Source organism: Peromyscus californicus, unplaced genomic scaffold, assembly GCF_007827085.1.
Source record: "Peromyscus californicus insignis strain IS unplaced genomic scaffold, ASM782708v3 Scaffold_24__1_contigs__length_46423439, whole genome shotgun sequence".
Taxonomy (NCBI): domain Eukaryota; kingdom Metazoa; phylum Chordata; class Mammalia; order Rodentia; family Cricetidae; genus Peromyscus; species Peromyscus californicus.
This window is the reverse complement of record NW_026294535.1, coordinates 6,078,486-6,150,574: the sequence shown is the minus strand read 5'-3', so window position 1 is coordinate 6,150,574 and position 72,089 is coordinate 6,078,486. Positions and strand designations below refer to the sequence as shown.

The following is a 72,089-nucleotide window of genomic DNA, read 5'->3' as shown; positions in this document are numbered from 1 at the left end:
ATTAAAAAAAACCTCTCAATAGAACTAGTCAAGTATTTCATTATTTTATCTGTGCAAAGAGATAATGGATGCACATATCCAGTATGTGTAAATGTGATTAATTAAATACTTTTCCTTTGTAAGAATTTTCACACAGTATTTTTCAAAATCAGGAAAAATGTATTTGTGAGCAAATCAGGTCATTGGAGCCAGGATAACATGGCATCTGAGTGGCTTTGGTGCCCTACCCTGGGTTAGGTAGGTAGCAGATTCTCTGGTTACAGATTGACTCATGTGAGCATCTTCTAGACAGGCTGGGAGCCCCTTCCATCCATGCATGACCTCCAACTGCTAAACACGAGAGCCAAGCCTCAGACAGGCACCCAAGGCAGGTATCAGCCTTGTAGAGTTCTCTTGTGGCCCATGGACTTATCAGGAAATCTTTTCTTTTTTCTTCCTCCCTAAGAGAAGACTCAAAAGCCCTCTTAACATTGAGAGCATCATTCAGGACAAGGCCATAGCCTCACTGGCAAATATGAACTCTGACCTTTATATAGTTATCAAGCTGAATAACCTGGAGAAAGTTGCTAACCCTCTCCATGTTAAAGAATTTTAGTAAAGTGTAGTATACATGTATCTGTGGAGATATATATTGAGAGAAGATGTGTCTACCAAAATGCATGGCACCCTCAAGCGATGGTATCTACTGATGGCAGAAACAGTAGAGTTCCCTGGTAAGTGTCCCTGTCTTGTGGAGTGATCAGAGAGCATCTCCCATATCTACAGATGCCTTGTGAGAAGGGACCAAAGATCCAGCTACCTCAGCAGCATCCTCCGCCCACTACCATGTCAGAGAATTCTAAAGCCAACTGGAGAGAATGTAAGGACCCATGTGTGGCTCCCAATTGACTTCAGTCTGGACACATGATGATAATGAGGGACCGCTCTCTGATGGGCACGGCACTGAGACCTTCACAAACATTTTCTAGCCTAGTGTTAAAAAAAAAAAAAGATCTAGGTTATTACAGTTCCTACCATTGCCTCCAGTCTCCACGTGATGAGGCTAGGACTTGAGACTACTGAATGACTTTCCTGAAGTCACATTATCTGTTAGTAGACTCAGCTATTCATCTGACACAGCATGATCTCAGAGCCCCCACACTTAACACCTCTGTCCTATTACCTCAAAATGTGGTAAAGGACAGTGGAAAAAAGAGCCACAGGCTCTGTGGGCCAAGATGGCTTTTGGTGGAACTGATTCATCAGCAAAACAACTGATCTGATGGCTTCAGGCATGTAGCATGTGTTAGAGACGTAGGGGTGTCTTGTAGACCAAAGGGTCTCAACTCTGACAGCATATGGCTGTAGCTGCTTTCCAAAACAAAAGCAAAAACAACAAAAAACCCTATGCCTGGACATCACTGAAAGAAATTCTGGATTAGTTACTCTGGGTGGAGTCTTGGCATAGAGTTTTAAAGGTCCCATGCAACTCTAATATGCAGCCAGTGGTGAACCATGGTATGGCCTCCCCTTGCCCCCGAAGGTGCCTCTTAGTCACATGGCTTCTTGGAATCCTTGAAGGACTGGGTTTGTTTATCTTGGCATTTGATTCGCAACTAATTAGATGATCCTCATAGGCTAGGCAATAACACATTGTGTAAATTCTGAGTTGGGACACCACTTTCCATAGAAACATGAGACTTCTCAAAGAGGATATTTTTCTCTATTTCTGACTGTAGTCAAGTTTCCTTTGCAAAATGGCAACATCCAAATATCTTTTTTTCTGCTAATTATGTATTGAAAAAAATTGTCTTGAAACATTGCAAGGCAGCCAACACCATTCAGTAAATTACACCATGTAACTGGCTCAGGCCTCATTAAGCTTGCCCCCCTTGGCCTTATCGAGGGAACAGCCACTTCCCTCTACAAACCCTCCTGGGAGTAAATTTCTTCAGTTTTCCCTGAAAGGTCAGGGCAGCCGCCTTTCCCTGAATCCCTCATCAAGCAGTGATAGTTCAGCCATTTGTTATCTTCTTGTGTTGTTCCCAGGAGGTTGTGCACTTACAAATTAAAGATGTCTGCAGTTTCAGATAATTTATATTTGGAAAGGAAACAAAATAACTTTATTTTTGAACAATTGCATTCGGAGTGAATCCTGCCGGCCATCCACAGCGCCTTTCCCTTTGGCTTACCAAGTCATGATTTTAGGTGTGTATCCTCTTCCTCCTCTGCACCCCACGCATGCTCAGCACCCATTTGTGTTAATGTCCCTTCACTCCTCCAAATGCACTTTTGTCTTTCTCTACTCCAGCCCACTCTGCATGCCTGTTCTGGAAATAGCCTTGTGTTAATGGCCCCCTTGCACTGTGACTTTCTGAGTGAGCCATTCTGCTGGCTTCCTCCTTGACTAGTAAGTAGTCTCAGGCTCACAGGCTCCCCCTAGAAATGGACGAAGGCACTCAACTGCAATGCTCTCCATCCACATCTTAGGACCTATGTCCTAAAATCAGCTTCCCATTCTTCTAGCCCAGGGAAGCCCCAACCGTCAGTAGTTGGCAGCCCCTGGGTTCTGTTCCGCCTCTTACTGACCTTTGTCTGCTCCTCATAGTCATTTTATTAAATTCTACTGTTTTTACTCTTTTAAGCTTATCTTCTGCTTCCTGCTGAGACCCTAACTAAGATATTGAGTGACTCATGTCTCAGCTTCAGGGGATGGATGGTGACTGGTCCAACCTCATCTCAGTATCAGTTACCAGTTATCAGTTCAGGCAGTCAGCACTTGGTACTCCAGTAAGAAATAGTTTGATAAGGGATGTGAGCATCTGATTGCTGTCGGTCAGTTAGTTGGAAAGGCAAGGAAGTGCTTGGCCTCAATTTATGCCACCAGTTACCTTGTAAGCAAGAGACATTGTTAGCAAAAAGGAGCACACTGATGGGATAGAGCTCAGAGTAGTGACACTGGATCATGCCTATCAGGGGTACGAGCTTACAATTGTAGAAATAAGACATTTCAGACTGGAGAGATGGATCAGAGGTTAAGAGCACTGACTGCTCTTCCAGCAGTCCTGAGTTCAATTCCCAGCACCCACATGGTGGCTCACAACCATCTGGAATGAGATCTGGTGCCCTCTTCTGGCCTGCAGTCATACATGCTGCATACTAAAAAATAAATAAATAAAAAAGAAATAAAGCAATAAGACATTTCCCTAAGGGTTAAGCATTTTCTGCTTTATCTTTAGTTGTTTGTGTGCGTGAGTGTTCTGCGATTTGCTCCCAAGGGAACAGGAGCTTCTGAAGTTTTAGTGGAACCCCCCTGATGCACAGAACAAGTACTGTCATTTAGAGCATTTCCTGCTTATGGTCTCATTTGGTTTTCTCAGTGATCAGAGTAATGACTGTAGTTGTCGTAAAGTTGAACTCATTAATAACAGTGCCAGGCAATGTTTCTGAAGTGCTTTCCCTATAAATGTTAGTTTTATTCATCACCACAAGAAGTCTCTCCCAGGCACTGTGATTATTCTGAGGGCATGGGGACAGCCAAGGCATACTCTAGCTCCTCAATTCCTATCTCATAATGGAGGGGAAGGCCCATGAGACTCCAAAGGTAAACAAAATGTCAAATTTCTCAGAAAGTGGAAACTCAGAAGTGTAGCTAGAGTTTTTCTGCCTTGCCCACAGTCAGGACAAATCTTTGTCACCCACCAGTCCCACAGCCACTCAGACCCAACCAAGTAAGCACAGAGACTTATATTGGTTACAAACTGTATGGCCATGGCAGGCTTCTTGCTAACTGTTCTTATTGCTTAAATTAATCCACTTCCATAAATCTATACCTTGCCACATGGCTCGTGGTTTACCAGAATCTTCACATGCTGCTTGTCATGGCGGCGGCTGGCTGTGTCTCCCTCTGCCTTCCTGTTCCAACTCTCCTCTCTGTTAGTCCCGCCTATACTTCCTGCCTGGCCACTGGCCAATCAGTGTTTTATTTATTGACCAATCAGAGCAATTTAACATACAGACCATCCCGCAGCACAGAAGATTTTCAAAGACCACTCCCTAGAATTATAGTACCAGAAAGCAGCTGCCATAAGTCGCGTGGGAGACTCTGACCAGCAGAGCTGCAAAGAGCTTTCATGGACTGGTCAAGCCACCTGCACGTTGCAAAGACAGTTCTGGGGGTGTAGCTTTCATGAGCTGTTAGGCATGTTGGGGTGAGCTTTTTGATGATGCAACTGCTGTTCTGAGTCATCTCTGCTCCTATAAATCAGCCCTCACCCATACTCCTGTTAGTGACCCCAATAAAAACTCATTCCTTCACCAGGCTGGCTTTGGTGTGATCATTGGTCTAATGGAGGTTCCCTTTCTGGAGTGAGTAGACATGTGTGTGCTGCACCTCCCCAGGGAAAGCTTGTCATATACATACCTTTCCAAAATTCCAATAAATAATCAATTGGATATTTGAGGATAATGGTTCTTTTTAATTATTTATTTATTAATTAATTATTTTGTTTTATGTATAAGAGTGCTTCCCTGCAAATGTAACATGTGCATGTGGTACCTGTAGAGACCAGAAGAGGATGTCAGATTCCCTGGAGCTGGAGTTATAGGGGGTTGTGAACTACCACGTGGGTTCTGGGAAACAAACCTGGGTCCTCTGAAAGAACAGCAAGTACTTTTAATAACAGAGTCATCACACCTCACAAAAATGGCTCTTTAGGGGGAAAAAAAAGTAATGTAAAAGGAAGTTCATAAGGCAACCAGCTTTGTTTACATTAAAGTTTCTGAACAGTTCCAGTAGCTCACTTTGAACAGTTCCTCTAAGGCACAGGCTTTAAGGAAAGGTCCAAAATGTCCAATGTCAAACTCCACTGTGTCTCCTGATAGCATTGAACCTGCGAGTTATGGCGATCCTTCTCTCCTAGAGACTAATTGACTAAGACATGCCACTGAGACCATCGAAACAGAAGCCATGCATCCTTCACTGCTTCCATCTGCTTCACCTAAGTGTTTTACCCAGTTAAACTGTGTTTCCTTCTAGAACATTGTGCACAGTAAGATCCAGCTCCCTTCCCAAGGTGAACAGGTTCCTGGTGATACCCGTGCCTATAGAATAAGATGGTCTCCTACTTCCAGCAGGTGTTTGGTGTTACTTCTGGTCTTCTGCCAAGTGGCAATACATGGTATCTACACAGACCAACAGCCTTTGGGCTTTCTAACAAGCTCTCTCTGCCTATAGTGGCTGCAGTAAGAATCCTAGAACCAACAATTCTAAGAAATGTTTGCTTGTTAAATCATGTCTTATACAATGTCTTCTCAACTGACTTCAGTCAGGAGTGTTGTGCTCTGAGATGGCATGGCCATTTTTCAGCTCCAGGATCTATAAATTACATTGTGCTATGTGGCTACTTATGGTTCTCTCATAAAAATGATGCCATTGGTTTCAATAGGAAAAGAGAGGACTAACACATTCTAGATACTTAAGTACTTTGAATGCACTCTTATTTAATTCCTTACCAAAAAAAACCCCTAAGGTATGTATGTATGTATACATGTATCATTGGTTACATACCATGCAGTGAAACAGCCAGGATGTGAACCTAGTTTTTCTCCAGACTACTCAGGCTAGTATGTGAAATGGTTTTTCCTGGGTATAAATGAACAGGGGATCTCAATTCACAACTGTCTATGCATTTGGGGCTATAGTGTAGCATGTGTACTGACCTGAATCCATGTTCGTATGCCACATACTGTAGCACGAATTGTTAGAAGGTCTTATTAATAAAAAACAAACCCGGAGCCAGGTATTGGGGTGAACGCTCAAAGATCAGAGAGACAGAACAGGCCACAGCTAACTTCACCTTGCCAACTTCTCAGCTGATCCTGTTTCCTCAAACTAGAAGCCTCTGAGTCCTCATTCGGAATGAATCTCAGCTGAACTGCTGCTAAAAGCCTAAAAGCTTAACCAGACTAGTTCCTGGTCCTCACGCCTTATATACCTTTCTGCTTTCTGCCATCACTTCCTGGGATTAAAGGTGTGAGTCACCATGCCTGGCTGTTTCCAGTGTGGCTTTGAACTCACAGAGATCTGGACGGATCTCTGTCTTCAGAATGCTAGGATTAAAAGTGTGTGTGCCACCATTTTCTGGCCTCTATATCTAGTGGCTTTTCTGTTCTCTCACCCCAGATAAGTTTATTAGAGTGCACAATATATTGGGGAACACAATATCACCACAACATACTCCTAGGAAAGAAAAGGGTCTGCCTATCAAAATCCCGCATGATTATAACCTTGGCAGTATTTATTTTGGGTACTGATAAGCAGCTGCTTGGGTACAGATGAGCAAGCAGTTGCTCTGTTAAACTGTTGGAGAGGATAAACGATAAGCTATAGGGTGGAGGGATGGCCAAGAAGGGTGCTTACAGAGTGATAATGGTCCATATTGATTTCCTACTTGGTTAACAGCTAGTAGTTATAGTCCTGTGTTTTCCTTGGAAACCATGGAACTACACAAAAGAGATGTGCATATATCTAAATGGAGAAAGAAAACACAAAAACTAATCACTTCCTTAGATAAGAGTTTATGGGTATGAATCTTGAAAGGAAACCATTCTGGAGCTTATGTGAGCAATGTATGACATCATCATCATGGCTGCCATGGTGTCGTCACTGCCTCTGCCTTGGTGTTAAGGAAAGGTTTGCACTGGAAATAATTTCTTGATTACTATTGAAGAGAGGCAAGTGGGAAAGAGAGATGGGACAAGAATTACGATGATTAAATGAAGAATGATTGTGCACCGATGATTATGGGCAACTGAGCTCAATATCATGAGTGAAATTCAAGAGCCAGTGAGAAAACATGCCTGTCACCTCTTCCCAGTCATTGGTGGGGGACCACTGGGGAAGGTATTCATTGTCATGCACTTCAGGTTCACCATAATGGAAAGTAAGCTTCCTCAGAACACAACCAGACTTTTGAAAAAAAATAAAAAGACCTTAGGAGCTGGAACTCTGACATATCACACCAAAGAAGAACAGCTCAAGAAATAAGCCGGCCACTGACAGCATCAGAAATCAGTTGTTTTAATAGGACAAGGTGCAGTAGCTTACTGGATACACAGAACTTAAGTATCACTCCATGTAATGCAGGTACCATTGTTGTCGTCATTTTGTAGTTGAGAAAAGGACAGAGATGTAATATAATGGCCCGTGCAGGAATAGGTGTCACTTGGTTGAGCCAGGCATTGAACCCAGTGAGCCTGACTCTAAAATCCATGCTATTCTATCTACCTTTAGCTGGCCTCAAAGCAATGATTAGTCCTCCTGCCTCAACCTCCCAAGTGCTGAGGTTGTGGGTATGAACCACTATGTCTAGCTTCTTAATCTATGCCTGCTTCTCTAGCTCCAGTTTTTATCCATGCTGGATAATTTTTTTTCTAGAAAAACATACAGGTTGGTTCTCATAGCTTCCTCTGCCACTTGATTTGAATTTTCCTGGTCAGGGCTAGTGATAACAAGTGATCACAATTGGCATTCTCCTAAACTCTGTGTGTGTGCTCACTCCCCTTATCACACCTATGCAGTTGGGTCTAGTGTGTTCCCTCTGCTGATGAAGAAGACAAACTATAGGAGATAAAAAAACTTGCTTAAGACCATATATTCAGTGACTGAGAAAAGCAGCCTCTGGGACTTCCTTGCTTAATTGTTATGTTCCACTTCCTCCCCAGTCAGCAAAGTGTGAAATTCTGAGTAGACTGCAGCCTCTGCAGTGTTGAGAACTGCTTTTAAGATGACAGCTTAGTACACACAGCCATTCCAGGATGACTGACAGAGCATCCCCTCTATCTGCTTTCTTTATAACAATCTGAAGCTTAGTACACACAGCCAATCCAGGATGCCTGACAGAGCATCCTCTGTACCTGCTTTGCTTTATACAGTGGGAATCATGACACACCCTTTCCTTTGATCCTTGCTTGCACACATCTGAGCCCTTGTGTTAAGGCATATGTACATAAGCTGACACTAGACTTAGGAATATCTTGCTTCATGTGAATTTCCCTCAGGCCAAATCATCTTGTTTTTGGAAGCAGTTCTGGACTATAGATGGTAAATCTTCCTTCAAGTGGTTAAAAGAGGGTACTGTATCAGTAAATAACATCTTCACACACTTGGGTCTTTTTGATTTCAATAGTATTTGTCATATATAAACTATTGAAATAAAGAAAAGAAAATCAGCAGCCAAAATCAAATTAAAATTAACTTCAATCACATCACTTTTTTTCTCTTTAAAACAATGCCTTTTGTCCATCCTCTGTTGCTTGCTACCACAATCACTGAAAACTGGGTCAAAATACACATACACACACACACACACACACACACACACACACACACACACACACACACACTATAAGAAATGGTGAAGATTATTTGAGCAAACTCATATCATATGGCAAGAGCAGAACCCCTAAGAGACCCAGCCAAACCAGTTCTTGCAGCAAGACCTCGATCAGGAAACCCATTTGACACATTAATCACTCAAACGATTAATCCAAAAGCCCTAATCACCTCTTCTAGTACTATCTGTTCTTGCCTCTTAATATCTCATAACTAGAATTAATTCCAACACGAATTTTGAGAGAGACAAAAGATAGCATAAGTCAAAGAAAAAAAGTAGCTCCCAGCCTGGTTCCCAGTCTCAGTGACCATTGTTGATATTCCTAAGGATAGGGTCTATTTCTTCTATGGGCTAGACATATAAGCTATTGCTATCTTTTTAAAACTGAAAATGTGGTCTTTTCTTCATTTTGCAATATGTTCTAAACTTCCTTAGTCAAAATTTATATGTTCAATAGCCCATCACATTACATAGACTATAATTTGTCTAAACAACCTCTTCCTGATGGACACTTGGCTTGTTTCAAGATACTTGCTAATATAACACATAAGCTTACTTTTGTAGTGGGTGGTGGCTTGATGCAGAGACTCATAACCAATCAAAGTGCTGAGTATAAGTAAATGTGAGCACTCAGCTGTGGGTGGGTTGTCTAGATCAACCTCTCCCTATCTGAAGCTCAGGGAATACAGCAGAAGAGGGAGTAGAATGTAAGAGGCAGTGAGTGGGGTGCTGTTCTACTTTCATTCTGTTTCTGGGATAAAACATTCTGACCTAAAGCAACTTGGGGAGGGCAGAGCTTATTCCAGCTTACACTTCTAGGTAATCAATCATTGAGAGTAGCCAGTATAGGAACTTAGGCAGGAACTCACAGCAGAACCAGAAAAGTAATACTGCTGTCTAGTTCTCTTGGCTAGCTTTCTCAGACAACCTGTGTTCACCTGTCCAGGGCTGGTCCCTCCTCCATCAATTAGCTATCAAGACAATGTCCCACAGGCATGTTCACAGGCCAATGTGGTGGAGTCAATACTTCATTTGAGGTTCACACTTCCCAGATGATGCTAGGTTATGTCAAGTTGTCAATAAAAACTAAATAGGACAGGAGGAGAGCCATGACATGGTGGTGAGTTCTGAATATGACATGGCCACTGCACACATCAACTCACAGCAGCCATGGCTACCTGCACAAGACTTGAACGAGATCAAGCAAATCAAAATTCCAGCATAGATGGGGACAAAGCCCTTGAGGCACCACCCCTAGTGGATCCTTTATTGACAGTTGATGGCTGCCAAGAGAGGGATAATCACTCTTCATTGGAGATGTGGCTGCTGGTAGATTGTCCACACTCCAGTAGATGGCTCCATACCCATGCACAAATGGGTAGTATGAATTGGACTCAGGGTATTTTTAGCAACAATAAAAAAAGAGGGCATGGCATGAGTTAGGAAGTTGACAGGGTTGGGAGCACTAGAAAGAGTTGGAGGGAGGTAGTGGCTATGATCCAAATACAGTGTATAAATACATGGTATTTGCAAAGAATAAATAAGAATACTAATTTTAAAAGGAAATAAAGGGAGTAGAAGATTGTGAAGGCCTTCCAATGGCTGCCAAAATATGGATATTGAGAAGAGCAATATCAAATAGATAGGCCCTCTTCCACAAGCAGATGGGTGAGGAAAGGCAAGATGGGAGGGAAGAGGGAGAAGCAGAGGGGCTCTGCCAATTCTAATGAGCTCAGCTCCATCCTTAGCCAGTCAGATTGGTTTAATCAGTGAGTTCCAGGTTCAGTGAGAGGCCCGGTCTCACAAAATGAGGTGCAGAGCAATTGAAGAAAACATTCAACATTGACTTCTTGCCTCCACATGAGCACATATACATACAACCACATGGACAAAACCATAAAACTAACTCTTTCTGTCTGTCTATCTATCTATCTATCTATCTATCTATCTATCTATCTATCTATCTCTTTCTCTACATCTCTGCTGTGTGGAGGACTCTGACACATCTCTCTTTCATCTTTTCCTTTCTTGGAAGTGAACAAGACCACAAAGGAAGCAGGCCTGGCTTCTTTTCAACAAGTCATCTCACCACCCCCATTACCCCCTGAAGAAAAAACAGTGACTTGGGCTCTAATATCTCTGTCCTCTAGCTGCTTTCTCTGTTGAATGTCCCAGTAGACTGTCACTTGTCATATGAGGATATGGAAACTGAGCTCCATACAGCTGCAAACATTGTCCTTCATGGGATATTCCTTTTTGAGCTCTTTGACTTTGGAACATTATGGGCCTCCGAGATCAAGGCTGGACTCCAGTAACTCAGAAAACACCTAGTGGTGGAAAGGAAGACACATCAGCAAGATGCCTATTCTAGGGATTAGAGCTGGAGACTGATTCATAGTACAAGGACCGGGGGAGGAGCTGTCCATGGTTCTGGCCAACATTGCCCAGTGGGTGTTTAATGCCCTGGTCTACAACCTCTGGATGGAGTCTGGAGCTGCAGAGCTTGGTCCTTTGCATATTTTATAATCAGATTTTTTCTTCCCTTTCAGTTGAGCTCTTTATATATTTTAGCTAGGTGATACACACACACACACACACACACACACACATATATATATATAGTTACATTTAAATCTTTAATTCATTTTGAATTGCTTTTCATACATATGAGATAAAAGCCAAACTATATTCTTCTGTATATGTATATTTAGCTTCTCCAATATTAATTTTAAAATAATTTTTGTCTTCCCCCACTGGAATATCTGTGGCAAATTTGTCAAAAATCAGCTTACCATGAATGTGGGTTTTTTGCTGGGATCTCTCTTCTGTCCATTTGTGTATATGTCTTTTTCACATGATAACACCATGTCATTTTGATTATTAAGGTTTATAGGACATTATGAGATCAAGTAGTATAATGCCTCAAGCTTTATTCTTCTTGTTTAAGGTTTCCTTAGCTAATGAGGATCTTTGAGGAGCCTGTGAATTTCAGGATTTATTTTTTTCAATTCTGCTAAAAAAAAATATCAGTGGGGTTTTGACAGGGATTTCATTAGATCTGTTAATTGCTTTAGATTACAAGAACATTTTAAATTAATTTTTGTTGATTTCATATAATATGTTTTAATCATATTCACCCCTACTCTCCTCCCATGACTCTTTACTGATCCAGCTCCACCTCCTCCCTCATCCCTCCCAACTCCACATTCTCTTTATTTTTTCAACACCCCACCAAGTCCATTTGTGCTACCCATATAATCTTGGCTGTGGAGGGGGAAAAACATCCTTAGATGGACTTTTTAACAATATTACTTCTTCTAATCCATGAACATAGGACATCTCTCCATTTCTGTGTGTCTTCTTCCTTTTTTTCATCCTAGACCGCAGGGCAGAGAGATAGCTTGGTGGATAATGTTCTTGCTGTGTAAACGTGAGGTCCTTAGCTTGATCCCCATCACTCAAGCAAAAGGTCGGGTGCTACTGTACCCACTTGTGATCCCAGCATGGAGAAGTGGAGACCAGAGGATCATGGACTACTTGACTCAAGGTTTAATGAGAGACCCTGCCTCAAAAAATAAGGTGGAGAATATTAGATGGAGATACCCACATTGACTTCTGACCTTCAGATGAGCAATCACAGGCACACACATCTGCACATGCATATAATTGCACACACTCACAAACACACAGGCATACACACATGACACATGCACACAGACCCCTGGAAGTAAGTAAGTGAGTAAGTAAGTGAGTAAGTAGATAGATAGATAGATAGCTAGATAGAAGATAGATAGGTGATAGATAGAAGATAGATAGATAGATAATAGATAATAGATATTAGATAGATAGATAGATATAAGATAGATAGATGATAGACAGAAGATAGATAAATAGATGATAGATAGAAGATAGATAGATAATAGATATATGATAGATAGATAGATAGATAGATAGATAGATAGATAGATAGATAGATAGATAAATGTAAAAGAAAGAATAACCTGGGGATGCTCCTGGACATCTTGCCCAGTAATTCTAAATGGAAAGAGATAAGAGAATGCTCCAGGTTTATTGTTAATGCTACAACTGGTCTGAGAAGAATGCTTAAAGAAGCACCACATAAATCCCCTAAGACTTAACTGCTTTAAAAATCGATTGTGCACTATGTAAGAATTTTAAATCACACTTTTAAAGACAATGACATCCCCCAATGCATCTCATATGTTACATATATTCATGTAAAATTCATAACCAACAAAAACCAAAGTCTGTTGGCTCCCCACAACTGACTTCAGTTATCACAATGATCCATGCCATGGGCTGGGCCCCTGAGCCTCTAGTTTGTGTCACAAGATTTTCCAGTTAATGGATTTCTAAAGTAGTGAGAGAAATATTTCATTCAAAGAAGCATTTGAAACTTTAAAATGTTGTGATATTGATATTTTTCTCCAGCATAAATAAAATCCTCACTTTTCTAGTGGATTTACTATTTTAAAATGTATCCAGCTATTTTCCCAGCATTCAAAGGCTTTCTACTGTCTTTAGCTAATATCTTCTGGATCACAAGTTCTTTCAAAGTATTTCTCAAACATACTTGAAAAATAACATGAAAATGATATCAAAAGTTGTGGGACCAGGATTGGTTGAGCAGATCTATAGTATGCAGCATAGTATACATAAATAAAGCACACAGAATGTTTTATATAATTATCTAAAACTTTATTGCTCATAACTATCTTCACAGAGTCTCAAATCAGAGGAGATTTGCATAGGCAGAATAATGAATCAGTTCTCAGAGCCATAGTGAATGAACGCAGAAGCTAAGCTTCATGGATTGAGATCTGTACAGAATGTAACAATTCATTCCTGAGGATAGTCTTATGTTTCACACTTAGCCATATATATATTCCATTAGGGCTTACCTGGGAGGTAAAAACAAATAAATGAATCCTGAATGATAAGAATCACAAATTTTTATAAATATTGGTGAGAAGTGAGAAATTACATTTTAAACTAAATTGAAGGTTAAAGATTTCTAAATCAAAGATGGCTCTGAAAGACCTACCACTGGAAGGGTTTAATATACTTTCATTTAAGAGAATTTTGATTTATTTGGTGATGTTTCACTGTGTTAGCAGAAGTAATAAAAGCCAACATTTCAAATTAAAATTTTTCTTTTTAGATGAAAGGAAGTAGTTATTATATTTCTATCAACAGATTTTTGATTGACCTCCCAAGTTCTACCCATGACATCATTTTCTGTTCATGACTTGATTTTCTGTAGGGCACTGCAAAGGATTCCAAACTCACCTAGAAAGAAGAACAGCACAAAAGTGAGCCACTCATTAATAAATGCAAAGCCCAATAGTGTCAGTGGGATGCACTCACAGCTTGGTTACAAAGCCAACACTAGCTCAGGTCATATGAGTAATGAGTGCTAGGATTGTCTAAATAGTTTGCTTCCTTTCACAAGCTGTTTCCTGACTAAAGGGGTTTTTCTAAGCAACAAGTTAGCTAAGCAAACACCTAGGTCAGTGCACTCTTTTTGACATACCTATCCATAACAGCTTCAAGACTCTAAGCTGTTAAAAACCTGATGGAATGGAGTTCATTTAAGTCCCCAATGCCAGAATCACCTGAGGTCCCAAGCCTCTGCACAAATTTAGGAAGTTTAGTTTGGGACTATAATTCATGACTATAAATATTTTTCAGCCCTTGTGATGGTTTGAATAGGGATGGCCCCCATAGGCTCAAATATTTGAATGAATGGTCAATTAGGGAGTGGCTCTACTTGAGAAGGATTAGGAGATGTAGACTTGTTGGAAGAGATGGAGCCTTTAGAGGAAGTATGTCACTGGGGGTGGGCTTTGAGGCTTCAGAAGCCCAAGCCAGGCCCAGTGGCTCACTCTCTTCCTGCTGCCTGTGGATCTGGATGTAGAACTCTCAGCTACCTCTCCAGCACCACGTTTGCATTCCAGCCACCCTGCCCACCATACTGATAGTGGAAACGAAAAACTAATTGAGAATTAGATGCATTAGGAATCCCAGGTGGTTTGGGCATTACCTGCCTGTGTCGTGTGATGCCACCTGACTGTAGTTTTGGTTTTGGACACAGAAGATGCACATTTTGATGCTGTGCCAGCCCTCATGCCATACAACACCCACAAACTCTGTCTCAAACAGCTGGGTTTATATGGGTAGCCATTATATATTATGAATTGCAGTGTTCTAATGGTGTACACAAAATTTTTTCTGTTCTTACAGAAACATGATTTAATATATAAAACCACTCTTAGTGACTCCCTGTAGTCATTCACCCATTCATTCAAAAGCTCTTAAGTATCTAATATAATTCTTATGAATAAAACTAGGTTCTAGGGACTGAACAGAGAGCCTGATATTTAGCTCTGCTCAGGTCTAATTGGGGACACTTAGAAAGTGTCTAATTCTAAAATGGTGAAATCCTCTGAGAGGAAGACCAACAAGACTATAAAGACAAAGGAAAGACATACGAGCCAGGTACCCTCCAAGTCATACGCGATGCACTGGCTTTGGACATCTCATGTAGGCATGGAAGAAGAGTATTTTAAGCAGAAAGGATGCCTTGGGCAAAAGACAGGAGAGCGGGCAGGGACCAGAAGCCGATCCATGTTGCTAGAGGGTAATTTCAGTGGCCATAGAGAACCAGGCATGAACAAGATAACCAGACATGTTCCTAGAGGAACTGTTCTAATATCCACCACCAAGGAAAAGCAGAAGGCCAGCAGCAGTAGAAGAGTTGAGTATGGGCAGCCAATGCAGCAGACAGAATTTAGTACTCAGTATGAGAGATTCCAGGCTGGGTGAAATCAACTGACATTTAGAAGAAAAGAGGCAAACGATGAGGGAGAATCTGAGAGTGACAGGCTGGGTGTGGGCAGGTGGAGTAGTGGTGAGAGATGGGATTGGATGCCAGAAGGTCAAAGGCAAAGGGGCAGATTAGGCAATTTGCATAGTTATTTTCCTTCCAGTGAACCTATGGCACATGTGGAGATGTTTCTTTTGTCCCTGTGGGACAGGTGAGAAGACACACCTCTATCCTAGGAAAGAAGGTAGTCCCAGGGGCTGTGAGTTACTTACTGTTGATAGAGTCAGCCAAAATCTTCAGCTGCTGAGTGTTGTCCAGGACCTCAATCCTTTGAGTGTAGGGATCATAGCGAACCGAGAAGGGCCGAGGGATTGTGGCCGCAAAGGCCCTGAAACCGACACCAAAGGCCTCATTTAGAGAGAGGTTATGCTGAAGGAGCCAAGTGGCGTTTACTTTGCTGTAAACCCTGTAACTTCCTCAAACAGCAGCTCGGAAGCTGGGGCTGAGATGTGAAATACAACTGAATGAGGTCAGCTGGGGAAGCCTTCGTGTGTGTAAAAGCACAAAATATATGCATTAAATAAGATAAATGAGTAAATGAAACCTAGCCACAGAATACGATTAGAAAAATATCTAAGGTACTTGACAATCAATGCAAACAGACACACAGCTCTGGACAATTGAATAAAACATTGCAGTGGTGGGGATCGGGCGTCTGAGATGAACCTAGGACCACATTAAATTCTAACAGCTCTAACCCTCTTAAAAATATCAGGAAGCAACCCTTTACAAAAGCGCTAAGGATTAAGAACTGCAGTTACCACTATTTTACAAATGAGGAGGCGCAGTTACCACTATTTTACAAATGAGGAGGCAGAGCCTTGGGAAACTGAGTACTCGGGTCCGTTGCAGGACTGTGAAGGAATCCAGGCAGCCTGATTCTGATCCGGGTGCTTTCTTGCCTTCCCTAAGCATGACTTCTAATTCTGTAGGAATCTCCCAGGGGGGACATCAATCAGTATAATTAACAAGACACTCCAAAGACACCTTGGGTATTATTTCTAGATTAGCCTATGATGAAAGTAAAAGCTTCTGTTTTGAAAACTGACAGTTATCAGAACAGGCAGTGAGTCACCCTGGGTTTGGCAACAGCAGAATACTAAGTTCCCAAGTCAGGCTTTCTGGGTTCCTTTCTTGTCAGTTACAGTCCTTGTGATCACTGGCAAGAGGCTCACCTCCTCTGTTCCTCACATTCCCTATTCTTTTGTGAGATTAGGGTGGTGACAGTCTTCGGCTCAAAGGGGCATGACAAGTGCTGTCACACTACTTGTGAGTTCATTAAGTCTGCCCCCCCCCCACCTTCCCTCTCTGAAAGGAGCTTTTAACCCAGCTGGTGCCGTGTCTCACGTGATGCACATCTGTGATTTTGACTACTCTACGTCTCTTCCCCTCTCTTCTTATGGAGCACCCCATTTGGCTTTGGGGAGTGCTCACACCCACTTCACTGGGTGTATCTTAATTGGACAGTCAGTCTTGGGCTTCTTTCTGGAATCTCACCTCACTTTCTCCTTGGCATCATTGAAACTCTCTGCCACGTAGTAGATGGGCTGGAACTCCGTGACACTGTACTCCTGCGAGGCTGTCTTCTCTAGCTCCAGGGGTAGAAGCTTTGGCTTTTCTGATAAACAGTACTGCAGGGACCCAGTGAAAAGTTTTTAGTTCAGTCAGGGCCTGTGCTCCCACCTGCATCCCACAATCCTCTGTGAAGCTTCTCCCGTCTCACAGTTTCCCTACCCCAGTGCAAATTCAGTAAACCGAGTTATTTAGCACGTGCTAGATTCAACTCTCCACAGCTCATCTAAAAAAGACAGTTAACGAGAAGGGAACAATTCATTTCAAACACACTTTAATAAAAAGTGCAACAGACATAGTGGGAGCCGACCGTATTTCTCCGTGTATCTTTGCATTCTTAACAAAGCTGTATGTCTAGGTCAGCTTGGGCTCAGGAGGCCTCTCCTCCACAGAGTCCTGTAGACTTGTGCTTGAGTTTCTATCTCTAATAACACAGTTGTGGTCAAATCATGGCTGCGAAGGTACCAATTGCCCAGGGAAGTGAATCTCTAATCATGCACTGATAGCACTTTAGCAAAGCCACAAAGATGAGAATGGGCCTCCACATCCTCACTTCTAAGTACCCATGCTTGGTTTCTGCCAAACTCAAACCTGTAGTTCACCAAAGGATGACAGGAGCCCAGCACCGTATGCCTTTATGGAATCTCCTTCCTTGCAGAGCCCAAACTCCACAGTAAACCAGTAAATCTGGAACAGAAAGCCAGCAAAAGACACTCACAAGGGATGAACACGACATCAGGTACCCAAAGAACCAGGACATATCTGTTGGTAGGAGTCTGCACAGATGTGTGCTCGGAATCAGTGAGACCTAGAATCCCTTCTGTGTCCCATGTCTCCTTCTACTATCACCTGTTGAATCAGGGATGAATGAATCATGGTGTGATAAGACATGTTAGAGTGTGCTAGCATCTCCTAAAGTCATCCCCAACAAATTCCTCTCTGTGTGACAGAAACTTCTCCATGACCTTTTCTCTCCTGTCTCTGGCACAAACTGGAATGATAGATTCCTAAGATATTCTTATATTGGGAGGGCTCATCTGGTAATGTTATCAAGGAACAGAAGTGAGTGGTTAAGGGATTGGATAGTGAGAGAATCCATGAGGTGCATACTCTTCTACTACGCAAAAACAAGGGGTACTGCTGGAGTCAATCACTATGTGTCTTCCCAAATAACCACACCCTCTTCTTACAGAATCTCCTAGTCCAACCTCCTAGTCTTTGGTACTTGGCCTAGATGGAGTTCTGGCACCAGGAAGAGACCAGGGCTCAGTGAGATGCTGGAGATGGTCACCATCTTGGAGAATTAGGGGTGGGTTAACAGTTAAGTCTCCTTGTTAGACTGCAGAACATTAAGCCCAAGAAGGTTATCAGAGCCTATCGAATATGACTTCATCATATATAGCAAGCTTTCAGCCTAGAAAGTTAAGGCAACAGTGACACACAAAACCAAAGGCACAGAAAAGACACCGGTCTGTTCCCAGTCGAATGTATCAATATGGTGGATTCTTCCATCATCAATCGGCTTCCTAGTCCAGTGTACCAATACGGTGGCTCCTTTTCTCATCAGTGAGGGGCATAATGAGGTACTCTGGATCTGAGGACTTTACTCCCTATAAATAATAAATTCTAACCACTTTTTCTGGAACCCCTTGGAAAGCTGCTTCTCTAAGATACCTAAAATGTAAAAACGTGCATTCACACAAACTTAACTCTTTAGATCCACATGAAATACTTTGAGATGGGTAATGAACTTTATGCTGATTTTTAGAGATAAAGAGACATAAGCCACTTGCCCTGAAACTCAGAGCAAATACATGGTCAGTAGCCAAAACCCAGAAGTTTCTAGCCTTTCTGAAGGAGGAAGTATATAAACTTCTAACCAAATACATGTCAATGCTAGTCTTGTATTCATTGTAGTTTTTAATTTAACATAAAATTTTGTTTTTTGGTCTTCCAGGCTGAGCATATGATAAGAAACATGGTTCTATACCTGGAGAAGGATATGCTGGAACTGGAAAATGTAAGGAAGTAAATTGCAAAATGTGCAGATCTGGTATTCCCATGGTTCCTGTGTGTGCATGGCCCCTGCTTCCCTTGTGAGAGGAAATGTTCGGCAATAATGTGAAGCCCTGCCCCATTTTTACCTTCTGTCTGAGAAAGACCCTAAGGCTACTTTTAGTGCAGAGGTAGAGAGGTAAATATTCACTGAACAGAGCTATAAATCCAGTCAGTTCCTGGCACACTTTGAGTCAAAGAATTTCCAGGGCGGTTATTACAGCTGGTTAATGTTTTCAAGGAGATCCTATTAACAAGTATGTGGAAATATCCATATGCAAACTCACTTAAAAATTCAGCTCCTTGCTGACACACACCTTTAATCCCAGCACTTGGGAGGCAGAGCCAGGCAGATCTCTGTGAGTTTGAGGTCAGCCTGGTCTACAGACTGAGATCCAGGACAGGCACCAAAACTACACAGAGAAACACTGTCTCAAAAAACCAAAATAAATAAATAAATAAATAAATAAATAAATAAATAAATAAATAAATAAATGAATAAATAAAATTCAGCCCCTTAAAGAAAAATCAAAATGTGACATTTCATTCATGTGAATGCAACTTAACACATTCTTATCATTATTTCAAATGGCCTAACTGCCAGGGAGAGAAGAAATCTCCAAGGCCGCCGCCCATGGCATTCCCGTAATCCAGCTATGGACAAGAGAGACTTACTGTGGCCAGTTTCTCGATGTATTCATCAGGCGCACCCAGAGAAGCAAGCCCGATTTCCTGTGTGTGGAGAAACAGAGTCACTGGCAAAGCCCATATGAAGACTTTACCCTCAGTGCCAACCTGGCACCCAGCCATGGGCAGGTAATGCATGACTAAGCAAGCACCTTCTGAAGGGCCCAGACTGACGCTGCTGCATATTCTTAGAAGTCCACTCTGGCTGGACCATATAGCATGGAGGCACAGACCTCAGAAGCAGAGAAGAGTGTCACCAGTACTTGGTTCCTTTGCATTCACTTTACAAAAAGGAATAATAAGGTAGCCTGTGCACGGTCACATAGCATTATTAATTTGGGTTCCTGGAAAGCATCATCAAGAAGGTGGCAATTGGGGAAAGACTTGAATGTTATTGGGTCCACTGATGATGGGAAGAGGGATACTATAGAGCAAGCAGAAGCATACAACTAGTGGGAACACTCTCTAGGCAAGGGGAGTGAGGTCTTCAAAGAGCAGAGAGGGAGGGACAATCACGGCTAGAGCATAGTGAGAGTATTGGTAGGTAACACTGAATCGAACATCCCAAATGGGACCATGTGGACTTTTTAGACATTTAAGGACTTGGGTTTTTCTTTTCAGTGAAATGAAAATCCATTCTAGGATTTTTGATAACTTGTGTTGGTTTTCTTCTTTGGTAATTCCATACATGTATATAAATTATTCTGGAGTGGACATGAGCTACTGTAGGTCATCGAAGATTTAGTCTAGCTACTTTGTGAGAATAGACTGTAGGGTCAAGGGCAAGGGTGGGACGTCAGTGAGGAAGCTACCTCACCACCCCCATACTGTCCTATGGTGGTGAGAAATGACTGCCTCTAAATCAAAACAAAAAGTTCTCAGAGAACAACTTTAGCCTGGGGACCATCCATGTCGAAGCTGAGAGTGTCACGCAGATGATCCTGCAGTGTCTGTTGACGTTAATTGTCCACTCCTCTCCAGGGTTACCCAAATGCAAGGAAGACTGCCATCTGCTCTACAGCTAGACAGAGTATCTCTGGTGTCAAGAACTCAAGTTTCTTATCCTCCAAGGAGAAAGCTTCTAATTCTCCCGTCATAGTAACAAGTTCCTGCTTTAAAACTGTCTTGAGAAATCAACAATATCTTGGCAGCTCTAACTACACAATTGGCAATAACACCCCCACAGTTAAAGTTCAACCAGACACTCCCACTTCCAAAGTCCAATGGTTTCCGGGCTCCATAATTCTCAAAACCTCACATGGAAGTAGCAAGTGTTTTTGTTTGGAGAGCCTAAGTCTGCTAAGGAGTTAAGGAATCAGTTGAACTTTTTGTTTGGTTCGTTGCAAATATCAAGTGGCAGCTTCATTGTTCCACAGTGGAAACACTTCCTGGAACTGATGGGAAACGCTTGAAGCTTTGCACAGCACGTCATTACTCTCAAATTCCTACCAGGAGCAACACTCACTCACAAGCCACCCTTTGATCATCATTCTTTCCAGCGAGGAAGAAGACAAAGAAGGAAGACATTTTACTCATTCAAATACGTGGAAACTGAGGCACAGGATGATGGCTTCACAACTTGTCCCAGTTCACACAGCTCTAGCTCATGCAAGCTCTGGGTTTGGCCTCTGAATACCTTAGAGCCATCCTTCAGTCTTCCAAAATCCCAGCTACCCAACTGTGTTTTAAAATATTTTTCTAGCTTTTTAAATTATTTGGGTGCCCATGTGTCTCTTGGGGGGAATGTTCATATGAACGCTGATGCCTGCAGAGACCACAGTCATCATATCCTTTGGGGCTAGAGTTAGGGGTGGCTATTGGTTGCCTGATGTGAGTTCTGTGGTCCTCTGCAAGAGAAGTATGCTCTCTTAACTGCTGGGCCATTCCCTAGATACCCCCTACACACACACACACACACACACACACACACACACACACACACACACACACACACACACACACAATGGTGAGAATCCTTCTCAGTGATGAGAGAGAATTATGAGAACATTTTAACTCATCAGAAAATAATTTCAAGTTTTCTCGTTACTGGAAATTATACATAAGATCATTGCCATTGGACTCTTGGCAAATGTCATCTCTCCCAGTTCAAGTACACATCCAGATGACTACCTGACAAGATGGGAAGCACCCAAGTCTCTAAAAGGAGCACGGGATGGGAAGTACTAGGCAAATTTGGAAGCAGCTGAGGTGACATCTGCCTAGAGATCAGAGATGCTTTCATCAGTGAGAAGGCTCCCAATGTACACCTGACAGGATCATTGAGATTAACAAATTGAGCATAGGCATGTCAGAGGATGATCCATCACCAACCGCAGGCTGCAGTTCTTAGAACAAACGTTCAGCCTGGTCCACAGAACCAACACCCCCTTCTCGGTGCGATTCTTCTCAGGTAGGACCATGGAATTGTGTCTTGCTTCCACTCTTACAGAGTATGCGACAGCCCTTCTGTCAGGGATTAACTCATTCCAGTAATGCAATCTCGACCTTATAACCAGTCTTTTCCCCTTACCTGGGAAAACTGGGCAAAGCTGCGATCTGAAAACAAGGGCACGTGTCCCAACAGTTCGTGGCAAATGTCCCTAAAACAGAAAGCACAGCATTTAGAGGAGGGCCAGGTTAAACCAAGTTAGACTCAATGATTTTATATGAGGAATGGACAGGAAGACGTAGCTCATTGAGACCTGGGATTTTACTCTCAAGAGGAAGTCATGTGCCGAGCAAAGGATCCCTTGAAATAAAAGGGAGAAAGGGAAAGAAAAGAAAGCAGAGGTAGAGCCGTCAGGAGTCCTGGGAAACTGGAGGGGTTGAGGTGCAGAGCCAAGGAGCCAGCATTCATATGGGTCTCTTCTCAGGTACCTGAGTGAGTTTTGGGTCACCGATTCCTCCCATCCCAAATCTCTTTGTCACTCACTCAACTGCAGAGGGATAATGTGTCCAGTTTTTCCAATAAGAACTTCTTTTTTTTTTTTAAAAAAAAAAAAAGGTGTTGCCCTTTTCTTGGCCTGAAGTATATCAACAGTCAAAAAAAGGGGGCTACATTTATCTAAAACAGTACCAGGTCCATAGCAACAAGTCCTTTCTAATCAATGGTCATTAATGTCTTGAGGAGGGGAACTAATTTAGGGCATCATACTGATCTCTTTGGATCACTTTCTATATGACTAATGAGCTGGCTAGAAGCCCAAGAGGAAAGCATTGTGGTCTCCCATTCTCTCCTTCTGGCCAAGACATAATCTCGGCAAAGGACCGGAATCATCTAGATGCGTATTTAGGAGATGCCGAGATCTCTCGGCTACTCTTGGTCCTGTCCTATTTGGAACTTCAGAGGTCTGACTTTGAGGCTTGATGGAACCTCCTTTCCTGCTGCCTGAGGAGATCCCAGTCCTTGGTTCACAGGATGTCCGAGTCTGTGCATCCAAATTTATTTGGCACAAGAAAATCCCCAGGGTATGAGTTTCTCTCAGTACTCTGATCAAATAAAGCAGGCAACAAATCATGCGGACCAGCCTGCAATGAACCTAAGCAGCATTGCGAGAGCAGGTAGGACTAGTATCCATTGTGACTGGCAATGGTAGCTGGAGATTGATACTCACGGTTCGGGTGTGTACATGGGCTTAGATCCATGCCTAATGTACTGTGTGCAGTGGAAGACTCGGAAGGCCAGGCCACCCAAGAAATCTCGAGAGGACAGTAAGCCAGCAACAGGTCGGAGGCGGAAACCAGTACAAGCTGGAAAGCAGAAAAGAACCTTAAACTCAAAGCCTGTGGTGAAGCCAGAGAGGCTACAAAACCCCCAGTACAGAACCAATACCCGAGAGGTGGGCTTTCTACCAAGGAGACTTGGCTTCCGGTCTCTGTTCCCCTGGCTATTTTGAGTCAAGGAAACTCACATTGCTGAGATTCAGTTTTCTCACCTGCAAAATGTAGGTGGGTCCTACTGAGGGATATGCTGAACATCAAAACAACAACAACTAAAAATTACTTAGCAGAGCCTAGCCCACTGCAAACATCCAGTAAATTTCTCTTTTGTTACTGTTTATTAGGATCAAATACTTTCCCACTACTTCTCATGTTTCTGGAGTAGCAAGGAGATTGAAGGTCCACATCAGGCATAGAGTGTGCCATGGGCACTTCCAGATTCTCTACCATGCCACACACAGCCCATCCTGGGCGGAGAAATGTCCTGTCTGACCGGAAAAGGAGGGAAGAGAAATAGACTGCATCCAATCTCTCTCTCTCTCTCTCTCTCTCTCTCTCTCTCTCTCTCTCTCTCTCTCTCTCTCTCTCTCCCTCTCTCATCCATAAAGCAGTACATGTGGGTTTCTCTTAGCTCTGCAATGTAGGGGGTACTGAGAACTAGAAGACGTTTCCCTAATCAGGGGTTAAAGTCTTGGGAAGTTTTTGAGCACCCATCTATACCACACCCTCTCCATAACTTTTCTTTAAAGTTATCAGTTGATAACCGTCCTCTACTTCTTACATCTGTTCTGTTTCTCAATCTACTATACACTAGGAGGAGAAAGTGTCACTGCTGATGACCATAACTAAGGCTACATACTACCTAACACATGCCAGGCACAAGTTAACCCTTGCAGTAACTGTGAGGAAGACATTTTATCATCCCCACTTTAAAGATGGGGAAGTTGAGACATAGATTAAAGTTTTAGTCCAGGGCCACAAGCCATGGGCCCCGTGGCTTCAAAGCCTCTTGACTGTAATTATATAACTTGGCAACTGCTAGCACTGATGTTTATCATTATAACCACTGGCCACAACTTTTAGCAGTAAACTGGAGATGATCTTTAGGACTGAGTCTCTCTCCCTTCACTCTACATTTTCAGGCTGATAATTACTCTGTTTAACTCTTGCCTCTTGCCTTATTAGGATAAGAGGGAGAGACCTTGAAGATCACCTTGTCTGTTCCAGTTCTAAGCTCCCTCCCTGCCATATAATTTTGTTTGGTCCATTTCCTATCTCTTCGAGGTTCTGATGCACAGAATAATTATTCCTTTCTATGTGACTGTGGTTCATCTTTCTACTTCTCCTTATTCTACCTAGCACATAGTAGGTGTTCAATATGAACTAGCTGACTGTTGGGGTTTTGCTGAATGAGCGCCCTGTCGTCAGAAAGAAAAATAGTAATCTCCCTTTGGAAGGACTGTGCAGAGACTCATTCCTCAGATAATGCACCTCTGAGCATCTCACAGCACCGTTAGCCCTCAGGCTCACTGAACACTGTGGATCCAGCCAGCACTATACCAAGTGCTTTCATATGCAACATCTCACTCCATTTTCGTAATTTCCCTGTGACGGATGCCAACAGGGCGACTGTGTCTGTTTGGTGGGTGACAACACGAAGGCAGATTTACACAACCCCGGAAAGGTCAAAGGCAGGATCCACCCCAGATGAATAAACTCACAACGAGGGACTCTTGGCCCTGGCCCACAATGATCACACTTTTTCCTTGAATGGGCATTGCAGCCATTTCCTAACAGTGGGCAATGCAAGGGAAGCACTTCAGGCTTAGGGTATGAGAGGAAATCCTTTCAGAGACAATTACATGGCAAAAATCCACACCTGACGTTCTTGCTTGGGTGGAAGAAGATCAATAACAGAGGTGAGACAGAAGGCAGGAGACAATGCAGCTGGACTCTTCCTGGGAGACTCAGCCTGCACTACATCACCACTACTCCCAGCAGCCTTCATTTACCCCCACCCCACCCCCACTCCCCCACCCCACTGCCTGCAGGGCTTGGCCCCGATGTGGACTTACTCTGCAGAAACTGAGAAACATCTTCCAGCTGGGGGATGTTGTCTTCACGGAACCCGCAGTACTTTTCCAGAAGTGGGAAAATGTGGTTGTGCTCATAGCAGGCGTGCGTTTTATACAAGGCCTTCAGTGTGCTGAACACCGTCCCCCAGGTCTTCTTCTCCTCCTCTGTGTAGTCCACCCGAGGGATGGGCTGCCCGCTAGAATACAGACACGGAACAGGTGTCTCCAGCAGGGAAGCGTCAGGGCACACAATGTGGTAGGGTCAGAAGAGGGAGTCAGCCCCACAACTTGTGAGGTGCCACCCCTGACCAGCATGGACTTCAAGCATTGTTTGAAAGAGAAAAAAAAAATCTCATAGGAAACACTGCTGTGTTGGTTCCCAAGGGAAAACATGGTTTGGTTGAGGAATTGCTATCATCCCAGGAAGCCATTTGGCCTTTCTGCTCTTCTAACAGTCCAACTGTTTGTTCAAGGTAGAAACTTGCTTTCGGGGCGCGGGGGGGGGGGGGGGACGCTGGCAGGTGACATACAGGTGTAAAGCAGTGTGTACAGGGCAGTACAAAGATTGGCAGCTGAGACGACTAGACAATGCATCCTCTTTCCGAACAAGGGTACCCACGTTCAGTGAAAGCACCAGAGTATCTTGTATTATATCAACTAACGTGAACAGCTCTGGCTAACCTGGGTTTAATAGCTAGAGTGTGTGTGTCTGGAACTTTCCTGGGGAGCTTGCACCTGCTGAGCTGGTGCCTCTGTTTCTGGGGGGTTATGAAGTTATTTAAATGCAGGCTGAGGTCCCATAGCATATATATCTATATATCTTTAAGGGGTGTGTGTGTGTGTGTGTGTGTGTGTGTGTGTGTGTGTGTGTGTGTGTGCGTGTGTGATGTTACATGTCATAAGCACACAGATTTGTCAATTAGCAAAGTTCTAGACCAAATGTAAGAAATTATAAATATTGAGATGGAGGAGCAAATAAGCATGCTAAAGTATGAGATATGCTTATAAGTCAAGTATGTCAAAGCACCTACGTGAGACCCTGTCCCACAGTCCTGGTGCACTGGAGCAGGGAAAGCCATGGACAGGTGGATCTTAATAAACTCCCTAGGTGACTGATGTAAGCTACAATTTAAGATTCATTAGTCTGGAAGCTTCTGAGCTGTGTCCCGAAGACGATGAAAACCAAACAAAGCCTGACCTCCCAGCACAGGGCCTGTTCCCTGGGCTGCAACCCTGCTCCGTCACCAGGGACACAGAGTCTGGGACAAAGTGGGACTGTTGACCTTGGAACTGCGGATCGGTTCCAAACTAAGTTCCTCCTGTACTTTCACAACTGTAGCAGCTCATCCAAGGACATTAGCGCAAAGGCTTGTTATTTTCTACGGGAAGGTGGTCCAGGATTGGGGAGGAGAGACAGATTAGTGATTGAGAAACAAAGAGGACTCAAGCTGAGAGGATCTTCTGGTCCACCAACAGGGACCACAAGACAGAGTCAGGTGAGCCTTTGCCTAAGACTACACCATAATCCAGGCTTAAGTGGTGATGGAAGGAAAGAAAAAAGGCTTTGGAAATAGAAACCGACCAAAACTCAGCCCTGCCATTTTCTGGCAATTTAGCGAACTGCTAGGAGCATTTAGTCCTGCAGTTAACATGCATTTTTAATGCGGACAAGATTATAGGCAATGTTATGCATAAAGTACTATACACATATACAAACCTACAAATATATGTATATAAATATATAGGCATATATGTGTGTGTATATATGTAAATTGTGACATGGGAAATTCACAAGTTCCTAATATTGGAACTGGCAATAACCATTGATCATTAAAATAACTAGTTCTCATTTCAAAGAAAGGCACTGATGGGGCCAGCAGGGTAGCTCTGTAGGCAAGGGCACTTGCTGCTAAGCCTCGAATGCACATGGCAGAGAGAGCTGATTCACACAAGTTGTCATGAGTTGTGGCAGGTACACACACACACACAAAACAACAACAACCACAAAGATAATAAACAAATAAATAAAAAACAACAGAAGTAAAAACAAAACCAAGACAGGCAAGTGGTATTTCTCCAACCAATTTCCGTTAGTGGTGACGTTTTGAATATGCATCTGTCCTCTTTCTCTTCCAGTGACCCAGCATCTCTTCCCCCTCACGCAGTAAAGCACCTCCTACCTCTTTCAGCCTGTGGCATTTCAGAAAGAGGACACTCAATGTTTCCTACCCTCACTGGTGGGAGTGTGGTCAGGGTTATCCAATCACAGTCTTTTTATTTTGACTCCAGTGATTGGCTGACAAACAGGTCCATGTCTACTCAGATCTATCAAGACCCAATCACAGAACTTTGGCTGACTTTGCAGGCAAGAGCGAGAACTTCTGTTTGAATTGGGACATCACGTGGAATCTGTCTCTCTGAGAAGATGAGGTCAAGTCTGTAAACAAGATCAGTCCTAAGGGAGTGAGCCAGAAAGATGGAATGAGACCCTGAGTTCTGAACCTGCTTTTAGGCCCGGGGTTACTAGACTCCATGGGAATGGTGAGATTAATTCTGGGGACAGATAAAGTTAAAACCTGCCTGTGTCACCCATTAGTTATTTAACTTCTTTCAGCTTCTGTTTCTTCATCTGAAAAAATGAGTAGTGTGTGTGTGTGTGTGTGTGTGTGTGTGTGTGTGTGTGTGTGTGTGTGTGTATGAAATTTAGCAAAACACCAAATACTCCACAAAGATCAACCTGACTGTGAGAAGTGTTCTTGCCTATACTGACTTAATGGGGCAAAGGTGAGGACAGAGAAAGGTCACCATGTTCCCTTATTTCTGCTAAACAGAAGACAGGGTCCAAATGGACCTTAATCTGACTAAGGCCACATAAGTCTGGATCCTTCCACTCTCAGGAGTCACTCAGAAACGGTGATGTTCTGAATGTCTCTCCATCCAGAGGTAGATTTGTTTTCACCTCATAAAGCCCCGGCATTTCCTTATGTCCCACCAAAGCTGTTAAAGTGATGTCCCAGTACCTCAGTCTCCAGGACAGCTCTGGAGTTTCTTTTCATGCATGTCTTTGCTTATTCCCTTAACTCAGAAACTGCTGTTCTCAAAACACCAAGTTTCCCGAGTCACAATGTACATAGTCTCTGAGGACCCAGAACAGCAAAGTCATTATGTTCCCAAACACCGCATTTGATATGGCCATTTCCTATTGGATAAAATGATAGAATTCTGAACAGGAAAAAAAATCTCATCTGATAGTTCCCTGACATGGCAGGGTAAACAAGATCAGTAGAGCATGGGCATGTGGCTAGTCCAAAGGCTCCAGGGCTCCTTAGTTCACTGGAGCATCCAGCTTTCTTCTTGGTCTAATGTGGAGAAGACCAGAAGCTGTTCCATTCAGGATGGAAGCCTCTCCAATCATTCCAGACACAATGGATACTGAGCTAGCAAAGCTTGGGAGAGAGCTGGGCTATGGCATTGGGTACTTCTGTTTGATCTAGAGGCAATTTTTAAAAAATGTGTCATTAGGATATATACACATACACACATACACATATACACATACACAAATACACACACACACACACACACACACACACACACACACACACAAAGGCAAAGCAGGGTGTTCTGCGATGATGGTTTCCAAATTAGAGCAAGGGTTAGGTGTGTGTTCTTCTCTCAATGGTCCAACAGGGAGACTTACTGGCGATAGTTGTAGGCAATGTCAGCAAACTGCTTTCGTCTTGCCCGGTACACAGGATCTTTGAAGCCCTAGGAGAGAGAAGACACTTGATGACTCAGGTCTACAGAGGGAGAGGCCTGGCACTGCTGTGGAATAGCCTTTTTGTGCACTGTGAAGATGTGTTGTTCTCATTGATTTAATAAAGAGCTAATGGCCAATAGCTATGCAGGAAGCAATTAAGCGGGACTTGTGGAGAGGAAGAGAGCACTGGGATGAAGAAGGGCCAAGTCACCAGGATTTGGAGAGAGGCAAGATGAACTTGCCAGGCTGAAAAAAGTACTACCATGTAGTAGAACACAGATAAGAAATCTGGGTTAATTTAAGTCGTAAGAGCTAGTTAGTAACAAGCCAAAGCTATCAGCCGAGCATCTATAATTAATAAAAAGTCTCCATGTCCTTTACTGGGGAGCTGGTGGTCCTGACAAAAAACTCCACCTACATGGCACCTCTATCGCCAATCTGAGTGGAAGCTTTTCAGCTATGATGGCAAATGTCTCTTTTCCTTGATGATGCTCTAACACACTGTCTCAGTTAAACACAGAGGGGGTTTTCCCATTGTTGTGAGTGACACACACTCAGCCACACTTTCAATGCAGTGAAATCTTCCCCACCCTGAGATTCCATTCTCTACAGACTCTGATCTTAAAGAAATGTCACCTACACCATTCCTAGTTTCTAAACTAACTGGATCAAGCCAAGTTAGATGTCTGCGTTGAAGGCATTAAATAATCACTCAATTTCTGGCAAGTGGTATGTATTTGGTAATGCTTCCTCATGTGCGCCTCTATGTGTGTGTGTGTGTGTGTGTGTGTGTGTGTGTGTGTGTGTGTGTGTGTGTGTGTGTGTGTGTGTGTTGAAATATATATAGATTTGGGGGTGGGAGCATGCTGAATCTAAAGTTCAATATTGGGACCTGAGGATTGGGAAACAATCCTCAGGAAAGTTTCACCTTGTTTTATGAGATAGGCATGTAACATCATGCCCAGCTCTTCATATGGATGCTGGGGACTGAACTTGGGTCATCACACCTGTACATCTGTTCTTTGCTGGATGAGCTATCTCCACAGTCTCCTTTTTAAAAAAGAGCCACTAAGGAAATTAATATGGAGGCTCCTCCTCATTTCTTGGTAAACAAACGGGTATGCACTTACTGCTATGGCAATTTTATGCTTTGCATTTTATTTTCTTGAAATAAAATATTTTTGGATAGCTCAAACTGGCCTCAACTCTCCTGCCTCAGTCTCTCAAGTGCTAGGATTACAGGCCTGTGCCACCATGCCCTGCTGGCAATTTTTTAAAATGTCATTTACCAGGTGTCTACAGCTGTGACAGCTTTTGCCATCAAGCTGTCAGGCAGATCAGTATGGATATTCTCCCATAATCAACAAGAGACTTGGGGGAGTGAATCCATGATGGGGAGGCCAGGCTTTGGATCACTCAGCTCTCTGTTCTTTTCACTACACTTCAGTAATCATGAACCTTTCTGACCTGGCAGGCATTCCACTGGCTGAGCAAGCTATCCCAGACAGAAGGATGCTGATGACTTCTCTGAGACTGACTGGCAGGCAGTCTTCCCAGGCATGTCAAGCAGCACATTTTCAAATGAGAAGAGGCCAAGTGTGTCTCTGAGTGTTTAGGGTGGAGTGGGGCACATCAGGAGCTGAAAGTGTCCCAAATGATGAGAAGGGTGCTTTACAGAAAAGTTCATTATGGTCTGAAATTTGCTGAAATGAGAAACTGGTCCATCGCCATAGAACTTGTCTCTGTTCCCTGCAGACATTTCCCAACAAGCTCTTCCAGAAATCACTTTAATTTGCAATTATCTGTCTCCAAACCATGGGCTGAATGACTTGAAAACTCAGGCTGTGTCATAGGCAGTATTTAAAGATGCTTTTGAAGAATGTTGATAGCCTCTGGTTTCCAAATGTTGGCTCTATTTTCTTTGCTTGACTGGTTTGTGGGGTTTTATTTGTTTTTTATATCAGCATCAACCAACAGTTTCAAACAAAATGTAAGGCAATTTATATAAGGTAATTTTACCTGAGAACCTGGAGCATGGGAGCATAGAAAGAATTCCTGATGTATAAAGAAGGAACAAGAGAGATGGGGGGAGAGAGGAGGAGGGAGGGAAGGAGGAGGGGAGGGAGGGAGGGAGGGAAGGAGGAAGGGAGGGAGGGAGGGAAGGAGGGAAGGAGAGAAAGACTAGAGGAAAGATGGAGATGGGAGATTTCTAGTTTGTTTACCAGGATGGATTTTAAGGAATAAAAACCCTGAATGCAACACAATTAATAAAGTAAAATTGCCATGTAGTTACTCCACATCCAAATCCCAGTGAAGTACTACTCGGTTTAAAGATTCTATGGCACAGTTGTTACAAAGCACAAGCTGTTATTTTCCCTAAAACACTGGCTGGATTGAAATCATTGATTACAAATAGGGGGACTGGAGAGATGGCTCAACATCCTCACTCAGTTAAGAAAAGTTCTTGTGGCTCTTCCAGGAAACTCAGGCTTGATTTCCAGCACTCACATAAAGTGGCTCACAACCACATGTAAATCCAACTCCAGGGGCTACTACATCCTCTACTGGGCTCCATGGGCATTCGCACACAGGTGCCATGCACACACACACACACACACACACACACACACACACACACACACACCTATACATAAATAAAAATAAAATGAATCTTAAAAATAAAACAAATAGGGAACTGGGGGGCTTATGTTAGTTTACTGTCAGTTTTTGGTTCAGGCTGGCTTATATCATCATCTTGCCCCAGGATCCTGTGTACTGGGATTATATGTGTATACCATGACACCGGGCTTTAGGAACCTAAGAACTTGCAGTCAACATAGGGTTCATTTATGCTGAGGAAGGAAGAAGAAAACTGGACCCTATGATTTAATTTACAAGCATCACAGCACACCATTGGGGGAACATCTCTACTGGACGAAACAATAAACATTTACTTATCCATATCTTCCTATTTGAGCTCAAAATATCAACTCAAATTTAACAATTGTCATCTTGACTAGTGCATCTTAACAGACGGTAGTATGTCTCTCTCTCTAGCCCTTCAAAATATAAAAGGAAGGTTTTCACACCATCAGGCACTTTGGAGAATGTCTAGCTCTGCTTTGATATCAGGAGGGTAGAAAGTGAAACTCCATTAGGCCTTTGGCTGAAGGGCCCTGGAGTGTAAAATAAAATAATAGATTAAAAAATAAAACACAGCGTTTTCATTGAGCTTTTCCAACTGGCAAGTTGAGATTTGGGATTGGAAGCAGAAATGGAAGGATTTCCAGTTCACATCTCCTCCCACTCAACTACTGTTCATCATTAATGTGCCTTGTCTGGGTCCTTTATGGATTTTCCACCTGTGAAAATAAAAGCTCAATGCAAAATTACGTATCTAGTAGATAGTTCCCATGTTGAGGGGAATATATAAGTGTAATGATGGAAGAGATTCACCTACCTCCAACAAATGCTCCCTGGAGGTGGTGGAGACAGCGGTTATCCAGCAATGTTAGGTACATTTTTGAAGTTTTCTGCTGCAAGGATGTAGTGTGTGTGTGTGTGCATGTGTGTGTAATAGGGATACTCTAAATCCATTTCAAATCACCTTAGGGTAGTGGCAGGAGATCCAGTACATGAACAGACATGTGTAGCGTGTTCTAAAGAGTCGTCACTTGGGGACATCTCCGACTATGCTCATTTCCGGTCCCGTATCTCTAAAACATTCATTAGCAACCTACAAAGCACTCCCACCAAACAGATCTCAGAGGCTTTGTCTCAAAAGGTTTTTCTGGTTGGATCTGTGACCTTGAAGCTTATCCTTATAGGGATTTGGCTTTCCATCTCTTGGGTTGCCAGGTGACCACACAGTCCCTGCATCCATCCCCATGAAACACATTCCGTGTTACGCTGTAATTGGTGGTGACTGATCAGCCTGTCTCAATTTAGACTAATAGCAGCAATTTCACCGGCACTGCCGGTAGTTTATTTATAATCACCCTGCCTCATTAAGCTAATAGCAGTGATTCAAGTTGCCCTGCGTGTAAAACATGTTTTGACAGGAAAACATATTGTCAGTGAGGAAGTGGTGAAGGGGAGGGGGTCGGAAGGAGAAAGGGGAAGTCTAAAATAAGTTATGACACCAGCAGAGTCTATACGCAGTCCCTTTTCTCGGTCTCAGAAAATGTATTACCTAGGGGTATTAATGACATGCCTTCTGAGGATTCTTCTAGACTGACAGATCTAGTTCACCACTTCTTCATGTCAGAGCTGGGGTTAAAGCTCTCAAGCACCATCTTCAGGACAGCAAGGAGATCACGGGTTTTAAACCGCCTTGCTGCACTCACTGGGGGCATGGCCTTGAAGTTCCCAGGTAAGGAAAATGAGATCACTAATCACACCTGCTTCACCGAGTCACGTGACAAGGTTAGGTCACATAGACCGAACATCATGTGAGCACAGAACAGGCACTCAAAGAACGGCACATCAGTGCAAAAAGGCAAAACCATGAAAGCTGGGGGATCTGGCTCAGAACATAGGGAGGTACACTCTGGAATGGGACTCTGAGTCTCTTCACACACCCTCGGGCCTTTTAAAGGCACCTACAGGGCCAGCCAGATGGTTCTGCAGCAACATAAGGTACTTGTTCCTCAAGCCTGATGACCTGAGATTGGTACCTGGGACCCACAAGGTGTATGGAGAGAACAGATGCCCTCAAGCTGTTCTCGAGCCTCCACAGGAGTGCAAGGACCCACATGCACTTATACACATACATCATACATGAACAAACATTCCATATTTCTTTATAATAATTATCAAATTTTTGAGATAGGGTCTCTCAACATAGCCCTGGCTGTTCTAGAACTCACACTGTAGACCAGGCTGGCCTCAAACTCAGAGCTCTGCCTGCCTTTACCTTCCAAGTGCTGGGATTAAAGGGGCACATCACCAAGCCCTCCCCCCTTATATAAATTAACATTTAGAATAAAAGGTACCAGGCACTGAAATTTTGTAAAGAAAAAGGACCACTTGAATTCTATTGGTGGGAACATAAAACATTATAGAAAATGATACGAGGTCCCTTGAACCATGAAAGACAGAACTCTCACGCTCGTCAGTAAACCCACAAGTACGCAGTCCTTCCTATGATAACAGAACGCAATGCTGTGGCCTGGCGAAGAGATGGGAGCATGGCTTTCGGGAGCTAGAAGGAGGAGTGTAGCCTTGAAAGAGCAGCAGAAGGTTGCCGGTGAGAAGGAACAGTGACAATTGCTCGGAGGAGGAGCAACCCGGGTAAAGGGAACGGAAACCAAGCACAGCCACGGGGGTTCTGCCCACCAAGCTTGTAGGTGCCACCTCAGCTTCCCTTGGCATCGCTCAGAAAAGGCGATGCTCTTCCTCTTCTGCTCTGTAGCTAGAGGGGCGTGTGGACACTGATGGATCTTCTTAGCACTTAAGCTCCCTTTCCTACCTGGGTGGAACACAGCTCACAACTTCCTGAGAGCCCTCACCTGACCATAAGAAGCCCAGCCCTCCAGGGTGCCGACTGGCACTAAAATGAACCACATGCCAAGCGTTTAGCGTTATGCCTAGTACACAGACCGTGATCAAGAAAGGCTAGCTAGTAATGCCAGCAGCTTGATAAATACTTGTGGAAAGGAAGAAGGGAGAGAGGAGAGAGAGAGAGAGAGAGAGAGAGAGAGAGAGAGAGAGAGAGAGAGAGAGAGAGAGAGAGAGAGAGAGAGAGAGAGAGGAGCAAATAAGGCAAGAGGGGCAGAGTGAAGGACAGCTGGCCATCCTATTCCATTTCCTCACTTCGCTGAAGCTGAAGGCAGAGTGCCTTTCCCCCGGATTTCCAGAACCATCTTCCCTTTCCCTCGGTTCACAGAGTGGCTATTTGGGAGGCTCTGGAGTACTAGGTCAAACACAAATGCATCCCGCCAAGGGCAGGGGGGTCAGGGGAGGAAGGGATCGTGCTGACCACAAGGGACACAGCAGAACAGAGGGTCCCGGAAGAGGAACAGCCTCTTCACTGCTAGTCTGGTGTCTGCTGGCAGTTCACACCTTGAGGCCGGGCCTGTAGGGGGCTGGGGGGGGGGCTGTGGGGGCTGGGGGGTTGGGGGGGCGGCGGCTGCAGGAAAACACCCGCCGCCTTGCTCTATGCTTGGCCCCTGTTCCCGGCATCCGAGGAAAGACTGAAGGAACAGAGAGAGCCTGGCGCCTCCACGACAGGGGGACCGTGTACCTGATAAATTGTGTTTTTATGATAAAATTCACGACACGGAGAGTTTGGGAAGCCAAAGCTGTGGCCGGGGTTGGCAAAGAGAAATGGATTCCAGGGAGGTTTTCAGGGCAGCTTTGGTTTCTGAGGGGACATGACAGTACAGGGAAGGACGTGTCCCTCTCTCTCTGGACTGGCCTCTCTCCCCCCCACCCAAATGATTAGGACTGAGGCCAATGGGAAGAACAGAGGGTCAAGGCAGGACGATGGGGCTGGTGAGAGAGGAGAAATTCTCATGTGTGCGTCGGACTGGCTTTCCTGGGGGCGGGAAGAAATCCCCGGAGCTGTTTTGGCTTGCAGGGCCCACAGCTGAGAGGCACAGGCAGAGGCTTGTAGAGGGGACGTCAGGGTGTGGCCAGTGTGGCCTTTGCCGTCGCTGGGCTCCTTGAAATGGACTGTGTCCTATACAGAAAGACAACAGAGAACCTGTGCCTCCAGAGCTGGCATTTTCAGTTTAGTTTGATTTCATTTGATTTGATCTAGTTTTGGTCTGGTCTAGTTTGGTTTAGTTTTAGAAACAGAGTCTCACTACATAGCCCAGACCACCTTAGAATTCACGAGCCTCCTGCCCGAGGCTCACAAGTGAAACACATCCGTGAAACACAGTATTTAAGGCTTAAATAGGATACTTAAATTCAACGTCTACCCTCAGCTTGAGATAATTTGCTCTAACCTCACAACTAAGATTCAGGAGAGCCGTTCTAAGTCTATTTGAAGACGTCAGGCAGAGACCTTGACCTCAGTGTAACAATAGAGCTGGGCTTGTGGTTGGCCATGCCTGATGAGTACAGGACTAGGTTGACACACATACGCACACTCGTGTGGCTGTGCGTGTAAGGGACCTCTCCCAGACATCAATACTATTATGGAAAAGTATGAAGATAGTATGTTTTTTTCTGCTTTGAAGTGTAGAGGGTGGGATGAATTCACCTTGTTTCTATTCATAAAATGCTTTCTCCTTTTATTTTTTAATTGAAGGATGGGATGAAGAGAAGAAAGCTTGGTAACTATAGTAGCTGGAGTCTTCACTGTCTTCCTCATGCAATTCAAGTCTTCTCACAGCGTTTACTACTTGGGTTGGAGCATGCGCCAGAAAGGCTGGCCTATGGCTCCCCATCTGTTGGCATGCAGGAGATTGGGTTTCTTGTCACCAGCCAAGCCTGTGTCTTCAACTACCCTGAGCACTGGGGTAAGGGTCCAAGGAGCCCAGGTTCAATCAACAAGGGACATTGGAGCAGGTCCCTGTCACCACTGTGCCTGTCTGTGAGATGGAAGCCTCAGCCTGCTTACAGGAAACTGCCTCTGGGAAGAGCAAGCCTCCTGTTGGTTATTAGACCCCACAAGGTTGTGCGGAGACTCTGGACAGGGCACAGACATGCCCCAGCACCAGTCACACTAAAACCTTGTTAATGTAAAATGCTTCCTGGTTAAAATGGTCAGAGAGTCCACTGCCTGACAGAGAGTGGAGAACATAGGGTCCTAATGACACACTGCTCACCCAAAGAAGCAGCTAGACCACCTCTCTTCAACCCCAAGGAACACTGACCCCAGAGACGAAGAAGGAATAAGAAGACCCCACCCAACACACACACACACACACACACACACACACACACTGATCTAGTCCTCTAGTGAGAACCCATTTAAAAAGCTGGCTCTGCAGGGCACAGTGAAATCCACCACTCTGCATGTCTCAACTCACTCTCTCCCTGTCATACCCGAAGCACCACCCACTCATCTCCACCCCGGAGGAACGCCTCACAGCGGATGTGATCCTCTCAGCCAAATGCCTCTCCTCCCTCACCTGACTACAGCCCTCTGCACAGTTCCCTCACTGTCTGATCCTAGCTGTGCTGGATTTAAATGTCCATGAAATATACAAAGACAGAAATAGAAGCTCGCACCATTGTACAGGGAGAGCATTTCCTGGCCACTGGTTCACATTCACCCCGTCAGTAACGACCACAGTCATGAGGACAATGAGATCTCGTGGTCTCGTGAATCTTTGCTTTCCCAGCCCGGGCATACGTAGGGACTCAGTGATCTTTTCTTGAACAAATAAATAAGCACATTGCTCCAAGCTGAAGATGTAAGAGGAAGGAGAAGGAAGAGAAGATGGAGAGGAGGTTGGAAGACTCTCCTCCAGGGCCCTGGACTCACGGGGTGGTCTGCATCCAGTTCTGCTCCGTAGCTGAGAATCTGATTGGCGAATCTGTCCAGCTCTTGAATGGTCCTTGGGAACCAGGGCACTGCAACACAGAAAGAACAGAATCCTGAGCGCAGACCGTGGGACACGTGGCTAACGGCCTCCCCGATCCCCGATTGGTCACACTGATGGTGACAGAAGACAAGATTCTGCATAACCCCTAAACTGTTAAAGCTGAAAATTAAACCTGGGCGGTGGTGGCGCACACCTTTAATCCCAGCACTTGGGAGGCAGAAGCAGGCAGATCTCTAAGAGTTTAGGCTAGCTTGGTCTACAGAGCGAGTTCCAAGACAGCCAAGGCTCCATATAGAGACCCTGTCTCAAATAAATAAATAAATAAATAAATAAATAAATAAATAAATAAATAAATAAATAAATAAAATGAAAATTAAAAAAATACTAAATTCCATTTTCCTGTGAAACTGATTTTAAAACACATCCGAAAGAGATCAGCAGCCTAAGCCTTGGTCTGGGCTGTTCTTCTTTGAAACTCTGTCTCCGAGAACAGAGATGAGAAAGTCTTAGCCTTGTCCTCTACAGAAGCCCAGCAAAGGACCCTTTCCCTGCCCACAGAACACAGGAGAAGTTAAGTTCTGCACTCTGGATGTTAGACCCTTGGAACACGGAGTGAAGCCCACACCCCAGCTCCCAGTCTCATGCCTGAAGGTTTTCTTGAATTGTCTCAAACTCATCCCCTGCCTCCCATTTATAGTAGCTGTCACCAATGATTTTCTTCATCAGGAAACTATGTATAGCCTCCAAATATAAATCAGACAAAAATTAAACAGAGACAGATGAGCTTTTAGACCCCAGCTTCCCACCGTGTGACTCCCTCCCGAGTGCCTTGGGCATCCTTATAAAACCTTTTGATCTCAAAGCCAGTTACAGGCCTTGTGAAGGCGACAGTCAGGTAGCTTGTAGCTCAATTTCTGTAACAGCGTCCCGGGGGAGGACAAGATGCCTGAATTTTGTGTCTGCAATAATGGTGTCTTTCCTGGAGAGGGACCGGAAGGGTAGATGATACCACCCAAATCCTTGTGGCTTATAAAAAAAGAGACATAAGGGGTCCAAGTGTCCCATGTATGGATGGAGACTAGGAAAACATGAACTGTGAGTTCCCTGAGGGCAGGAGCTGTGAGTATTGCATGGCTGTGGAGAGGAAGGAGGGAAGTTATATGAGCACAGAGGGCTTTAGCAACAGTGAGCACCATTCGAGGCCTCTACTCTGACCTGGTTTCTGATTCTGAAGTCTTCCTCAAATAAGGAAGGCATTACAGCCTCTGTTATACACGTGAAAAGCCGGGTATTTTTAAAAATCTGAAAATCAAAATTGGTTTAAGATCACACGGGGGACTAAGACAGTGCCTGACCAATGAGAGCCGATAGACACGGCAGGGTCCACGCAGGGAGCCAAGGCAGTGGTTGGTACCCACGAACGGAGGCTGAAGGGCCCAATGCTGAGTTGGCAAGCAGCTCCCCCAGCCTGGCTTCCGATCATCAGCATCCCTGAGTTCAGTCCCTTTTCTGTGAAAACGGAAACAGTAACAATAGGAAGGACAGCGAATGCTTCTGAGGCCTTATCACGTGATGGGTGTTGGGGTTAGCATTTGGGGTGGACTGTGTCCTTTAGTCCCAGGTTTCCATGAGGAGAGAATGAAGGAGGCAATAATGGGTACTGCGCACGGTAAGGTTCTGCTGCCTGCCCGCTCAAGTGGGGTGAGAAAGAACACTCCTGCCATCTAGTGGTCAATCTCAGGAAATGCCCTCTGTAGATCTAAGCAAGTGCCTAAAGACAAGGCTTTCCCCCAAAACTAGGAGACAAGGACTTACACCAACTTGCCCTCATAAAATGAAGTCAGAGCCTAGTCTCTGTGGATCCAACAACGCAGACCAGCCCTTGCTGTGGCTCTAAATACTCTGTGGTATCTCTGTATAACAGGCACAGAGGTGCTCAGAGTTTTTGTGACCATAAGGCACTCTGGCTTTGAAGAGCAGGTGAACAGGTTTTCAAGTGTTTGCAGCCTTGGCTGAGGAACTTACCCCCAAATCACCCCTTTGCTTCTGGCTAGTATCTGGGATAACACAATATGACACAATTTTAGATTTTCGTGGGTCTCAGGAGTTCAGGTTTAACACAGACGATATGCACACACGCGTGCACAGGCACACAGACACACACATGCCTACACATACATGCACATGAAGAAAGCCTATGCACACATACACACATGCATGCCCTGTTGGTGAATGATGGGGTCAGGATTCGCATCCAGCTGCCTCCATGCTCATTCTTGGATCTTGACCTCAACCATCTGTCAAGTAAGGGACAGTGGCATGGCCACCTGACGGAGAGGGCTGGCTCTGGAGCCTGACTGGCTCTTTTGTGCCTCACACTGGGGTTCCCAAGGCTTTAAAGGACAGGTCACTTGTCCGCACCTCCCTTTGGGGGGTGACAACAGAAGCAGTCTTAGCTTGTGTACTGATAACCCTTACAGGACAGGTACCACCCCCAGCACCTTACCTAAAGCTGCCTCCTCCGGGCCTCACCATGACACCATGAGGTAGGCAGCATTTTTTCCCATGTTACAGATGGCGGGCAGCACTCAAGGGCAGGGAGAAAAGTCTAGAAAGGTAACTCCTGGTGGCAGGCTGCTGAATCTTGGGAGCCTCTACTCAGCAACACACTCTTCCTGCCTACCCTGGGTAGAGGGCATGAGGTCCCTGTGTTCACCGACAAGCACCAGGGAAAGCAGAAATGTGAAGCACCCAGGCTTGTCTCTTTAGTGGAAGGGAGTATACCTTTTTGTTCACCCAGAAGGCTGGGAGTGGATTCTGTTCATAGCCTGGTGACCTGTGCTAGCTGTAGGGCTAAGCTGCACCCCAACCTCCAGACTTCTGTTTATCCCAGATCCTTCCTTCCTAGAGTTTTAACTTGAGTGTTGTTTCTCAATCAATAGAACCCATCCTAAGGGAAGATGTCACATGTATTTTATAGCTTAGTGACCTCTAGGATATGGTCTCTGTTTGACCGAGACCACGTCTGATCCTCCCTGGGCCCTTGCGCTGCCTTAAGCTTTATAGCATGCATGGGATTGACATAATTGCTACCAGGAATCCTTTTTTTCTAAAATTGTACTGTACTTAAATGCCTACAAAATAAACTGACCGGTATCAGCCTCTAGAAGTTAGAACCCACATCAGCTAACTAAGCTGGAGTAAGCCGGATTCCCTTCTTGCCTCACTCAGATCATTTCTCTGCTGGCTGCAGCATTTACGGGGACCGACCCCCACAGGACTGTCCCCAGTGTTTTCCTGGCATAATGAAATTCTGATGTCAGCACTGACGTCTGTTTCCTAGTCAGCCTCAGCAGTGCTGAGGAAAGATCAGGTCTCCTGTGAGACCGTCTCTTCAAGTGTTGCCACCAAAGGGCCTCTCTGAATGGCCCTGGTGTGGGCAATGAGACCTGTCCCTCTTCCCCCTACGCGGAGCACCATTAACAGCCCCGTCTCCTTGGTTCCGGCCACCGCTTGTTGCTTATTGCTCATTTATCTCTTGCCTGAGAGTCACTCACAGGTCAGGCAGGACCGGTGTCAGCAGAAACACAAGCCGAACTTTCTTGTCGTACTGCCTTTCAGCCTATGGACAGACACTCAGACCCTCCAACATTCCAGCATACATTGGGCATCCACTGCACTCCAGGTCCTGGCAATGAGAGCCGATGACGCTGATGGCCACCCTGGAGCACTTACACTCCCCGGGGGCAGCACAGAATAAGCAATTAAAGAAAACCATAAATACACATCAGTGCTAGAAGCTCCTGAAGAAGAACGTGGAGTAGGAAGATGAAAGCCGTGGATGTTCTGTTTCATTCATTTCTTTTAGAAGTGCTCCAACTTTGTTGAGTTGTAATTAACCAAACATATACATGTCTGTATTTAATAATAGTGACTTGATGTACGTATGCGTTGTGAAGTGATTACCACAGTCGAGTTGAGGAACTCATCCATTGCTTCGTATAGTTACCACTGTGTGTACCTGTGCGTATTGTGCCACAGCGAACAAGGAAGTGCTGGTGTGCTTTTTCGGGATACTGACTTCATAGTCTTTGGATGGATAGCCGTAGGGGGTACATCCGGGTCACACGCTGGTTCTATTTTGATATGAGGGGCAACTACATGCTGGGTTCCATAAGACTGGACCAACTCATTGTCCATCCAGCAGCGCGGCGGGATTCTTTCTCCTGTGCCCTTACTGGTTATCTCTTGTCCATTTTGTTAGTCAGAGGATGCTCTTTAAATGGCATCTATTCCTCCAGTTCCTGAAGGTCCTAGTGACTCAGTCCTACTCTGCCAGAGCTCAGTGGGATCTGGGACTGTCAGAGTCTGTGCCTGCTTCACCCATTTCCCATCTCTTCTTAGGACAGTGGGTCTAGAAAGACAGAGTCCCGCAATGGGGTCAGACTGCCTGGGTTTGCACCCTGTCTCTGTCCTTACCATCTAAAGGACTAAAGCTCGTGCGCCTCCGTGTTCCTTCCTTAAAATGGTAATGTGAGAACAACTACAGCGTACCCCTTCATAAGAACAATAAGTGCCTAGAAGGGACAATATGTATGCTTCTCTAAAAAGTTATGATACATAATGAACAGTGTTATTACTCAATTGGAAACACACACACACATTGTCACACATCACTTACCAAATGTATGCTGAGAAATGCACAGTTTTACCCTGTGTGATCCAGAGAGTATTCATGCAAGCTCAGATGTCCGCAATATTACTAAACACTATCATCTTATGGGACTCATTGTAAGGGGTCCACTGTACTCAGTGACATCTTTATATGGAGCATGAGTCTATATATTTTCACACATGCATGCATGCATGCACACACACACACACACACACACACACACACACACACACACACACACAAAGAGAGAGGAGGGAGTGGGAGGGAGAGAGGGAGAAGGGAAGAAGTGAGGGAAGGAGGGAGGAGAGAGAGAGAAAGGAAAAAGTGTATGTGTGTGTGTGTGTGTGTGTGTGTGTGAGAGAGAGAGAGAGAGAGAGAGAGAGAGAGAGAGAGAGAGAGAGAGAGAGAGAGAGAGTCACTGTGTTGTTTGGCTCATCACACAAAGAGCGGAGTGAAGTTTCCAGAAAAACTACTAAGTGTGCCACTTCCTTTGTTATATAACTATACGCGAGCCTGTATTTTGTCTTCTGGGCCCACAAAACAGATTCAAATAATCTTTCTTTGTTGTTAGATGGACTGGATTCTACAACCAACACGACATGTCTTAGTCCCATGCTTAACACACAGACAGGCTCGACCTATGCTTACTGTGGTGACAGATTTAATCATTGTGGTAGTAATGGAAGAAGTGGGGGGAGGAAACCAGAGGTTTCTGTGAGCTATGCGGGTTGTGTTTACTTTTAAACACTAGATGCCAGCAAAGATGCCAGACTCAGAGCTGTGCCCACTGTCTCCCGACTCAACACCAGAGGGCAACAAAGCCAGCCAGTCCCAGCTCTGGTGAATTCTTCCCTAAGAGCAAAAGCAAGCTAGTTGGGCTAGCGTGGCTCAGTTCAGACATCTTAGTAGCAAAGTTAGCTAATTAACGAACGAATCACAAATAAATAAATCAGAGAACTTGAAGGAATTCCAAGGACTCTAAGATATAAAGAGCAAAAGCCTGGTAAACTCCAGGCCTTTGAGCTCAGGATCTGCTCTAGAGATTGCAGAATTATAAGGTCACGGGAGCCACCCAAGTGCAGGAACCCCTCATGACTTTTGATCCCCGTTATCATCCAGAAATTGGCCAGAACACGCAGCCAAATTAGAAAACTAGAGAAGCTGGGAACTCCGAACAAGTTTGCGTTAGAGGATTTCTCTGCTAGTTCCCAACTCTTAGACTTTAGGCAAACTGCCTAATCTCTCGGCGGCTGCCTAGTTTCTCTTCTGCAAAATGACCATAAAAATCATGTGTCCCTCAGACAGCTGGTGAGGAGATCAAAAATCTCCCCGGCAGAGATGGGAGATGGCTCAGTGCATGAAACACCTTCCCAGAACCCGCGTACAGCCAGTCTGCCATGCCCATGTAATCCCAACTCTCCTGCAGCAAAACGGGAGGCAGAGACAGGAGAATCACCAGGAGCTCCCAGGCCAGCTAGCCTGGTGTACACAGACATGAGACAAAGAGCTTGTCCCGAAGTAGAAGAAAGCAACCAATACCAGAGGTTGTCCTCTGACCTGCACACTCGTGCTGGGGCATTTGCACACTGCCCACTGTGTGAGCCCTCACATTCACACACCCCCACACACAGATAAAAAATGATGAACTGTGTATAAGCCCATAAAGAGATCTTACAAAAGTGTTTAGCATACATAAAGGATTCTTTTTAAGTATTTGATAGTATTATTCTCACTGCTATTAGAAGGCCAAAGGGACTCACTGTTGGCAGCTGCCCAGCCCAACCTGAACTCAAGCCCCCACCTCCTTCAAGGCATAGCTTTTAAGACCATTGGCTGCACCCTGTATCCTGTGGGCTAGAAGGATCCAGGTCAATTGAGAGTTCACAGGCTGTCACCTTGGAATCAGGAATGAGTCTTGAGAAAAGAGACCTAGGGGAGACAGGTTCTGAGTGCAGGGGGTAAGAGTGTCCTCAGACATAGGACTTCCTTTCTCTTCAGAGTGTGAAGGACATGCAGTCTGGGCACTCGCAAAGCCAGAGGCAGGGAGCCTGGAGAGGAGAACCTGTCCCACTCAGCTCCAAACACATCTGTCCTGACACTATGCACAGAAGTTGAGCATCCAGGACTGGAAGCCGGCAGGTGTCTACCTGAGTACCAACCATGTGAGTCTGAGCGAGCTACTCTCTCCCCATGAATCTGGGGGCGGAGCAAGCACCTGTAAAGGTTTTATCTGTAAAATTTATAAGACAACTAATCCCACCATCTGTCACCTCCTTTGATATGGGAGGCAACTAACCTGTAGCAGGTAGGTCTGTGTCACCGGTCACTTCATTTGAACCTCTTATCAAAGCCTGGAGGTGCCTGCCCGTCTGGCTAGGTAAATATTGTAACTCGGGCTACTGGTGGCAGAGCCCACGCCCACTTTTGCACCCCCCAGCCTCATAGGCTTGACCAACTTTTAATCAAAGAGTTCTAGTTGTCTTTGTTCTTTTGAAGAGCTAAAGCAGGACCCCATGGAGCCTTGAAGAATTCCTTCCTGTCTTCCATCCAAGCCTTCCTGGACATCAGTGGTAATTCACAACACCTACCACCTCCTCCACACGCTGTCTCCTCTTCAGTAGGGTTGCAGCCCCTTACCCTCGACACACACACACACACACACACACACACACACACACACACACACACACACACACACACACGGGTCTCACTCACAATGCTGGGAATAGGCACTGACCCCAGTGACCCAGGCCTTCATTTTGAAAAGGTAAATCAGATTAGCTCATTAATGACCTTGCCAAATACCCCGGTGGTAGGTCAGCCTCTGCAAGCCCCTCCACAGGCTCTGGTCTTGGGGTTAATGAATTACTGAGCCTGCTGGTACAACAGAGGCTCTCTGTGAAGTCACTGGCACCTGGGTGGGGGTGCAGATCATTAATAAATATTGATTTGGCTCCAAAGGAAGCAGCCTGCTGGAGAGCAGGCCATGGACACCCACGTTGTGTCCCATTAATTTGGGGTCAACTGTTCTACCCAGACACCAAGGGACCACTGGCTCCAGAGTGCTCCCCAAGGCAAGTCCCCACAGGCAAGCCTACTTCCTGCCTGGTGGGTCAGCACAAGCCCATTCAGTCCACAGTAGTTCAAGGCAGACAAATCACAATCTAGCTCAAACTTTGCATCAGACATTCACCAGCCCCAGGGCTGAGGCAACAAGGCACCCAGGATTGTGGCCATCCTGTCTCAGGAAGAGTAATAAATCCTCCAATTTCGACGCCCAGCACAGATTGGTGCCTCCACCCTAACTCCAGGCTCCACCACGTCTCCTCTGAGATATGGCCTCCAGACTTGTAAGGAAGCAGCTAATGCATGAGTCCCAGGAGCCACTGCACAGGGAGTGGGCATGGCTACCAGATCTTCCAGGTGAAGACCTGCAGGGCCTTATTCTTCCTTTGAGGAACTTCTATGTTCATGTCTAGGGAAAGGAAAACCCTCAGGAAGGTCTTGGCAAGAATAAAGGAGTCAAAGCTTGACTGACAAGACAAGCTATTCACGTTTGCATCCTGGACAGAGCAGTACCATCAATGAAGGGATGGGTAAAGCATTTGGTCTCTGTTTACTAATTAAGAGCACCTTCTTAGAATCAGATAAATAAATGAGTGACGAATAGGAATTTCAATGAAACATTGAAATGATAAATAAATCAATCATCTGTAAGGCCCACTAATCAGCCATCCCCTCAACTGGAGCTACTCCCCCTCTGACCCTTCCAAGGTGCCATGTGTCTCTTTTTTGAAGAGATGTATTTTATTTTTAACTGGAGGAAGTATGTGCATTAGAGGGCTGGAGCCAGAAGAGGCCAGAGACATTGGATCCCCTTAAAGATGGAATTACAGGAAGCTGAGAGCCACCCCACTTGGGTGCTCAGCATCCAACTGTGAGCCATCTCTCAGGCCCAAAGATACTATATGTCTCTTAGGGGTATATAGTGGCGCATTGCCCACTACATCCCCCAAACATCCAATTCTGCCTTCTCAGAAGTCACAGAGGTATGAGACCAGGTCACTCACAAATTGAATCATGGTCAACGTGCTTCTATTGGGTCAAACAGGATACATGCAAAGCCTTATCTAATGCCAGATCTTGCCCGGTCCCACTTCCTCTCCTCTTATCTGCTGAGCCAAAGTTGAGCTCAGTGTACCAGAAAGGGTACTCCCGAGGAATATTATATCTCCCCATCATTACCATACATCATGGCATACAGCAACAACTCCACATCAGTTTGGGTACTGTGTCTGTGTATCCTCCTGCTACTAACCTGAACAGTATGAATGAAGGAAAGTCCGAGGGTAAATGTGAATGAAAGAGAAAAATGTGGGAAAGGTAAATCAAGTTCAAGAAGGGACAGCAGTAAAAGGAAGAAAATCACAGTAGGTGGGGTTTTAAAAAGGAAGGCTCACGTAATTCGTAAAGTGCTAGGGAACAAGAGATAAGGGCGCCAAATGAGGCAAAGACGTCAAAGATGATGAGAACTCTCCCCCTAGAGACATCGCTTGGGTAATGAGCACTGTCAGAATTGGCAGGAAAGGATGGAGGAGAACGTGGGAACGAGCAAGGGAGTAAGAATGGAAGAAGGAAGGAAAAGAGAACCAGACAGGGAAGGAGGGACTCTGGCTTCCTGCCTCACTTGCCCCTGATCTTCCCAATCAAACACAGTTGAGTGGCACTGCCAAGCTCAGGAAAGCTTGGAAATGGGAACTATTTGCAGGACCATCAAAACACCCCACACACGAAGTTGTTTTCTTGACTGATGGGTAAAGTCAACCCCAGTGTGGGGGAAGGCTGCCACCAATTCCCTCTGCATTACTACCCTGGTCAGGGTCTACTTCCATAAGCTGGTGTTAACAAATGACCTGATAGTGGTTGGGTTATGGGTTACAGAGGTATCTCCCTATTGAGGCCCAAAGAAGTCAGAGACCAAGATCCTATTCATCTCAGGCAAGTTCAACTCAAACCTTTAGATGCCTCGAGATATCTCACGTGATCTTGTCCATGGACTGTAGGAAGTGGCTGAGCAGGTCTTTGTTCTATTTCGCAGATGAAGAAGAGGCTGGTGAGATTGCCCATTGGAAGGGGACAAATGACCATGTAGAAAGCAGAGAACCAAATATCAGCTCTTGACTTTAAAATTATTGCTCTTTCTGGATCCCTTGGCCCACAGTGAATGACAGGTTGGCACTTAGTTACAATTGTTTTGTATCCTCTTCTTCCTCCCTGCAACTTAGGGACCATGCTTGTCACGCGGAAGAAAGGTGTTCTTAGTCTGTTACATCTAACTTTCACAGACGTTTGTCTAAGCCCAAACAGCATGTGGTAATGCCTTATATTTAGCAAGGATTATGAATCTGGAGACTCTGGCCCTGAACGACCATAAGAATCATGTGCATCCTGTTAAAAGATTCAAATATAAGTTCACTGACAACATGGGCCCTGAATATTGGCACCTCTACCAAAATCATACAATATCATATAATCCTCGCAATCACATTAACACTAAGTATCTCCACTTTTCAAAAGAGACATGGGAGTCTTAAAGAGAGCAAACAAGTTGGCCAAACAGATACAGACAAGGGATTAACCAGGAACAATGAAGAACATAAACCAGTTCTGCCTCCCGACTTCACTTCTCTCTTGTCTTCTATACTGAAAGTGTGAATAATGGTCTCTGGTTACTCTGGCTATTGCAAAAATTAAATAAGACAAGTAATATAAGGAAAAATTTTAAGAGCTGGATTTAGAATACAAATGGGAAATTCTTCTTTTAGCCTATTTTATAATTCTATGGTCTTCCTTAGCTTGAATTCTATGGCCTAGCCATCTACCTCAGCCTCATCAGGGTGTTTGTGCAGATTTTTTCTTTGCCATTGAAATATTAACAGAATTGGGGGAACAAGCAGAATATCAATGGCGCTGAGTGATTCTGAATATAGTGCCCACATTTCTTTTCTTCTTCTGAACATGCTTATCCTCCCAGATGGAGCCAGCTTGTCTCAACAGGGGCAGTCTGAAGAAAAAGGAGTTGTCTCCCTAGCCTTCAGGACATACAGCCACATCAATACATCCTGTGAGCATTTAAATGAAGACAAAATGGAGATGCTACTGTGTGTTTCCATCAATCCAAAGATATTTGGTCTCCTGCAGATTTAGGACCATGAGCATATACAGCTATGGCTGTGAAAGCCATACACAGGAGAAAGCAAAAGACTTTCCAATTGAAAGGGGACAAGACAAGAATTGGAACGGAATAGACAGACAGAGAAAGGGATAGAAAAAATAGAGGTGCAGGTGGTGGGGTAAAGAAACTCCAACCATCTGGACCAGTCAGCCCTAAGCAGCTTTCTTGTAAAGACTCTTAACACTTTGGGAGCCATGGCTCCTTTGAACACTCTTCTCTTAAAAACAAGTAGGCGTGCACACATGTGCACCATTTGCCAAGTCCGGGGAGGGGAAGGTCAGAGCCTTTTAAGGGATCCTCTCACTGACCACAGAAATCCGAAATGAATCTAAAACATCTGTCTTACTCAGCATGGCACTTCAGAGTAGCAATATTAAAGAAGAAAAGAAAAGCCTACAGGGGACTGGGCTAAGAGAGAAAAACTTATGTAATAATGATTCTTCTGTCTTCTGTCAATAACCTTAGCTCTAAAGATAAATAGCAGATAGTACAGAGATAGAAGATAGATAGATAGATAGATAGTTAGATAGATAGATAGATAGATAGATAGATAGATAGATAGATAGATATACAGATAGATGATAGGTGATACATATATATACCCATATATGTACTTGTGTATATGCACAGACATATGGGAAAACAAGTGAATGGATGGAAGATAGATAGATAGATGATACATACATATATAAACATATATATACTTGTGTATATATGTAGACAGATAGGAAAACAGGTGAATGGATAGAAGATAGGTATGTAGATAGATAGATAGATAGATAGATAGATATAGATATAGATATAGATATAGATATAGATAGATAGACAGACAGATGTAAGCCAGTCTTTCTGTTTTGTACAGAATATAATAGAAAGTTTTTGTAGTGGAAATAAGAATTCACTGTTTTTCAACACAATATCCTGTTAAACAACCCCAACTTCGAGAAAGTCTTAAGAAACATCTACAAAGAGGCAAGTCTCTCAAAAGGCAATGCCCCTAACTTTTAACTACCTAAAACAGTGTGTTCATGTCTGTCTGCTTCCCCTGGCTGCAATCTGTCTCCATGTAGCATTTTCCACACCCCCCACACCCCCGCTAAATGCAATGTCATGCAGAAGACTCAAAGGGAAAGGTAAACGGATTAGTAGATGGATCGATGGCTGATATTAATGCTCTTTCATGTTGAGTTGAAGAAGGATTTGAGGTCATCAGGAGAGAAGGCATCAGGAGAATAGACTAAGCATTCAAAAGACTCTCTGGATTAAAATCCTATTAAGATCCCATCAGCTTCTCCAGGAGGCATTTCAGAAGGCTGGGGTTTCTTTAACCTGTCACCGTAATTAACCTTCCCTCAAGCTGTTTTGGGTGGGGAACATTAGCAATTAAGAAACTGAGAAACTTTCATTTTCTATCACCCACACTGCTGTTTGAATGGTTTAGAGACAAGAGTGGAAAGTGGTTTAGCTTAATTGCTTTGAGGGGTTCAGGTCTCTCACTTGAACCTGCTGTCAGACTTGCCCCTGAGATCTGAGCCCCTCATTAAAAAGGGCATTTTGTCTGGAGAAAGAAGCAAAGGTCCCCATCTACTCCTAGGCTTTCTTGCTCTCATCATTCCCCTGGGGAAGCTGATAGGAAAGAGCAGCTATGCGGAGCAAGGCCCACTCCTCTCAAAGGCCCAGCTTCCGGGCCCAGACTCCTCTCCACAGATCTGCCACTGGAGCCCTGATGTCCACAGTCTCTCCCTGCAGGTGTCACCTCAACATCTGCCATATTCCCAGCAGCTGTTGAATCACAGATAAGCTCAGTCCAGGTGGAAACAGCCATTTGGAGTGACCAGCCATTCCAAGAAGTTAGGGTCACAAAACACGTTTCAAATAGTTAGTACAGGCTGTTTCTTCTTTGCTGCCTAAGACTGCCACCTCCATTCCTCCCCCCCCCACTCCACACACACACACACCCCACACACACTTCAAGCACCAACACTCCTCCACCCTATGCAATGAGGTGAGCAGCCTCCTAAGGAATTAAGTTGGTGCTACTTTTAGTATCTAAGGAGCTCAACAGTAGTTGCAGGATAGCTCTGTAGGAAAACAACATTAGCTTTTCTACTCTCTCACTGGTGGGTCCTGAGAGTTATGTGATGTGGCATCTGTCTCCTTACAACAGCAGTCTCTCTTCTATGTTTACCTGGGTGTCTTGTCCCCAACTTAGGAACAAGCAGTTGACTTATTTTCTCTCCGGCGCCTGACAGTGACATAGATCAGTTGGTATCTAACATACTCTTGCCTGTGACCACGCAGAATTTACTCCCTGCCTTAAGTTCACAGCCTCCATTTTCACAATGCAAAAACGAGGGGTCTGTGGGGCTGCATGACCTCCGAGATCACAGTCCAGCTCACGGAATCTACGAGAAAAGTGTGTGTGCAAGCTGGCTTGTGGCTCCTGTGATTGTGTCATTCTTTTATAGCAATGATAATAGTGGCAAGAATATAGAGCATTTATGAAGCCCCTAAACAACCTCCGCTCTATTGCCAGTGCCTGGTGATATAATTCCATTAGCCCCATAATGTCAGGGACTCTTGTTTCTTCCCCTGGATGCAGCTGGAGGTTGCCAGCATCAGTAATTTGTTCAAAGTCACACCAAATGTGCTGTGTCCTGGTTCAGGAAGCCAGGCTCTTAACTCCCTCTCTATATCCCCTCCAGGAACCTCTTTTTGGAGCTTTCAGCTCGGGCTCCAGTCTTCCAGCTGGCCTACACACATCTTTCAAGTTCTCCGAGTGGCGCCTGCCTGCCTGCCTGCCTGTCAATTGTTCTGATTTTCGACCCCAGAGTCCAGCTGGCCCAGTCTCCACCTGCTCCAAGCAGAGGCAGAGCTGGCCCCAGGACCCAGCAGACCCTTTGTCCTGAGGCCCTGAAGTTCCTGTTGGGAGCAGGTGGCCTGCAAAGCAGGAGAGGACAGGCATCAGCCTGGGAGGCCAAAGGAAGGAGGCGAAGACATCTGATGAGGAGGAATTCCAAGGGTCCCTCTGAGGCCTGAGCCTGTCTGACCGCTCTGGGCAAGGGCAAGCCAGAGATGGGCCTTCCTGTCAGTTATACCTATGACAGGAGAGGGTACAGAAGACATCCTCAGCAGAGGCTCGGAGCTGCCTTTCAGAAGATGTTTCTGTTGCCTGTTCTACAAAGTGCATCTTGTCTTATTTTGAAAGCATCTCTGCCTCTTAAATAAAAATTTTAAATTAGTTTTCAATGGCATAGAAGAATTGTGCCAATTCTTAATAATGCTCAAGGATATGGGCTCAATACCCAGAAAGTAGAGACAGAGGCAGAGGAAGGGAAGCGGGGGAATCTTGATGGTACAATGAGATATTTTTGCACATGTAAATTGTATTATGTTAAAATTGGAGGGACCTATTTATCCTCCTCAAACGTTGGTCACCTTTTTGTGGCCAAATAATTTTAAATAATTTGTTTTATTTATACTTTATTTTAAGTATATTTTCGTCACTAAGAATCATCTTTTTTTTTTTTTTTTTTTTTTTTTTTTTTTTTTTTTTTTTTTACAGTAGAACAGAAGGACTTGTTTCTTTTATCTTATTGGTACTGAGTACCTATACCTGTGGGCCAATTCGGTACCAATGTGTTCTTGTCCTAAGAGATAGTGGGTATGAAGGAGGGCAGACACTGAGGCTGTTCTATATACCACTGTGGTAGCAGATACAGAGCACCCTGCATTCGGTCAAAACCAATAAGGCTCTACAACCCAAAGCAGGTTTTGAATGTAAACGCTGGACTTTACTTCCTGGTAATAAATCACTACTGGCCCATCAATTATTAAAAAAAAAAAACCGCACTGTATTCATGCAGATTGGTAAGAGGGAGAATAAGATACATATGAATTCCCTGTACATTTTGCTCACTTTTCTGCAAAATTAAAAATAAATTCTATTAGAACAGCTAATGTGAATACACTTGGCATCCTAAAAAGCAATCAATCATCTTGCTTGTCTGTATTCTTTGTAGGCGAAGCCTGAGGGCAGCAACCCCACATTGTCATTGAGCCAGATCCCTGTGATATCCTAGACACTATGCTAAGCAGCATTTGTGCCTGATCCTTTTGTTCATGACCAAGGCACCAGGAAGACACAAGAAGGGGTTTCAAAGTCAGTCACTGAAGGAATGACTTGAACCCACACTGATCCAACTCTAAGCCTGTTGTACCTATAACTCCTGCCGTCAGTGGATAGTGGAACACAGGAAGTTTTAACAACGCCTGTGTTAGTTGTCCACTCATCGGGCATTGCTATGTGCCACACATTGCACTAAACCCTGAGGCTATGGACATGAGTAAAAGAGACTACCTGTACACAAGAGTTTGTGATTTAGTGGAAGAGAAAGATAACCAGATAGAAGATGACAGTGAAAGCCCCAGGATCAAGGAGCCAGGTGATCCCACCTCCGGGTTTGGCATGCTCTAAGAATTTGGAGAAAGCCCTTTGGTTGGGTCGGAGAGTATCGTAACCCAGGGATTTAAAAAATACACAAGAAATTGCATGCACAATGAACTGACTTTCATCCCCGGTTCTGTATAAGCTAGCCATGGTGGAGCACACCTGTAATCCACACACTTGGCAGGTGGAAGCAGGAGGATCAGAAGTTCAAGAGCAACCTCACTTACTTAGTGAGTTTGGGACCACTCTGGGCTATACAGTATCTTGTCTTTTAACATGTTCATTGAGAGTAAGAAACACCTACGATGAGGAAGGGAAAGGAGCTAGTAATTGTGTCTATGATATGCTAGGCTGTGGTCTGGGTCCTTGACTTACTTCCTCTCCTTTTCACACACCTTTAAGTTGCTCTCCACGCTATTGTTTTATGAAAACAGTGTTGCATTGTTTAGGTCACAAGATTCTTCAATCTCTCACCTGTGTTCTTCTCCTTGTCTCGAGAAAGCTCATGGACAGTGGCACCAATGTCGTACCGCAGGCTCTTGATGATGCTGCCTAGAGCAGGCTTGCTACGTTTATCCAGGTAAGTGAAAAACTCATACTCATTTTTGTTCACACGAGAAGGTCTGGATTCGATGTGAGTCAGGTTGATGTCGTTCTCCTACAGAGAAAATGGTAAGTGGGAGGGGTCAGCCTTGATTACCACCACAGGCTAAAAACACAGAGCCAGAACATAACACAAGACAGCAAACTGGCATTGAAGAACAGGGTTGGGTAATTTTGTTCGGTTTTGGTTTTGGTTTTGGTTTTGGGTTTTTAACATGAGTATAAGGAAACCCTTACATTTCCAGAAACGTTTTTAGCTTCTGAAAACCAAGCACTAGCTGACAAGGTGGGAATGTTAAGTCACGTGCCTCCAAACTTAGTTACGTGGGGCATCTAATAGTAAATAGCCCAGAGTTGCCTGCAAAGGATTTGGGTTTGGACCAAATGTCTCAGATAGTAGTTGTAATGATGTTTACATGGGAAAGCCTCTCTTTTGCCCAATGAAATTCCATAGAATCTCGGTAAGCAATATTGACACAATATTGTTTTGCTTGAATATGGTCCCCAGGACACAGGCACGGTATTCATAAGCTCTAAATTATATTAGCTATGAAATGCTAGACAATTTACTTTCATGCTTCCTCATCCTTCAGTTGCCGCATCTACACATGGGTGGTCTTAGTGATACCTGCTCCATGAGCTCTTTGTGGGTTTTGGACAAGTTCACATATACATACACTCTGACGGGTGCAACATAATGCTCAGAACTACTAGTAACATCACATATGCTCATTTAAGTCATTTGGTAATTATATATAGCTATATCATTTATATTATACATGAAAATATATATAATACTTTAATTACATATACAGATGTAACCTATATAAATATATGTGTAATATTCACTAGATGCCAATCACTCTTTAGATGAATAGAACAGATCTAGATGCTCTTCTTTTTAAAGCTTACATTCAAGTGAAAGGAATAAAGACAATACTGTAAAAGACAACTAGCTTATATATTATTTTATAATGATAGGGGACAAAAAATACAAGGCAGAGCAGACGAAATGGACGAGCTGTCCTGAGGGTAGAGGAGTGGGGTAGAGTAGGTCTCCTTGAGAAAACAAATCATAAATACATCCTAAAGGAGCTGAGAGACATGAAGACCCCATAGGGGATGGTCTGATTGGCCTAGAAGAAGGGTGGGGGTGGGGGAAATCTAATAAGCCAGAAAAAAACACAGAGATGAAGGACAGTTATGCAAATTATTTAAAAGGGTGTGTCTTTGATTCTGAATGAAATCGGGGTCTTTATGAGGTTTTGAGCAGACAAACAACCTGATCTCACTGTCTTAGTGTGACCTACCTGACACCCACGTTGTGACTAAACCTTGGAGACCTGACAGAACCACCAGGTCCTGTTGAGAAGTCGCTGCTGAAACCCCAGTGGGATGTGATGGTGGTCGCAGCCACTGTGGTGAGTGTGAAAGTGATAGGAAGAGTCATATGCTGTGAAATTCATGTAATTGCCTCAAAGATCAAAAGTATAAGGACCATGGGAGGAGTTTGTGGATAACCAAATGGAAGAAGAGTCACCATTAGAGCCCATTCCATCCGCAGGTTTGATATAGTGTGGCTGAATGAGAATTCAGAGTTCCTAAGAAAGAAAACACACACACACACACACACACACACACACACACACACCCCTCCCTAGAGTTTCTTCTTTGAATAAAATACCATAGCATAGCTAGAGAGATGAACTAGAGACTTATTTGACATCAGCCACCTGTACTCCATCTGCCCCATCACACCATTTCTTCAATATTTATTTACTTGTGTAGTGTGCATGTGTGTGTGTGTGTGTAATGTGTGTAAGCACACTTAAGTACACTTGACATACATGTGAGACTTGAGAGGCCAGCTTGCAAGAGTCATTGTTCTCCTTCTATCCTGTGGACCCCACAAGTCAAACAAGTCATCAGGCTTGGCAGCAGACGCCCTTCCCCTCTCATCAGTTTGACAGCCAACCATCTGGCCATTTCTCAGCACTTCCTAGAGTCCCTTATCTGGATGTGCCTTCATTTCTGCAACGAGAGCTTTAGTGGCGGGTATATGAGTTTCCTCGTATGTTTTGCCTCTAGAAACAATGGGTGGCATTATCTACATGTTTTTCCCTGATTGCCTAGCTGATTTCCCAGCATAAATGCCTTGGGGCTACATTGATGAACCAGAAAGTATTCACCATTTGAAGTTTCTGTACGTATCTTACCCCACGGCTATCAAAGAGGGCTATCCTCACCTGTTCTACCTTCCCATGAGAGAACCTATATTCTTCACCAGTACCAATTATCAGGATTCTCATCTTTTTTACCTGATATGTAAAAAGAGCTTGTAATTCATTATTCAGCCTTTCACTCAATTGCTGGCAAGACTGAACATCTTTTTCCCATGGCTATTAGCCATTTACTTTCCTTCTTTTGTGATTCATGACATTTTTGATAATAAAGCTATTTATCTTGATCAATAATATTTGTTTATAGGTTGATATTAATTCTGTTGTGTATTGTTTTTTCAAGATAATATTATCCTTGTCTGTTTTTAAATATCTTCACATAAACAAATTTTTAAATAGTCTCAACGAATGTAGGAAAACATCAAGTGAGAACAATCTGGGAGTTTTTAGGGAATGTTCCTTGCAGTACATTCTCAGATAAAGCAAACTTGCTCCTTATTGCTGCCATAGTATCAAACATTTCTTACTCAATGTGCCCAAAGAACTCCAACCCCATAGGCTTCTCTGGTTTCTTTTGACCTCTTAAGGGTCATGTGAAGGATCACCAGGGCACAAACAATCACAAGGCCCGTTGATCATTTACCCAGATTCTTTCCCTGCAACAGTACTGATTTCTAAATGCCAGAGCTCAAAACTCTAAATTACCTCTAGATAGTCTCTTTTGGAGGAATGAAAAGTGTCTTGGTTGTGGGTATATTTCTAATAGTGACAAGTCATGGCTTCTTGCAAAATCTGGGTATTTCAAATTGGTTCAGAAATTGACTAAAATCTCCAATACAAAGAAGTCAACTTGCAATCATTACCCAGCTTCCCCAACAGAGAAGCTTGCCTAATAAAACAGCTGCCCACATTCATTCACATAAGGAGCTGCGTGTGACCCTACTTTATGAATGCCATGAAAAGACCAAAGCAAGGGCCATTTACCACAGCTTCCCCTCAATGTCGGTGTTTTTAGATGGTAGTCCTTTAGCTCACATGGTTCTTAACACACTGTGGTGGCTTGAATAAGAATAGCCCCAGAGGCTCCTGTATCTGAATATTTAGTTACCAGGGAATGGAACTCTTTGAAAGGATTCGAAGAATTAGGAGGTGTGGGATTATTAGGCCTTATTCAAGCAGGTGTGGGCTTGTTCTAGTAGGTGTGACTTTGTTGGGGGAGATATGTCACAGGGGGTGGATTCTGAGGTTTCAAAAGTGCAACATAAAATCAGGCCAAGGTTCTTGCTCAGCCTGCAGATCAGGATGCAGCTCTCAGTTGCTGCTCCAGCACATGCTGCCAAGTTTCCTGCCACAATGGTAAGGCCAAAACCTCTAAAATTGTAAGCCAGCCTCCAATTAAAAGCTTTCTTTTATAAGAGTTGCATTGGTCATAGTTTCTCATGACACCAATAGAACAGTGACACACACACACACACACACACACACACACACACACACACACACACACACAGAATTTGGATCTCCAAATTCCAAAAATGCTTCACAACTCATGTGCCATTCACTAAGCCTGAGTTCACTGCTACAGCCATGCCAGGGCACACCATGTATCCATAAGTAAATAAAAACCACCTTTCAAATAGACAAAACATGTCCCAGAGATCCAATCACGTGAGTAACTCTAAGATTATAAAAAAAAGAAAAATGAATTCATCCACTTTGTGTTTGAAGCAGTGTATGTCCAGTTATAAGTGATACAATGCTGAGAACAGATGTTATTACAGGGGCCATAGCCTCCCCTTTCAAATACCGCTGTATAGAGAGTACTTCTATAGGACCTTCTCTTTAGTCTTTGAGGAGATTAAGGAAGAGAAACAATAAAATCCAAATGAAAATGCTTTGCTGTGAAGAATTCAGGAAGAAAGCATATTTTTTCAGTGGTAAAGCTCTTGTTCTTTTGTGAATACTGCCTTCTCGTCCAGGGACACAGGAAGCACTCTTAAAATGTCAACTTTTTTCATTATCGTTAATATTATGTCAAACAAAAACATCAGAATCTCTGGGTACAAGGAACAGAATAAGGAGTCTAATACGGCTCCCTTCTGGCTGGTTCTTCTCTAGGGCTCCTGAGGCCCCAGGGTGTTACCACTGGCCACAGCATCAATCTACAGAGAGCATCATCTGTCCTTCAGGTAAGCTCACATGAGTGCCCCAAAGTAGGAGAGAGAAGCCCTGCAGGAGGGAGGGAGGAAGGGCCAGAGAGACAGCAGCAACTCTGAAGCTTCCCCAGGAAAACAGAGGCCATTATCTAAACAATGCAAAAAGCGGTTGTGTTTCTTGGCTTAGGAAGAAAGGGAATGTGTAAATCCTCCCTTCTGTTTACTTCTGTTGAAATTTAAGAGGAAACCAAAGTCTGTGTTGTATAGAGAAAAGTGGGGAGGGTCTGGAAGGAGTTAGGGAAGGGGAAATACAATCAAAAATATACCGCATGAAAAAAATTTTTTAAATAATGGCAAGAAAGTTTACTTATGTGGCCAAAAACAGAGAAAAGAATACAGTAAAGCCAAGAACCAAAATGAGAACTTTTATTTGTCTAACAGTTGAAAAGATCCACAGACAGAACACAGAGAGGTGTGTGCACAGGGTGGAAGATAAGCTAGAAAGCCAACCACACCTTGGGGGGACTGACCGCCCACCCACAGACCACCCCTGAAGGTAGCCACTTTCTCCAAGAAGTCCCATGTTCTCCAGAAGGGGTAGCAAACTAGGGAGGCAGAGGCAGGAGGATCTCTGTGAGTTTGGGGCCAGTCTGGTCTACTAATGAGTTCCGGGACAGCTAATGCTGTATAGTGAGACACCATCTCAATCAAAAAGCAAAAGGAGGAGGAAGAAGAGGAAGGAGGAGAGAAGGGGAAGAGGGAGCAAAAGAGGGGGGAAGAGGGGAGGGGGAAGAGGGAGCAAAAGAAGAAGAGGAGTAGGAACAGTTGAGGAAGGGAGAAGAGGAGGAGGGGGAGGAGGGAGAGGAGGGGAAGGAGGGGAGGAAGGGGAGGAGGGGAGGAGGGGGAAGCAGCACCTTGCTTTGGGAATAACCACAGAACAGTTTATATACCACGACCCCATGTTTTATGATACTGGATATCCAACTTAGTAAAAAAATTCACAGTCTTTCACCAAAATGTGCAAGCTAACTAAACGCCCTCAGCAGGGGAATGACTAAATGGCCTGGAGCATCAAATGGAAGCCTATAAAGCAAGGAACAACAGCTTTCAGAGTGCAGACTATCCACAAGAACTCCGTTTTAGTTGCCTGGTAACAGAGTATGCACGTTCTGCAGCTGCAGAGGTTGGCTGCCTAGCTCACTACCCGTGTCTCCATCCTCTATATAGGACCCAACAACAGGATCTGCTCCCAAGATAGTAACGGGCTGGTAAATGACTGGGGGTAAGGTCACCAAACAATGGAGGAGTGGGAGGGGTGTATTCTCTGGGCAGGGGTAGGGCAAAGGAAATGCATGTGACAGATGTAGACTGTTTCTTTCCATTGTTTCTGAAAGATCAATCATCTCCATGAAAGTGGAGTATCAACAATTAGCAGCTGGACCTGTCCAGATGTGGGCAGCTTGAAAAACTGAAGCTCTTCATCCCCACCAGTTAAACAGTCTACTAGAGGCTGCCAGAGAATGTCTGAGATGGCCTCAGATTTCAGAGCTTTGTCGATCTGTTCCTTTGCCTAGTCCCTTCCCTGGGAATTCATGGGCACATGAAGAGAAAGAGAAAGTTCTTCTTTGCACCTTCCCCCCAGGAGACTGCTTCTGATTTTATGATTCACCACTAAACTTTTTGTAAAAAAGGCTATTTTCCTAAGAAACATGGGATATGAGCTAGTAGGGGCTAAAAACAGAGTGCTATGAAAAATATTTAAATAAATGCATAAAGAATTGAGAGTTAAAACAATCTACTGAGGACAGCGGGTGTCTGTAGGTTAAGATGGAGAGGTTTGAGCATTTTCCTAATTGTTGGGACACAAATTACCAGATATCTACCTCATTTCTAATCGTCACTCCACAAACATACGCAAACACAGTAATCTATGTTTCTTATAAATATAGGTTCCATTGAGGTGCATTTTGATGTAGCTACCTGTAGAGGTCTATAAGGCCAGCGATGGGCAAAGTGGTTCCTTAATGGGGTGGTGACTTTGAGCTAACTATGCCATGGAGTGAAGCACTTGAATGGAAAGTACAGCCCAAGAGGAGCCTGCACACTTACTACAGACCGCTCTTTCTCTGAGGAGCTAGCATGCTTTAGGGTCTCCTATTAGGAGTTGAGTTTAAAAACAGTTTCCATATGGCATCAGGCCAGAGGACCAGATGGTCTAGGTTCACATTACTGTAACTGTCATTACTCTGTGTATTTAGTGAGAGCTGACCAAGTATCCTGTTGTGTATCTGCTATACCACAGGGTATGAAGAGTTGGAGCTGCTCATCAAGGCTGGAGTCCTTGTGGGGCTATTTAATAAGAAAGTCATAGGAGATATATGATTATCCCTTTATGAAATGCTTTCTCTCTTGGGCCAATATTGAGAAGACGAACTTTTACCTTCTGTCTCTATTAAGGAAGATAAGTATATTTACAGCACAACTTTTGCTCTCACGTTGCCCTTTTAGGGGTCTATTTTAGCAGACGTAATGCTTGAAATGAATGCCTTCCAGTGCCCTCCATATTAGAGAAGCCTCCTGTAAACGATTTGAAATATATTCCCTGTATTTCTACTCATTGCCATCTTGTCTCGGACACTAAGAAGATATCTAGGAGTCTCCTTCCATGGACAACTTCAGCTAGGTGAGTATTACCATACGAAGCCTTCTCTCTTCCAACCAAATAAATCTGATTCTTCTACTAGTTTTTCTATAGTCAAGAACTTAGATCCCTGCAGGCTCTGTGACTCTAAGGATACAGTACAGAGACATAATTACAATGAACATTTATTGAGATCTTACTCTATATTAGTTACTGTTCCAATCATTTTTCACAAATTAATAAGTTGAATTTTTGTGGAAACTCTATAATAGGCTTATTAGTACCCTCACCTTGAAACTGAGGAAACTAAACCAAGAGGTTAAACAACTTGCTTATAGCCATCTCACAGGCAGAGCAACTGGGTTTTGATTCTAAACAGGAAACTCTTAACTTTAATGTGGTTCTACTCCTCAGTGCCACAAAAATCAAACCGCTGTTATGGCAGTTTCTCCACATTGAAACTTTCCGTCTAGGAGGGAAGAGGAGGCCCCCGAGATTCAACAGGTGAGCCAAGGGTCACGTGTCTGGGAAAGGGAGAACTCAGAAGATTCTCGACGGCCCCCCTCAGGTTTACAGCACCAGACAACAACTGCTCTGAGAGAAGCTTGGAACAGCTGAGCTGCAACAAAACAGCGTCCCTGGCCTGTGAACTATCTGCAAGCTGTGCAGAGATCTCCAGAGTTGCTGCGCTGGGGAGGTGTCACCCGTATGGGATTGCATGAGAGGTTTCTGGTGATGCAACTGTCTGGGGTTTTTTTTGTTTGTTTCTTTGTTTTTGTTTGTTTGGTTTTGGTTTTGGTTTTGAGCATCCCTGCTCCTGTAAGTAACACTTCACCCAGACTCCTTATAGTGACCCCAATAAAATCTCATCAGTCCATTAGCTTGGACTTGGTTGCAATCATTACTTTGGTCTGTTGTGGGCTGAGTAGAGGTGTGTTGTGTATGTGTGTTGAGTCTCCCCAGGAAAAGTCTTTCACACAACACATGCTACTGCTGATAGTTTAGAGCTGAAAACCTAAGGCAGTGTAAGTTTAATAAAATACTAAAACCTAGAAGATAATGTGTCCTCCTGAAAGAAGGTGTCATGATCAAATGTGTTTAAGAAATACGAAGTGTGACAATGGTCTTCCCATTGCAGGCTTACTAGTTCTTAACGTATTTGTGTGCACTGTGGCTCTCCAAAATCCAGATCTAAAATGGATTGTTGGAGTTCTTTTCTAACTATATAGAATTTTCTAGAATATTTTATGGGAACATGAGGGATCAGGATGGCCGAGTTGGGTGAGGGACAGAGAGGAAGAGCAATGAAAAGATATCTTTTTTTTTTTTTTTTTTTTTTTTTTTTTTTTTTTTTTTTTTTGGTTTTTCGAGACAGGGTTTCTCTGAGTAGCTTTGCGCCTTTCCTGGAACTCACTTGGTAGCCCAGGCTGGCCTCGAACTCACAGAGATCCGCCTGTCTCTGCCTCCCGAGTGCTGGGATTAAAGGCGTGCGCCACCACCGCCCGGCTTGAAAAGATATCTTGATAGAGGGGGCCATTATGAGGCTAGGAGAAACCTGGTGCCAGGGGACCTCCCAGAATTCCACAAGGACGACCCCAGCTAAGACTCCTAGCAATAGTGGAGGGAGTGCCCAAAGTGGCCTTCTTCTGTAATCAGATTGGTGACTACCCTAATTGTCATCGTAGAACTTGCATCCAGTAACTGATGGAAGCAGATGTAGAGATCCACATTCAAGCCCTGGGCCGAGCTCTGGGAGTCAAGTTGAAGAGAGGAAGGAGGGATTATATGAGCAAAGGGGGTCAAGATCATGATAGGGAAACCCAGAGAGACAGCTGACCTGAGCTCATGGGAGCTCACGGACTCCAGACAGACTGCTAGGGAGCCTGAATGGGACCGACCTAAGCCCTCTGCATGTGGGTGATAGTTAGGAGCTTGGTCTGTTTGTGGGACCCCTAGCAGTGGGACTGAGATCTGTCCCTGGCACATGAACTGGCTTTTTGGAACCTATTCCCTATGGTGGGATGCCTCACTCAGCCTTGATGCAGGGGGGAGGAGCTTGGTCCTGCCTCACCTTGGCATGCCATGCTTTGTTGACTCCATGGGAGGCCTTACCATTTTTAAGGAGTGGATGGGGGGTAGAAAGGAGGTGGGGGAGAGAACAGGATGTTAGGAGGGAGGGGGAATTGTGGTTGGTATGTAAAATAAATTTAAAACTTAATTAAAAATAACAATAAAAGAAAATATTGCCTTAAAGTACAGTTTGGTTTCTTTTATTTTCTTTGTCATTTACTCCTTTTGATTTCACTTTTTATGTCCAGAAACTGTGTCAGAACACAAAGGCGCAATAAAAGACACAAGCATACAAAAGCAGCGTGATGTCAGCACCCTCCCCTTCATCGGCCAATCATTTTGTTTGTCGGGAGTGTGGGTGTCACAGAGATCCTGGACTTGGAAGCCTGAGAGCCAAGGTTCAAGCCCACCTCCACCGCACATTTCCTGTGTGATCTTGAGTGAGTGACTCAGCCTCTCAGCCTCAGTCTCCTCATCCACACAGTACGAGAATGGCTTCCACCACTGAGTTTCATGAACATCAAATCAAGAACCTGGTGTGTATGGCTTACATGTGTGATGCCGTGAGAACAAGAACTTGTTTTTCTCCTTAACTCATTACTTTGAGTGACTATCATTTAACTATGAGCTTTATCAGAGTGTTAATATGGCTTTAAAATGTATGCTGGGGTGGGAGTTTCCATGGTAACTGTTGAAGGTACTTAGGGAAAGAAATCAATACACACTAACAACAGCCTTCCACCAACCAACCAGCACATTGAGCTCTGTATCCTCCTTGGCAGGATGGGTAAAATAAGGCCCCCAAGGAATTGCGATTTGGATAATGCATCAAAGAACCCAGTCAGTGTATGTGCACTTGTGCCCCCCCCAACACACACACACACACACACACACACACACACACACACACACACACGCTGTTCTCCATCTAGTTCTGCTAATTTATTACTTGTGGTTTGTTTATTAGACTGTAAACAGCCTCTTCATTTATTATTATTTAATCCGTTAACTCTGACTTGGTCCCAAGGGGCAACTTCTCAGGAACATGTGACTCCCTCGTACAAAGGCTAGGTAGGTGCGCTGGAGCACTTCACAGAAGCATCCTTTTCAGGAGCGGCTTGTCCCTCAGGAAACACTTCTTTTCTCCACTTGCTCTGTCTGCTCTTGGGTATTCATCTACCCCCAACTGCCACCACCAATTTAGAAAATTAGGTTTTAAGTTTTACATACACCTCATTGTCTACAGCAATTTTAGATGTCCAAAATGGATTAATAGGGCTGAAGGTGTGTCTTAGTATTAGAGCACTTGCCTGGCAACGGCAACACTCTGGATTTCAGACCTAGCACCAGACCACTGTTACTGATCTTTCATTGATTTGAATCTGGTGTCATTTGGTCATGAGGATAGCTAATCTTCGCTGTCAGTTTGGTCAGATTCGTAATCACCTAGAAGACAAACAACTGGATGTGTTCTTGAAGGTATGTCAGCAAGTCCTAGGCTCTGGGGGAGAACCTACTACTATTATTCAGCTGAAGTGACATAATATTGAACCAGCTCCTAATGACTTACCATGATTATACCCATAGATCAGCTCCTCTCTCAGCTCTCATCAGAGAAGCCTCTGTTGGTGGTAGGCAGTGATTAGCAGAGACCGAAGTGCAGAGAATGAGAGACTAGGATCCTCAGCCCTCAATGAGGCATTTGTATCACACCCCTCCCCCCCAAGGCTTGGGGATCATCACAGGAGGAGTTGAAAGAATGCAACAGTCAAAGGCCACGGCTGACTAAAGCAGAACAGTGTTCTCCAGACACAGCAGTGCAGTCAGGCGTGGGAGGTCGACAGAGGTGCCAGCGGGCACGTGAACTGCAGCAGCGCAAGCCAGACAAAACAACAGCATAGAAAGAGGAGGTAGACGAGAAGTCCCGCCTTAGATGAGGAGCTGTTGGTACATGATTGCTGGTGGAAGAGGGAGAGTCTGGTTTTTCTAAGGGTGTGGCCCTGGCAGGTCAACCCAAGTTGGGTGGCAAGGGTAGGAAAATCAAACTAGATCTAGGAAAGATTGGAAGAAGGGTGAATATGGCTATGACTATGCCATTGCCCGAGTCACACAGGAACAAAGCACTCACCTCAAACAGACGCAGGACCTTGGCTAGGGCACCAACTTCCTCTTTGAGCGAGAAGAGCAGTGACACGGCCCCGTTGGGGTTGGAATTGTCTTCAATGTAACTTGTTTCCTGCAGAATTAGATCGCCGGGTTAAAGCGTTTCTCACAGCTTAGCAATCAGTCCCTGGAAACCCCTCCCAAGAAGAGGCAAGCATCAACGTTTTCTTCCCCTTACGCGCTGGAACACAGTGAACTACTTGTATGCTACACAGAAGGCAGGGTGGTCAGACATAAATTAGTCGAGGACACTGAAATAATGAACGTCACTCCTGGGTTGACTTGAGAAGCTCAAATTACTCATTGATGTCACTAGTCGCTGGCAAAAATCAATTATCTTTTAATGAGCACCCACCGAGTACCCAATCCTATCCCATATCTTTGAGAGATATAAATCTGAATGAAGGTAAGTGCACCCATCTTTTCAGTGCCAAAATTCTGACCAGCAGACACATCATATGCAAGAATCCAGGAGATTCTTAGAAGCAGATGAAGTGGTGCAAAAAAAAAAAATCTCCTTAAAAAGACGCTGGGTTCGAGGCCAGCCTGGTCTCCAAAGCGAGTTCCAGGAAAGGCGCAAAGCTACACAGAGAAACCCTGTCTCGAAAAACCAAAAAAAAAAAAGACGCTGGGAAACACAATGTGAGAAAACGTTAAAAATGGTACATTCATAGGTTGTGGGTCCCATCAAAGGTCAAAGGCCTGGGTGTCATCCTCTCTCATCCATTCACCATCAGGACCATTTTGAGCAGATGAGTTTGTCTCATTTCCTCGCCTACAAAATAACAGGAAGAATAAACCCTGGCCAAATAATATCCAAATGTTGAAAAAAGAAAATATAAGTTTAGATAGAATATTGGCACTATATGTAAAATGATGAAAATATTCTTATCAGACAATGGGTGCCTTCAAGGAGGGAACAAAAGAAACTGGAATAAAAGTGGGTATTTCAGAGTTTGCTAAAACATTTTGTCAAGTTTTAAGATAATTCACAATATTCTGCATGTACCCCCAATATACAGCATGTCCCTAAAACGGAGAAGAAAATGTGAGGAACAATTGCTCTCTTGTAAGGAAGTTAATTAAGTTAATGGTGTGGATATTCCATCATCTCAGGGACAGGAGGCAGCGGTGGCGAGATTCCTGTCATGGACTCAGGATAATAAGATCGAGAGCACAGAAGACTCTGAGGACAAAAATCTGTAACTTCAGAAGATTCAGATTTTCTCCAGAATCTTATATGAAGCTGGAAGTACCAAACTTAGCAGCAAGTTGGATTATAGGCCCCTTCGAGTAAATTAGAGGACTGTCCTGTCATGTCCCTGTTGGCTGGAGGGATGGCTCAGTGGTTAACAGCACTTGTTGCTCTTACGAAGGACTGAAGTTCAGTTCCTAGTATCCACATGGTGACTTGCAACTATCTGTAACTCCAGTTCCAGGGGATCTAAAGCCTCCATTGACCTCCGTGGGCTCCTACATGCACACGGTACACATATATACACATTAAATAAATAAATAATAAATATTTTTTAAAGAAAAAATAACTATTATTTTAAAGAGATTTTAATGTTCCGTGTCCAGTACTTGACTTGGACAATCTCATTTAACTTGGAAAACAATCGAGGAAATAGATTTTATTGTGCACCAAGCCCCTCCTTTCATTGATGGAAAGATTCAGCCTTAGGGAGGCTAAGTAACTAGGGCTGTGGAGATAGCTCAGACATGTGATTTTAATCCCAAGATGGTAGAGATGGAGCCAGGTGGCTCCCTGGAGCTCCCTGGCCATCCTGGCTAGCTGTATGGCAAGTTCCAGGCCAGTGTGACACCTGTCTGTTCAACAAGGAGGAAGGTGCCAAAGAAATAACTCTCAAAGTTGTCCTCCGGCTCACACACACTTGTGCCACTGTATAAACATGAACTCTCTCTGTGTGTCTCTGTCTCTCTGTGTGTCTTTGTGTCTCTCTGTGTGTCTGTGTCTCTCTCTCTCTCTCTCTTTCTCTCCCCCCATACACACACACACACATACACACACACACACACACACACACACACACACACACACACACACACAGCTAAGCAACTGGCTCCTAATTCCACAATCAGCAATGGAGCTAATGTATGAACTGGCCCATTAGACCATGCACAATGACCATGAACCATGACCTGCTTCAGTTCTTTCAGTTCTGCCTCTCTCTCTCTCTCTCTCTCTCTCTCTCTCTCTCTCTCTCTCTCTCCCTCCCTCCCTCCCTCCCTCCCTCCCTCCCTCCCTCCCTCCCTCTCTCTCTCTCTGTCTCTCTCTCTGTCTCTCTCTCTGTCTCTGTCTCTCTCTCTCTCTCTCTCTCTCTCTCTCTCTCTCTCTCTCTCTCTCTCTGTCTCTCTGTCTCTCTCTCTCTCTGTCTGTCTCTCTCTCGCTCTCCTAAAGCCTGCCAGACATGCACATGAGCTTGACTTCAGCCTCCCCTATCCCGCCGCCGCCGCCGCTGCCGCTGCCGCCGCCACCCCCCCACCCCCCCCCCCCCCCCCCCCCCCCCGCGCAGAGAATACAGAGAATACTGAGCCTCAGTCCTCCCTGGGTTCCTTGAAACAACAAACGGCTTTCCTGTTTCGAGTTCACTTTTCTCTTAACCTCCAAGAAAAGTTAGGCATTCCTGATACACGTCAACACATGCCACCTTAGAGTTGAAGACACCTGTGATAGAAACCCAGGTGTCCACCTCCACCATCCTTCTCCTAGTGTGTGTCCAGCAATCACTGAATCCATTGTCATCTTCTCCAGAAATGATTCTTAGGAAACAGGTCATTTTCTGTCCTTCCCACTGCCATCCCACGAATCTAGCTGAGTGCTCCACAATGCTCCTGTCCTAACAGGGTTTTTCCCATGTCCTTCATTATCAAAATGATTGTTAATGAATTTGAACCATGGACAATTTCAAAACCACTGATAATAAATATGTACTGCCATTGTTCTTAAGCCATAACTTTTCCCGCAACTGTCTACAAATTCACATTTATGACATAACATGGCCCTACTCTGCTGTTACTGGTGACAGTACCCCTGTCTGCCCTGAATGGGGCAGGAACCAAACCATGTCCTTTTATGCTCAATATATGTTGTTATTGGCAGCAGCTAGCACTCTTTGCATGGTTTACCTGGAACAGGCCATTTGGTCCTCACAAGAGCTGTGAGGGTGGGGGTGCTGCTGTTTTGAAAATAAATATACAGAGTTAGATAGGTCAAGTGGCTTGTCCTAGGCAACCCAGCTAAAGCGTAGTAAAGCCTGGGCTTGAACCTAGGTTCATGGGTCTCAACACTGTTACTGTGCTTCCCAGTGACAGGCTCAGCTGACACAATTACTCCTTCTTTTCAAAGCATGAAAGGAAGCTCAGAGAAGTTTGTGATGGTGTAGATCTGAATTCCAAGTTCATCAAGCCAATCCAGGGCCCATAAGCAAATCTCTTTCATAGTGCTTTTTTTTTTTCTGGTTTTTCGAGACAGGGTTTCTCTGTGTAGCTTTGCGCCTTTCCTGGATCTCGCTCTGTAGACCAGGCTGGCCTCAAACTCACAGAGATCCACTTGGCTCTGCCTCCTGAGTGCTGGGATTAAAGGTGTGTGCCACCACTGCCCAGCTCATGGTGCATTTTTATTGGCTCAGAAACTATGCCTTATTTGATTCTAACAGACATGGGGATTGGCTTAGAAGCAAAAGTAGCTCCAAAGCTGTCTAGGAAGAAATCATGCAAGAAAAAGAACCAGGAACCAAAGAGTCGGGAAATTTGATCATTGAGCAACGCATTCAGTGATAAACACAGACTGTTCTTGTTAGCTATGTGGTGAACACAAACGCCTTCTGTTATCTCTGGAAATAATTACATTTCACATTTACAAGCAATATGCTCTGTCAAGGATGTTGTAGGGCCAGTGCTGGTGATCTGGGGCTTACAGAGACATTTGCATGTGTGATTACAACCCCTTGTGTACATCCACACTGAAGAACTATTGAAAACAAGATGTGAAGGTCCCGAGCCAAACATCTGTATGAGGCAGGGTGTGGGCATACTATGTCTCCATATTTCAACATTGTCCCACAGGAGGAAATGTTACAGTGAAGTCGTGTGCTCAGTTGTGGGAAGCAGATTAGTTGGAACTCTGGCTGCCCTGTCCCTGCTGGTGGTTCTGAGCTCCTCACTGACCCCACTACTCTAAGCTCTTGTCTCTATATGAGACTATAGCATGCTTTCATTCTGTTAATTCGTTTACCACTTATCTCCTGAACTAAAGTAGTTTTACCAGAGGAAGAACCCTGCTGTGCCTAGCACACAGGAGGTGTTTCTTGACCTGTTGGGTGAATGAGAGTGTCAAACCACTCACTCCCACGGGCCGGTTACACTTGCCATGTGGATGAAGCTTTGACACATCCTATGCCCTCAACAAATGGAGGCTCCTTCCTGCAGTCTCCCTTTTAGTAGAATTGTGTCAAATGTAGGCTCTTTATCCGGGTTGGAAGCTTTAAGGAGATGCCAACAGGCCTGGTAAGGTGGCTTAGCAGATAAAGGTGCTTGCTGTCAAGCATGGCAACCTGAGTTCAATACTAAGGACCCACACTATGAAAGGGGAGAACTGCCCCTCCAAGTTGTCCTCCGACCCCTACACATGCCATGGCACACACTGCACCTCCTCACACACATAAACAAATATAATAAAAAAAAATTTTAAAACTCATAAATGTGTCTGTGCTGCAGACTGACAGAGCTAGAAGACACCGTAAATACTAACCTATTCTGCATCCCACCTCAATTTTATAGACACTAAACAACCTCCTCTCCCCCACCAAATGACTACATAGCTTAAGTCCCCAAAGAGGACAACACTGGTGTCTTGACTATGTGCGTGGAGGAATTCCCATGAGCAAGCAACACCAGGCACAACATCTGCCCTTGTTGTCTGTCTTTCCTGCTCTTCAAGACACATTCTGTTAAACAAAAAATCAGCTTTGGCCAAATACACATTGACAGTTTCAAGTAATCTTGAAACCAGTGATCTTGAAACTTTAGTAAGATATCTATAGGCATTGTTTAACTTTCATCTTAACTCTAGACGCTGAGGGTCTTTTTATTCTTATTTTTTCGAAAGAAAATGTTCTGCTTCTTATTCTGAGGTTGTACCAGGACATGTTTGGATCCTCTTCTGGTGTCACTGTTGTTGGTAGGGACAATCTGTGGATTCACAGTCACCTAAGTATTTTATAAATAAAGCTGCAAGATCCTCCCCCTAGTTACCACCCCCATATCACTGGCTCAAGCTCCCCAGATGACCACGAGTCTGTGCCAGCAACACAGGAGCCTAGAATAGAGTAGAGACAGGATGTATAGACCGGCCTGCCTACCCCTCACACCAACCTTCTTCAACACTACATCTCTGACTTCAAGCACCCCTCAACCCCTCAGTCCTGTCAGAGGAAGGACTCCCAAAGTGTCTTTCCTGGTCTAGGACATGCTGACCACTAGAGAATTCTTCAGTGTTTCTAGTTATTCTGACTTTGGCATCCACTCTCTCCTACTGTCCTGAACCACTCGGCTCTCTACAAACAGTCCCCTAGGAGTGTATGCAGCAGCTACCTGTGAATACATTACCTCCAAGGCCTGAATCTCAGGATGCAAACCATATTTCCCAAACTGGGGCAAATACATAAATCACAGTAAAGCACATCTTCTGCAAGAGCTCCCTGGAGAGGACAACAAATGCCTGAGAGAACAGACGCCTTCCACCTCCAGCATAATCCCCAAGACATGCTTAGACTCAGAGCTAACTCCTATTTATTTTCCTCTTGGCTTATTTTCTCCCTTGTCACATCCGAGTAAGTCCCCAATTCTCTTCATGCCACACCATCTCCTGAAAATTAAAGAAGGGTAGCTTCTTACGTTCTTGTCATTTCCAAACCCAGAAGAAAGGTTTATGTGGATATCACTAAAGAGATGCGGTGGGACTGCTACCCCAGATGATTAAGGACCAGGCTTTTCCTTTCAGAAGGTAAAGCAGGTAACAGAGGAAGCCAATGAGTTATCTAAAAACACACAGATGTGGTCGCTGCTCTGGCAGTCAGATTTCCAACCTCTCTGGTATCCTCAAAGAATACATGTCCCCCTTACTTGTTAAAGACAGTCTTTTGAGTTGACTTCCTGGGCATTTTCCTCATCTTTAAATAAATTCATATTTCTTAGTGGCCTTAGGAAATACCAGTATTTCCCAGACTGCTTTTCCATCTGGGGAATCAAGTCTCTCCCAGCTGTGGAGGCTCACCTGTCCAAAGTCTGAGAGTTTCCTGCTCAGGACTGGGTTCTCCACAACCGCAGCTGACATGCTGGCTCCCAGCGAGTGAGGTCTCCAGCTCTCAGCAGCAGATTCTGAAAGGTTTGCCCTCGGGACGTGAGGCTGATGGGTTTTAACCTGGCTCTTGGGAGACAGGAGAGGAGAGGTTTCAAAGGGTGTCTTGCAGTCTGCAAGGTCACTCTTCCAGTGGGCGTTGCCCTGACGTAACAGTGTATGGGCAAGAGTAGTCCACATCCAACCCCAGGTCACTAGTCCTGGGCTGCCCCAAGCGGAGGTGTGGTGGAAGGTATGGCAGCCACAGCAGGACTCATTTGGCAGACTGCCCTGGGTAAGAGTAGAAGGCAAAGAGTCCAGACCACCTATATCCTGGGGCTCAGACAGGTTTGGCATTGCTGAAACATTGGGGGTGCCTGGAGTCTGGATTCTCTGCAACTGGAGGGAACCAGGGACAACCTGCTGATAATAGTTAAGGATAATCATCCCCTGGCAGCAAGAAATAGAGCAGGGATCCTGATTTAAATGCTCCCCACCCTCAACTCACCTTTTATTAACCACCAAACACGCCACTGTCCTTGGCATTCTCTTCTTTAGAAAACCACAGCAGAAGACACTGTGGCGCTGAGGACAACAGCTAAAGACCAAAGGTGGGAGCCCTGGGGCTGGAATCCAGCCAGTTTCAGCTACCTACACAGTGGCCGGGGACTCTGCAGAGAGGACAGAAGGGCCGCCTTGCCAAGATGTTTCAGGTACATCAATAATGAGAACAAGGTGATGCATTAAACGTCCAGTCAGTACTGTTCTCGCCACATATTCAAACACTGGGTAAGTGGAAGATAATGTTTGAAAGTCTGTCTCCAAAAGGTGACAACAGACAGCTACTGAGCATTTGTTCTGTGCTCCTGGTGGTGTCGTAGGCCCTGGGACCGCAGAGGGAGC

At 44.4% G+C, this 72,089-nt stretch overlaps 1 protein-coding gene across 1 annotated transcript; it reads right to left on the bottom strand.

The window, feature by feature from the left end:
• Positions 1 to 13,120: 13,120 nt before the first annotated feature.
• Positions 13,121 to 71,369, bottom strand: Pah (phenylalanine hydroxylase). The gene is made up of 13 exons (XM_052753758.1): positions 71,124 to 71,369; positions 64,791 to 64,898; positions 53,487 to 53,670; positions 37,592 to 37,680; positions 29,092 to 29,159; positions 25,392 to 25,588; positions 23,211 to 23,346; positions 22,127 to 22,196; positions 19,585 to 19,641; positions 17,446 to 17,541; positions 16,780 to 16,913; positions 15,495 to 15,610; positions 13,121 to 13,685 (listed from the first exon to the last, which is right to left on the bottom strand). The coding sequence occupies exons 1-13, from the start codon at positions 71,181 to 71,183 to the stop codon at positions 13,639 to 13,641; spliced, it is 1,362 nt and encodes a 453-aa protein (XP_052609718.1). The 5' UTR covers positions 71,184 to 71,369; the 3' UTR covers positions 13,121 to 13,638.
• Between the last annotated feature and the right edge of the window lie 720 nt (positions 71,370 to 72,089).

Coding starts and splice junctions, on each gene's coding strand:
- Pah (XM_052753758.1), bottom strand. CDS start 71,183: ATGTCAGCTGCGGTTGTGGAGAACCCAGTCCTGAGCAGGAAACTCTCA. Junction 53,671..64,790: donor AGGTCCTGCGTCTGTTTGAG/GTGAGTGCTTTG, acceptor TTTTCTCTGTAG/GAGAACGACATCAACCTGAC. Junction 16,914..17,445: donor CATCCTTTGGTGAACTACAG/GTTTGAGTTTGG, acceptor GGGTCCCTGCAG/TACTGTTTATCAGAAAAGCC.